Below are 72,089 nucleotides of genomic sequence, written 5' to 3' on the forward strand. Positions count from 1 at the left end.
TGGCGAAGTGGATACTCTGCCGAAGTTTGGATATTTTGGGCGAAGTGCTGTTCCTTTTAATTTGATGGTCATTTATGGTTTAGGTCGGAATCGGATGTTAGTTTTATAATGATCAATAATCACCGTAATACCAATAGCTTGACTGATGTGACCTGCCAGAACTGACTCGACGCTTGATTGCTATTTGAGATCATTCCACCAGCTGGGAACAGTCCAGGAAAAGGTCCATGAGAGTGATGTTGTGCCTCAGCAGTTGTCTTGTAGGCAAACATCAGTGCCTTGCATCAAATTCAAGGCACTGATGTTTGCCTACAAGACAACTGCACTAATATACCTAAACTCGCTAGAAGAAAAAAATAAACCTTGCAATGCGTACTATGCTAGACTAACTAAGACTTGCCACACCACATGTATACTATTTGCCCTCTTGTTGCTCTGATTGCTTCTATTTTTCTCCTCATTTGTACATCGCTTTGGCTAAAAGCGTCTGCTAAATTATTTAATGTAATCTCCTCCCTCCTTCTCACAACTTGCTTTAGGTACATTTTTCCAAGGAGTCACAATATACATAGTTCCAGCTGGTATAGGGAAAGCCAGGTGTGATATATTCCATCGACAGATCGCCCAGAATGGAGGACAGGTAGCGTCCACAGTCTCTCCCAGCTGCACACACGTTGTGGTGGATGATTCAGTCGATTGTAATAGAGCTCTGAGACTTCTGAAAGTGGAAAGACTGCCCTCTGCTGTTCAGCTGGTCAAATGCACTTGGTTGAGTTCCTGCATTAGTGAGAAAAGATTACTAGACCCTGAAGACTACAGCCTCCTTCCTCCTGAGAGGTAGGTCACTGAAGTCTAGACCCAATTGCAGTGGCATTGCCTGTGGTTTTTTATTTAAGAAATGTGTAACCGGATTGATATTTAGCCACTCGTTTGACTTTTGAACTCATGTGTAAATGTTTATTCTGCAGGAAGTTTTGTAGAAATAAATACTTAAAGAACATGTCCTCAGTCCCACAGTTGCCCCTTCTGAGAAGTTAAACGAGACCGCAGTCGGCCCAGTTCCAGAAGTTACAGTAGCACAGGATCCTTTGAAAATCCTTAAAAATCAGGATCCTCAAGAAAATCTCACAGAGACGGTAACAAAGTGAAGGATGGGAGGTTATTGTAAGATCTGTAAGATCCATCTATTTTTTTCCCCTCATGCAGTGCATTTAATATGACTTATTTCACAGGTGCCAGAGATTCATGAGGAAGATGGTGTATCTCAGAATGATCTGGAGGCCTTGATCAGTGGCGTTCACCCATCTGAGAGCAACCAAGAGCAGGGCCAGAGTTTGGCAGAGTATCCAGTTTTGTCTGGGAAGTGGGTCTGTTCCCAACCATCCACGACTAAAGGGGAGAACCATAACAAGCATCTTACTGACAAACTGGAGCCGCTGGCTAAAGCCTATACACACACGGGAGATAAATGGAGAGCTCTGGGCTACTCTAAAGCAATCAATGCCCTCAAAAGCTACCACAAGCCCATCACTTCATATGAGGTCAGTTCGGATACACACGAGTCCTCGGATTTATTTGTGTTAAGAACACGTAGTAGTTTGCATATCAAGACTCGTTTCAAGCATGCAACAGTGATTAATTTAGTATTAAAATCTATTTTTTTAACGTTTTCAACTTTCTTTAATGTGTAACGCAGTTTGAGCATGAAAAAGGTCTGCAAAGTTTCAAAGCACAAAGTCCACTCCAAAGGGCGTCTATATCAGTAAGCCCTGTTTCTGAACTCCTTCAAACTCAGTCTTTTTTTGGGAAAGTACACAATTCGACTCTTTATTCCTCATTTAAATAATTCCTGCACAAGGCATACACAAAAAAGAGGAAATGCCTGGTTAAGTTACATTAGTAGTGCATTGAAACTTATAGGTTATAGTAAGGGCCATGACATTTCCCAAACAACCTTGAAGTGGTTGACCAATTACAACACACTGGTCCAGCCGACTAATCAGAGAACATTAGAGCACATTCTTTCAGAAGGAGGGACTTCATAGAGACCGGAACTAAACAGAGCGTTACAGACAGACTGGGAAGTGAGGTGCTGCAGCAATGTAAAAAACTATGTGTTTTTGAACATTCAAGAATGAAAACCTATTTTAGTAGATCCCAAAAACATAATCAAGACTTTGTAAAAGGGCATAATGTGACGACTTGAATAATTATTACCAGTTTTTATACATTTAAAAAAAATACAGTAAAAATGAATGCACATAAACATGTTTTTTTTACCTCTTCTATTTGTAGGAAGCATGTAAAATTCCAGGTATTGGTAAACGCATGGCAGACAAGATCATGGAAATCATGGAAAGCGGACATTTGCGTAAACTGGATCACATTGGTGAGGAAGTACCTGTTCTTGAAATGTTCACTAACATCTGGGGTGCTGGGGCCAAGACTGCACAGATGTGGTATCAACAGGTAAGACTGTTATACAAGGAAACTGTAGTTCAATGTTTGATATTAAACGTATGCAAATTTGTATGTAATTAGGGCTGCATGATTAATCGTAAACGAACCGTAATCGCGATATGGCTTATGTGCGATTTATGAAAGCGTAATGGCTGCGATTCTAATTCAATAAATATATGCCCAATGTGTTAGTGGAGAGCGTCTCTGTGATCAGGAGTAAACGCTGCTCCATCTGAAAGCTTTTTAATAATAAAAATGTTATTGTAATTGTAATATTTCTTATTTTGTTAAATATTTTTTATTTTATTTAGCAATAATAATAATCATAATCATTATTATTTGTCACATTAATATATAAACACAATGTTATGTGTACACTCTAAAAAAAAAAAAAAAGGTTCTATATGGCACTAAAATTGGTTCTTGGCTCGTAATCATAGGGGAACCTTTTTAAGTGCGATATAGCACCAATTTTGGTTCTTCAGCGGTTCTTTTGCTAAGGTGCTATATAGCACCACTGACTAAGGTGCTATATAGCACCGCTACCATATACAGAACATGTTAAGATATGGTGCTATATAGCACCAAAAGTGGTTCCTCTATGATTACGACGAAGAACCACTTTTAGTGCCATATAGAACCTTTTTTTTTTTTTTTTTTTTAGAGTGTACACACTTTTCATTTGTAAAAATAATAAAAATCACAATTTAAGCCAGAATAATCTTAATTAGAAATTTTCCCCAAAACGTGCAGCCCAATATGTAATGTAATTTGCATTTGTATGTGTCAGGTGCCACTGTAACGCAACATTATTATTCAAAATGAAATGGAGCCCCGAACATGATGGCAAGATATTGAATTAAGAATTCATCCCCACAATTGATTAATTTGTTTCCTTGTTTTATTTAAATTGTGGTCATGTTGTAGAAATGTAACTAAAACGAGGAAATTAATTGATGTGGCCATGATTTAACTAAAATGAGGGAACAAATTTGTATAACATGGCCATGATTTAACTAATATAAAAAAATTTGGCCATGAATTAAAAGTTGTGGGAATTTTTTCCTAGTACAGATAATCACTAAATAAGTGTGTTCTGGAGAGGAGAAAAAAAAAAAACAGAAAAGAAACACTTTAACGGATTATGGCAGCCCTAGACTCTGTACATGGCAAAAACGGCTATGACTCTGACCCTGTTAGCTAATCAGGAAAAACATGGACACTTCAACCAACAATGTAAATTTAGAGCCGGATTACCTGATTGTCCAAACAAAGGACATTTTTCACTCTTTCGAGTTCTCAGACATGAAAGTCATCTGTAAACTGTCAGTACATTCCAATCAGAAGTAAGTAGCCTATGCCAGGTTCCCTCCAATGCCTTCACCCTCCTCAGTGACTAGGCTGTTGAAATAAGTCATTCAGAATACACTTTAATGCCATCTTTCCAAGCCAAGATGGGGAATGTTTGATGTTACTAGTAGTGCAGAACATTTACAGCAGCTTTGTACTCTGTGGAACACAGTTTTCAGTAATATTAAGCAACAACCATAGTATTTTACGTTTAAGATTAAATGGATGATTTGATTTCATTTATTATCATAGGGATTTCGCACACTGGAGGATATTCGCACTAAGGCTGTTTTGAATCACACTCTAAGGATCGGACTAAAACACTATGATGATCTCCTTGAGCGGATGCCGAGAAGTGAAGCAAATGCGATCGAAAAAAAGGTTTGTACAGAGCTTATTTTAAATGGCCTGCAGTAAAAGAAAATAGCTATAATCAAGCAGTTAAACAGAGGGACTTCCTTTGTTCTAAATATCCATAACAACATCCGTTTGTGAAGAACAAGAATATAGCTACATGATTTTCAAAGCAGAACATAATCTATCTGAATTTATAAAGCACAAGCAGGCAAAAAAAAAAACTATTTTGCGTTGGCAGCAGCAAGACTGTCAATCTTTCTTTGTTGGCTGATGGACATAACAGAGATTGTTAGTGAGTCTGTCGTCCCATAGGAAGAGTGGGAGTCCTTGAAAGTTGGCGCTTCATAAGTCAGAAGTTACCGAGCTCCCTTACGGAGTCTTTGGCCCAAGCCAGTTGTTTTCTTACTATTACTTGGAACAGCCCCCTGTTTTCCTCTTAACAGATAAAAGGGCAGATGAGTGCAGCATGTGCTGTCCTAGCTTGACAGGATGATATGTAGAGCATGTAAACTTATGTGCTGCGTTTTTAGCTCCAAATTGCCAGAATGCTAAGTACAAACAAGCACATTTTAATCATGTCATTACAACACTGCTTAAAACCTGACAAACTTTAAATGCAAGGGTTTTTTTTCTTTTTCAAATGAAAAGGATGCTATTTTATGCCAGAGAGTTTCTATACAGTCAATTGTACAGAAATGCTAAAAATAAATTACAAAACCAAGTCTGTAAGATTTTTTTTTTTTTTTTTATTCTTGAAAGAAGTCTATGCTCACCAAGGCTGTATTTATTTGATAAAATAATATTAGTGTTTTTGCTATATTTTTGAAGTTATTACAATTTAAAATGACAGATTTCTATTTAAAAATGTTTTTTTTGTTTTTTTATCTGTGACGCAAAGCTGAATTTTCAGCAGCCATTTCTCCAGTCTTTAGTGTCACATGACTCTTCAGAACGCATTCTAATATGATTTGGTGCTCATTTCCTATTATTATCAATGTTGAAAACAGCTGTGCTGCTTAATATTTTTGTGGAAACCGTGACCCCTTTTTTTCTAAATTCTTTGAATAGAAAGTTCAAAAGAACAGCTTTTTTTTGTAACTGTAAATGTATTTTTAAAATGCATTTAAATAAATAAATACTTTTATTGTATATAAATGATCAATTAATAAAAACAGTTGCATATGAACAAAATAAATGATACAACTAAAAAACATAAACATTTTACAGGTGAAGGAGGCAGCTCATAGTGTGGACACACAGCTGGTGGTTATGGCATGTGGCTCATACCGCAGGGGCAAGACCACATGTGGAGATGTGGACGTTCTCATCACTCACCCTGATGGAGAATCGCACAAGGGTGTTTTCAGCAAAGTATTGCACTTCCTCCATCAGAGTGGTATGCTGTAATATTTACAGAGAAATGCAGAATAATTCATATCTATTCAATAAACCCACAATTAATATAATTTTTTTTTTATTTTACCTTCCAGGGTTCCTGACAGACGACCTTGTTAGCCATGAGGAGAACGGTGAGCAGAAGAAGTACATGGGCATCTGCCGGCTTCCTGGCCCTTCTCAGCGCCACAGACGCCTAGACATCATTGTAGTGCCCTATGCTGAATTTGCATGTTCTCTTCTGTACTTCACTGGCTCCGCCCACTTTAACCGATCAATGAGGGCATTGGCTAAGACCAAACACATGAGCCTATCAGAGCACTCGCTAAACTGTTCTGTAGTGCGGCAGCATGGTGTGAAATTGGTGGCGGGAACTCCTCTACACACACTGACGGAGAGCGATGTCTTCAAACAGCTGGGCATACCTTACAGAGAACCACGTGAGCGAGACTGGTGACAAGGCTAAAATCATATCATTTGTATGTGACTGCAAGTTTTACATGGGAACTCCTTATGATTTTATGGAATAATGCTGCTGTAATCACATTTTTAATGTGGGAGTGCATAAAGGCTAATAGTGATGAATTTGAATCAAATGGCTTCAAAGATCTTAAACTTTTTATTGGTGTATTTTTAATGAGAGAATTATTATCTCTTGATTTATACTACTTAAAATATGTAAATTATTAAAACACCTCAAAAAGTATGAACTTGTCTTTTGTGAATAAATTGTATTAATGAAAGGTTGAAACGTATCGTTCATTTGACTGATGTGTTGATGACTTAGCAGTCCAGTAGTTGAAATGGAGGACAAAATAGAATTACTTTGTTGTCATTTGTGGGGAAAACGCACTCTTTATATACACTTAGTTGGTTCTGTTGACACATTTGTTCACTGAAAAAAGAGTGTTGGATTTACATGATTTAATCTTGTACATCGGTCCCACATGAATCAATTAAGTTAAACCTAAATTGTTCATGTAACTTATGCTGCCTTCACGTGCTCTCGGAATTATCATAAATTTCATAAATAGGTAAAAATTGCACATGAATGCCCTCACATTTTGAAACTGGAATGCAAATGAGCTCGTAATCACGACTTCAGAAGTCGGACTTATCAAATTTCTGATAGCACGTGAAGGCAGCATATATATAAATTAATTCATCCCATTCAATTTCATATATTTAAATGTCACACAACTGAATTATAATGCTGTGCTAGATAGTTTACAAACTTTTAGCTAGTATTAGCACAAATTAGTATCTTAAATGCCAAGCGTTAAAAGCTCCTTCAGCAAAGCAGTTATGATGTATCAGTCCACAGCCTCAGCAAATGCTCCACTCTTCTCCACAATGGTAACCCACTGTAATTTAAATTGATCTATAAATTCCAACGTGATTAATCATTAAAGAGTTCAAAATTCAAAATAAATTAGTTACTTACCCGTAAGACCTTTATTCATCTTCGGAACACAAATTAAGATATTTTTGTTGAAATCCGATGGCTCAGAAAGGCTTTCATTGGCAGCAATGTAATTTGCACTCACAAGACCCATAAAAGGTACTAAAGACGTCGTTACAAAGTCCATCTCATTATAGTGGTTCTACAATAACTTTATGAAGCGACAAGAATAGTTTTTGTGCGAAAAAAAAATCTAAATAACGACTTTATTCAACAAGTTATTTTCTTCTGCTTAGACCTTTGACGTGAATTTACGAAGCACCACGACGCATGCGAGAATATGATGTAGAGCCGGCGTTCTGACCTGACACATGACCCGGAAGTGAGGAGTTTTGTTTACAAGCAGAGGAAGACGCGCCGTCTCTAAGCTGTTGAATTCTACATTGATCGTGCTTTTGGTCTTGGCGTAGTGGTCAAAATAGGGCTAAAGTGTGCATTTCCTGAATGCCTGAACCGTGAGAAACGAACAAGTGCACGTAAAAGTGCCTTATTAAAGCCGCGAAATGAAAGTCATATTCTCGCGCATGCGTCGTGGTGCTTCGTGAGTTCACGTCAAAGGCCCAGGAAGAAGAAAATAACTTGTTGAATAAAGTTATTTAGATTTTTTTTTTTTACGCTCAAAAACTATTCTCGTCGCTTCATAAAATAATTGTAGAACCACTGTAGTGAGATGGACATTTTAACGACGTCTTTAGTACCTTTTATGGGTCTTGTGAGTGCTAATTACATTGCTGTCAATGGAGGCCTTTCTGAGCCATCGGATTTCAACTTACAAGGTCTTACGGGTGTCGAACGACATTAGGGTAAGTAATTAATGACAGAATTTTTATTTTTGGGTGAACTGACCCTTTAAACACTATAATTATACACTATCAAGTCTCCCCTTTTCTTATCTTATCTTGTTTCAGTTGCACCCAGTTTCAGTTAATGCAACTCAAATCATTAATGTAATCTCAACACAGATTAAGTTCACTTCAATTTGACATATATTTAAGTGGATTGAACATTATCAAATTAAGTTAGGATAAAATGTGTTGCAATTGTGTTGCTTTAGCTCATTTTAACTAAGAAATTTCAACAAGCAGCAAAAATATTTTTTTTCAGTGTTGACTTAGACATCATGAATGACCGTTTTTATAAATCAGTTGAATTGATAAATGACTCACGCATAATACAAAGACACTCATATTTTTGTTCTTACACTGAACATTTTGGGCTTTAAATTTCATGTCCATGATTTTCAAGCATAATTTCAATAATTCTCCGACCTTCTAGGCTACACCCAAGCAGTTTGTCTTGATGCATAAAATACAATCAGACATTAGAAATGAAACACAGAAAAAGGACAACTTGAATAAAATTAGATTTGTATTATTTTTTCACCAACAACATACGGAAACAGCACACTGGCAACCTACAATAACGTATAGTTTTGAGCTAGTTTAGTGTTTTATAGTTTTAGCTTTTCAGTACATTTTGTTTTTATTTTAGTTTTAGTAAGGCTTTGTGTATGTTTGTGATTTAAACAAAATCTTGATTATTTGTGATGAAATATTTAAATCGACTGACAGCTCTAGTCTTTTATTTTTAACATGCATCAAGCTTATATTTCATGCTCAAATAAGTCATTAAGAATCATGGGCAGAATCAAGGCATCTCACTATGGGTGACCAGTAGTTGTGAAGTATCAGTGGCGTAACTCGCAGGATCACTGATGCACACAAGCTCTCACAACACAACAGCTGCAAGCCATGTGAGGGACCCTAACCTAACTGTTTAAAGGCAACTGCATATCAACCAACCTCAACATCCTAACAATAACATAGCAATGCATCCGCACAGCAACACGGGAACAATCGTTCAGAAAACCTTGGCAAATGCATGTCAAAACCACCCAAAACATACTGACAACCACGTAACAATGCATTAAAACCCCACTTAAAACAACCGAGGACTTCACAATCTCACAGCAGTGTGCTAACAACCTACTCTACAAAAACTAAAGCTTACTCTACAAAAAACAAAAACTTACTCTATAACTATAAACTTATAAACTACTCTGTAACATGCAATATTTACATACGGAGACCCCACTGTGTGATACTCCAGCCTCCATGTGACACTGTGATGGCTCAGTGTGCTTCTGCCTTCAGATCAATCGCATGTTTATATTAATTTAATCACGTACATATACTGGGAGAATACAAAACCATAATGATGAGTACAAAAGCACAACATTTTATTATTGTGAATGTGCACAAATAAAAGTAGGCCCTTTATGAATGATGATGTCTTGCTCTTATCTGTATGACCAAAAATGACAGAGTATTCTTAGTTCTTTCCAGTGTTATCAGGAATAATGCAAGGGATATCTGCATGAACACTTGGATATGCTGTTGCGGAGCCCTGGAGGGCAAAACAGCCATAGAACTGCAGCACAAAAAATATGTGAACAAGATGCAAGTTTTGGGCACTTGTGATCCATACACAGCACCTGCTTAAGTATTTCAATCACTAAAAACTGCGGGACATTTTTAAAACGCTTAACGTGAAGAACACTTATAGGGTGAGTTGCACCAATAAGGATTAAATTAAGCAAAGATTAACGCTAATCAAGGATTTGTTGATCTGGGTTTTATTTTAAAGGAACACTCCACTATTTTTGAAAATAGGCTCTTTTTCCAACTCCCCTAGAGTTAAGTAGTTGAGTTTTACCGTTTTCAAATCCATTCAGCCGATCTCTGGGTCTGGCGGTAGCATTTTAGCATAGCTTAGCATAGATAATTGAATCTGATTAGACCGTTAGCATCTCGCTCAAAAATGACCAAATATTTCGTTATTTTTCCTATTTAAAACTTGACTCTTCTTGTAGTTACATTGTGTATTAAGACCGACGGAATGAAAAGTTTCGATTTTCTAGGCTGATATGGCTAGGAACTATACTCTCATTCCTGCGTAATAATCAAAGAATGTTCCTGCCTTACCATGGGTGCAGTAGGCACAATGATATTACGCAGCGCCTGAAAATAGTCCCCAGCTAGGTAACTTCCAACGTGACCGGCACTAAGTTTGAGTAGTTGCAGGTATTCCGGTTCAAATATACGGTTCAGGATCTGCACCAAAGTAAATATCTTCTGATATCGTCTCTCACAAATGTCTCCATGGTTACAAGGCACGCTCCTTGTGCAAGCAGGTTGTCACGTTGGTTATGTTGACAGAAGTTTCCCTATTTTCAGGTCCTGCGTAATATTAGTGCGCCTGCTGCACCTATGGTACGGCAGCAAAGTTCCTTGATTATTACGCTGGAATGAGAGTATAGTTCCTAGTAATATCGGCCTAGAAAATCACAACTTTTCATTTTCCGTCGGTCTTAGTGCACGATCTAACTACAGAAGAGTCAAGTTTTAAATAGGAAAAATATCGAAACTCTTAATTTTTGAGCGAGATGCTAACGGTCTAATCAGATTCAATGATCTATGCCAGGGTTTTTAAACTTTATGATGCCAAGGACCCCCAAATATGATGAACCTTTTATGAGGGACCCCTTTCCTAAAATCCATCTATATATTTTTATGTATATATAAAAAAAAAAAAAAAAAAAAAAAAAAAAAAAACATTTAAACCGTAAATAGTAAGTGTGACATTATAAATACAACATATGTTTCCAAACTTAATTTGGTTATACTTAATGTTGGCTGTATAAACCCAAATAAAATTTTCAATTAAAAATGATTTGTATAAGCAACTTTCACAATAATGTATGTAAGCATCTTACGTACTGCGTTAAGAATAATGCCTTACATTCCCAGTGAGCGAGATAAAGGGGACTCCATCCATCCATCCATCCATCCATCTTCTTCCGCTTATCCGGGGCCGGGTCGCGGGGGCAGCAGTCTAAGCCGAGATGCCCAGACTTCCCTCTCCCTAGACACTTCCTCTAGCTCTTCCGGGGGGACACCGAGGCGTTCCAAGGCCAGCCGGGAGACATAGTCCCTCCAGCGTGTCCTCGGTCTTCCCCGGGGCCTCCTCCCGGTTGGACATGCCCGAAACACCTTCCCGGGAAGGCGTTCAGGAGGCATCCGGAACAGATGCCCGAGCCACCTCAGCTGTCCCCTCTCGATGTGGAGGAGCAGCGGCTCTACTCCGAGTTCCTCCCGAGTGACTGAGCTCCTCACCCTATCTCTAAGGGAGCGCCCAGCCACCCTGCGGAGAAAGCTCATTTTGGCCGCCTGTATCCGGGATCTTGTCCTTTCGGTCATGACCCAAAGCTCATGACCATAGGTGAGAGTAGGAACGTAGATTGACCGGTAAATCGAGAGCTTCGCCTTACGGCTTAGCTCTTTCTTCACCACGACAGACCGGTACATCGACCGCATTACTGCAGAAGCTGCACCGATCCGTCTGTCAATCTCCCGTTCCATCCTCCCCTCACTCGTGAACAAGACCCCTAGATACTTAAACTCCTCCACTTGGGGCAGGAACTCTCCACCAACCTGGAGTGGGCAAGCCACCCTTTTCCGACTGAGGACCATGGCCTCGGATTTGGAGGTGCTGATCCCCATCCCAGCCGCTTCACACTCGGCTGCAAACCGTCCCAATGCATGCTGAAGGTCCTGGTTAGAAGGGGCCAACACGACAACGTCATCCGCAAAGAGCAGAGACGAAACCGTGTGGTCCCCAAACCTGACACCCTCCGGCCCTTGGCTGCGCCTAGAAATTCTGTCCATAAAAATTATGAACAGAACCGGCGACAAAGGGCAGCCCTGCCGGAGTCCAACATGCACCGGGAACAAGTCTGACTTACTGCCGGCAATGCGGACCAAACTCCTGCTTCGGTCATACAGGGACCGGACAGCCCTCAGCAAAGGACCCCGGACCCCATATTCCCCCAGCACCCTCCACAGGATGCCGCGAGGGACACAGTCGAATGCCTTCTCCAAATCCACAAAACAAATGTGGACTGGTTGGGCAAACTCCCATGAACCCTCCAGCACCCTGTAGAGGGTATAGAGCTGGTCCAGTGTTCCGCGACCAGGACGAAAACCACACTGTTCCTCCTGAATCCGAGGTTCCACTATCGGCCGGATTCTCCTCTCCAGTACCCTGGCATAGACTTTCCCGGGGAGGCTGAGAAGTGTGATCCCCCTATAGTTGGAACACACCCTCCGGTCCCCCTTCTTAAAAAGAGGGACCACCACCCCGGTCTGCCATCCCAGAGGCACTGTCCCCGACCGCCACGCGATGCTGCAGAGGCGTGTCAGCCAAGACAGCCCCACAACATCCAGAGACTTGAGGTACTCAGGGCGGATCTCATCCACCCCCGGTGCCTTGCCACCGAGGAGTTTCTTGACCACCTCGGTGACTTCAGCCCGGGTGATGGACGAGTCCTCCTCTGAGCCCCCAGCCTCTGCTTCCTCAATGGAAGACGTGACGGCGGGATTGTGGAGATCCTCGAAGTATTCCTTCCACCGTCCGACAACATCCCCAGTCGAGGTCAACAGCCGCCCATCGCCACTGTAAACAGCGTTGGTAGGGCACTGCTTCCCAGGGCCGGCCCTGACCAATTTGGTGCCCTAGGCAAGATTTTACTTGGTGCCCCTTGTGTCAAGGTTTAGCACTACACGTTATCAGTCTTTGGAAACACTCGTACTGTTTTATTTTTGTAATGCATTGATGTTTTATTTTTATTTTTGTTGTTTTATATGATGTCCAGTCCATTCTACCCCGTCATTATTTTCATGATATTATTATTATTATTTTTTATTTTTTAAAGGCTGATGATAGTCAAACTATACAAAAATTGCACCTATGCCACATTACAGCCTAAACACAAAGAGCAAGAGTGCATCTAGCATTCATGCACAAACTATTCATTGAGAACTAGCAAAAGTGTTTGTTTTCCAGTAGATGGCAGCAATATTCCACTAAACTATGAGCATTCATGTTTTCACCAGGAATTAAACAGAAATTTAGATATTTAATGTGAATTTTACATAAAATGTTGCTATTTTAAATAAACCTATATATAAATATCATTACTAATTTGGGCAAATACATTTTAAAATTGATATACACCCCCTTAAAACTCCCTTAAAACTGCACAAATGCAGAGTTAAAACATTAGGCTATTAAAAAAGTGATATTACATGCGTTTAATATTTTTATATTATTTATTTTTTACAAAATCACACTGGCTGTGGCCTCTGGAGAACCCAGAACAGCTGCTTGCATAAAGTTTAAGGTAAAAATAACTGGAATTAATTAGCAAACATTAGCATTTTACTACTATGCAATCAAATAAACTGTTCATTAATTTGCCTACATCACTTTACTTCTGTCTTTACACTGCAAAAAAATGCTCTTCTTATTTAAACAAGAATCTTTTTCTTGTTTCCAGTCCAAATATCTAAAAATTCTTAAATCAAGGTGCATTTACTAGATAAGTAAAATGACATAAGCCATTTTTCTTGTTTACTTGAAAATAAAATCAAAATGAAGTGAGTTTTTGCTTAAGACAAGCAAAATTATCTGCCAATGGGGTGAGAAAAATAATCTTATTTCTGTTTGGGACAGAAACAAGATTTCAATCAGGAACAAGATTATTTTTCTCACTCCATTGGCAGATAATTTTGCTTGTTTTAAGCAAAAACTCACTTCATTTTGATTTTATTTTCAAGTAGCCTAAACAAGAAAAATATCTTCTGTCATTTTACTTATCTAGTAAATGCACCTTGATTTAAGAATTTTTAGATAAACAAAACACAAATACTAAGTAAGAAGAGCAGTGTATCCCTTATCTTCCCTGCTTCGGAGGGCTTCTGTCTTTTTTGACACTACAATTCGGCCATCCGTCATAAATAATCAGGCAACTTACACCGTGTCAACACCTGGAGCGAGCGGCCAAGCACCCTAAAAAATGAAAGCAATCCTGTCTGCGCTGGATGCGGCGAGAGGCGACGCAACACAACAAATACTGATCGCGCGTTGGATTTCTGACGCACTTCAAGATCGGCGGGGGGAGATTGATGAGGCGGACCGGGAAGATGCGGGGGACTTAGTTAAGTTTTTTGCGCTTTATTTGGTAATATTTCAAATTAATATTAATAAAATAGTATCAGTAGCCTAATACATTTTTGGCGCCCCTATGGATGAGTGGCGCCCCTAGCATTTGCCTATTCCGCCTATGCCACGGGCCGGCACTGCTGCTTCCCCCTCCTGAGGCGCCGGACGGTTTGCCAGAATCTCTTCGAGGCCAGTCTTTTTCCATGGCCTCACCGAACTCCTCCCAGGCCCGAGTTTTTGCCTCCACGACCACCCGGGCTGCAGTCCGTTTAGCCTGTCGGTACCTGTCAGCTGCCTCAGGAGTCCCACAAGCCAGCCAGGCCCGATAGGACTCCTTCTTCAGCTTGACGGCATCCCTTACTTCCGGTGTCCACCACCGGGTTCGGGGATTGCCGCCTCGACAGGCACCGGAGACCTTGCGTCCACAGCTCCGAGCAGCCGCTTTGACAATGGAGGTGGAGAACATGGTCCACTCGGACTCAATATCTCCAGCCTCCCTCGGGATCCGGTCGAAGCTCTGCCGGAGGCAGGAGTTGAAGATCTCTCTGACAGGAGACTCGGCCAAACGTTCCCAGCAGACCCTCACAGTACGTTTGGGTCTACCGAGTCTATCCAGCTTCCTCCCCCGCCATCGGATCCAACTCACCACCAGGTGGTGATCAGTTGACAGCTCCGCCCCTCTCTTCACCCGAGTGTCCAAGACATACGGCCGCAGATCAGATGAAACGACCACAAAGTCGATCATTGACCTACGACCTAGGGTGTCCTGGTGCCATGTGCACTGATGGACACCCTTATGCTTGAACATGGTGTTCGTTATGGACAAACTGTAACTAGCACAGAAGTCCAATAACTGAACACCACTCGGGTTCAGATCAGGGGGGCCGTTCCTCCCAATCACGCCCCTCCAGGTTTCACTGTCATTGCCCACGTGGGCGTTCTCACCATGGGCAACTCCAGAGTGGTAAAGAGTCCATCCCCTCTCGAGGAGTGTGGTTCCAGAGCCCAAGCCATGCGTGGAGGTGATTCCGACTATCTCTAGTCGGAACCTCTCAACCTCACGCACAAGCTCAGGCTCTTTCCCCGCCAGCGAGGTGACATTCCATGTCCCAAGAGCCAGTTTCCGTGTCCAGGGATCGGGTCGTCTAGGCCCCCGCCCTCGACTGCTGCCCGATTCGCTTTGCACCGGCCCCTTACGGTCCCTCCCGTGAGTGGTGGGCCCACGGGAAGGTGTCCCCACGTCGCTCCTTCGGGCTGAGCCCGGCCGGACCCCGTGGGGGAAGGCCCGGCCACCAGGCGCTCGCATACGAGCCCCAACCCCAGGCCTGGCTCCAGGGTGGGGCCCCGGCTGCGCCATACCGGGCGACGTCACTGTCCTCCTTCTTTTTGTCATCATAAGGGGTTTGTGACTAAAGGGGACTAAGTGAGAAAAACGTACTAGATCGATACAAAGCAAACATGTACAATTCTGGAAAGTATGTATATGGAAAGAAAGGAGAGAAACATTTAGAAATGAAACAGTTAGAATGTTCGGTATACTTTAACTATTTTTGCTTTGTCTTTTTATTCTCTGAAAATTTCTGGGGGCCCCTTGAAAACACCTGATCTATGCTAAGCTATCAGCTGTATGGATTCGAAAACGGTAAAACTCAACTATTTAACTCTAGGGGAGTTGGAAAATGAGCCTATTTTCAAAAAAAGTGGAGTGTTACTTTAAATTATTTTTCGACCAATAGATACCAATGCTACAGCCGCTCTAGCGCTCTCCTGAGATTGCCTGCCACAATGGTGGAGTTTAGGCTTCGTGACGTCAACCTCCGGAGCTCTATACCTTCAAATAGGGCATTATTTGAGGGGACAGCCATTTGTAGTGGTGTCCGAAATCATAGTGGACGTTATTGAGTGCACTCATTCAATCCCACATAATAACGAGTGTTAGTGTTGTCAGAATTCACTCACTCGTTTTCATTCATTCCTTCAAGTGAACTATATTATAACGTAGGGAATAGTGAATGAGGGTTTAGGGGGCGATTTCGGATTCAGCCTCTGTTTCTGCTCGTAACGGAGAGGAAAAAAAGGCAACCAGTATTTACATGTTCAAACAGCCATTCAGATTTTGTATTCGCTTTAGTGTTTATCAAATAACTCCAAATATTTAAATAGCCTACTTTAATACTTTTCAAACATGTGTTTTTACACTTATAAAGTTCTTTGCATTTTAATCTTGACTAAAACAGAACAGTATTTTTCTATTAGGCCTATTATAATTATTATTAAAATACTATTCTCAATTGTAATTTCAATAACCCATTGGCAGGTGTTTTTGCTTCATGTAAGCATTAATTCATGTTGATATATTTATCTAAAAGCAATCGTTAAAATCTTATTTTTTTTTCTTATTTTAAGTTTACAAGATCTTCATATATCTTGAAAGATAAATATATTAATTAAGATAATTGGTCAAACTTTACAATAAGGTGTCAGTGTAGGATGTGTACGTTGGAATGGGTTGGGGGTGGTTAGGGGAAACTGTAGTGGGGCCCCTTTTGGAAATCTGCTTAGGGACCCCAAAATGCTAGGGCCAGCACTGCCTGAGGGATTGACATACATCTCTTTATATCTTTCCAAGAAATTTCAGTGGACAAAAAACTTAAGACAAGAGCTGTGGAAAACTATGATCTTTCTACAGCGGATACCATTGAAAACACGGCAAGATCCCTCACAGCCATACCTGTCATGCTGCTCTGAATAAGGTCTCTTGCATACCCCCTGCTCGCGTGTCGCTACCTATTATTGGCGTTTCTTTCGCTTTAATCAGGGGACAATAAGCGACTCCAGTCACTGAGAAGAATCAAATCCCCAGCAACCTACTACACTTATATCCCTCGGTGGGCGGAGCGAAGCACAATTTGTCCCATCATCACGTTGCGCACATGGCGTACTAGGACATGGCAATCGCCAGTTCGCCACACCCAACTGTGCCTGAACAGTTCGCAGGGACTCGCTTGTATAATAGTTGGGGGCAACCAGTGGCACGGAGCTCACGCTGCTGCTCCACTGATGTGCCTCCCCTCATGTTCCAACAGCAGAAGGAGGCGGTGCATAGCGAGAGCCTTTTACTGTTTCGATACGATTAACGAACAATAAGTTGGTGTATATTTGCAACTCTTGCGCTGACCAAAGTAGACACTGAAACATTGTAATGTTCTATCAGCCTGTATAAAATGGGCTTGTTTTTATACATCGCTGGATCTGCGAACCCTACCGAGGCCAGTGTCTATGAGGTGAGAAAAACATCTTAAATGTTTTGTTCGGTTATTTATACAGTTGTGCTTTAAATGACGCTGCAGGCTCTGCCACTTGTTGACTCGCCGGTTGAACATTATGCATATTTTATCCTCACTTTGTTGTGCATGTTAATAAGTGTGTGTCCTTAACAGCGTTCAACCGTCGCTGTATTTCTTTTGCAATCTGATACATCTGTTTATTACAAGTCTCGCGTGTTAACCAATGTTCTTGCGTCAAGTCACGGAAGTGTAGAAATGTGTCTCAAATCCTAGTTGGCTGTTTACTTGACACCATTTTGGACATAGCAGCATGATGGCCAAAATGCTGTCTAGGTAGACACCTCCCTATGTTCTGGAGACACGGCCTAAACCTGGGCCAAGTTCAGTTAACAAAGTCTACAGTGTTGGCAGCAGCTAAAGCAACTGTCACATATTTGAGACTTTTATAATGGCTATAAGAATAATACATGAGCTGATATGACACTATTTGTCAGTTATCAGTTGTGTTGAGAAGGTGAATAAGTATGAGCATATGCAGGTACAATGTAATTTTGATTCTTACAATTAAGTTGAAGAAGTCATTAATCTATGTCAATTTGTCTAGCTAGCACACGTATCGTATCATGTTTTTCTCCTTTACAACGGCCTATGGATTTTGTTATCACTGTTGAAGATAGTGCTGATCTCCTTGTCTGTTAGTTCAAAGCAGTAAATTCATCACTAAAATGTGCTGAGTAAAATGTTCTGGATGTTTTTTTTTTTATCTGTTTGACCTTTGAGGGATCTCTCTGTAACGTTACACTTTTTTTGATCAGAGGGCAACTTGGTACAATGTAGGTTATTTTTTGTTTCTGTGACAGCAAACTGTTTGCTTCATACTCAAAGAAGTGCTGCAAGGTGCAACACATGCCCTACAGCACGTCATATTCAAAGTTGTGGACTGTAAACAGTTATCTATATATACATAAAAATATCTGACAATTAGGCTAGTGTAAAGCTTCCACAAATGGCTTCAGTGTTGTTGTTCTAAAAAAAATGAAGCTAAAAATACATATTTTGTTGTCCGGTCACTAAGAGTCTGTGTCTGACCTGTAGCCTAACATAACTTGCAAATGTGCTAAAAATCCACAATATAGTAGAATATGTTTGTTTGTACTTATACACATCAAACTACATTGGACTTTTTTTATTTTTTATTTATTGTTTAAATAATTTTCTCCACGTTGGGATGTGTTTTACATTTTATATAGCAAGGCATGGCAAGTTTATTTAAATTTATACACAATGGTAATTCAAAGTGCTTTACATAGAACATGTATTAACATATTGATAGAATAATCACAACATTTGCATAAGAAATAAAAATGCCATGTATAAGAAATAAAAATAACAATCATATTTAACTAAAGGCTAAACTACTATTCTAAAATACCTGACTAAATTTGGGGCTCTCCTGTCTGAACAGAACAGTCAAGAGATTTTCGAGACACACTAGTAGCAGCCCGGCTAGTGACTAGTAGCAGCCCGGCTAGTGACCTCCTGCCCTTCAGTAAGGAGGAGTGTTTTGTTTTTTTTTGTTTTTTTTTCCAACACCTTCTGCCTCTAGCAGGCTAAACAGAATATTAATACAGTTTAACTTGCATTTATACTTTAAAAATAGGTTGCAAATACTAGTGGTATTCTTGTCATCTGGTCCTGAGGTCCAAAGTGCATTTTTTGTGTGTGTGCGCGTTTTTAATTGGATGTAATTGAGTTATCAAAGTTAAAAAAGAAACAATACAATGCCAGGGTGGTTTGGTTCTGAATGTTTTGCTCAATGTTGGGTGAGAGAGGAACTTGCATGGGGCTAAAAGCCAGGATAGGCCTATATAGTAACTTGCACATGCATTTTAGCCGATGACGATGTCATTAGTTCAACAAAGCATGTAAGGGATGACAGTGGTGGTGATTTACCTTGGAAACGAGTGAGAGTGCAGTGTAATCGCGCATAGTGAGTGCAACCAGAACTGCAAATGTATGGCATAAGTTGAACCCAAATGCACCAGGGTTCGATAGACTGCTTCCTGCAGTACTACAAACACCCCTTACCTCAAGTTACGTCCCCTACAATGGAAGTTGCTGTCTCATTTCGAAGGCTGTGTCCTCCAGAGGTCACATTTGTTGGCTGTATACATAATTGAGGATGCCTTATTTCAGTAAAGTAACCATTACATTCTAGTCATTTGAAACATGTCTCCTTGAACTCTGTAATGCTAGCGTGTATGAACATTTAATAAAAAATTTTTATATTCAATTAAAAAGGAATTTATACCTATACGATTTTACACTTGTCCCACATTGAACCAGTGGTTTTGATAATGGATAGATGGATGATTCAGCTACAGGCACCATCTTCTGGGTGTAGGGGGTGATTTCGGACATAGCCATGGTTTTTCTCATCATAGGAGCTATGTTGCCCGGTACAATTCAGAACAGCCGTGGAAATGCCAGCTCCTTGCAGCAGATCTTCATTTGTGTGCTCAACCAAGGAATGCACTGTTTTGACACTTTTACACATTGCTCTTCATGAGTTCTCAGCCTAATATCACCATATTATGCACGTACAACGAGCGCGTTTAGCACAGTATACAGCATTGTTTTGTTGTTTGCAGCAAAATGTCATACAAGGCGTTAAAAAAAAAAAAAATCTTTAGGATTGGTCTTTTTGGAAACTTTCCAGGATTTTTTGGAAATTGTTGGAAACCTTTGGAAGTTTACTGAAATTTTTCAGCCCCTTTGCAACCCTAGTGTGTAGGGCTGCACTGTAAAAAATTTATAATCTTCCCAACTCAAAATCTTCTAGTGACTGGTCACATCTAAAATTTTCAATTGGCCAAATTGAATTTCTGTGAATTGAATTTTATCCATTTTGGCAACAGTCTGTTAACATGGGCTCAATTAGAAATAATATGTAGGCCAATGGAAAAATGTAATTTACCAACACTGTAAAAAATGTCAGGCCTCTCCAATTTAAAATTTTCTAGTGACCGATCACATCGAAATTTTTCAATTTGGCCAACTAAAAAATTTAGATGTGATCAGTCACTATAAAATTTTGAATTGGAGAAATGTTTTAGGCCTACAGTGAAACTGTGTGGTTGGTCCAATTAAATATTTTAAATTGTAGTAACAATTGTTTATTTCTCACTGTCCCAAAAGACAAAAATGACTAAAAACATAAATATATTAAGCAAAATACAGAAACAGACAACAGGGTTGACATTTTATCACATTACTTTATTAACAAGTAAATTCCAACACAGGATATTTGGGTGAAAATACCTTATTTTCAATATGGAAAAACTCTGAATACATTCAAGAAGTCTTCTGCATAACAGGATGTAGGGCTGTACGATTCATCGAAAAATAACCGAAACCGACATTCAGAACCTCTAACCGACGTATTTTTCCCATGTCGGTTATTTCGGTTTTCACGTGACTCCGCCCCGTCAGTCACATCAAGTGCAGTTTGCAGGCACACAGAGATGCAGGAGCGGTTATCTGTGTTTTTAGATGCCCAGAAAAACTATAGTAACTGCATGTTTTACACAGTTTATACAGGTCAGTTAATTGCCGTTCTTCATATAGCCTACTACCGCTGACGCGCGCACACACACACACACACACACACACAGACAGACGGCGCGCGCAAGCCCTGAAGCCAGATCGCTTTCACTTTCGTGCTCATAAAGTTTGTCAAGTACATGCGTTTAAAGGCTTGCCAGTTTCAACATTTATAGCGATTGTGCACTATTCAAAAACAACAATACGGAAAACGTATCCGTTCAGTGCTTTTTTCTGTGACACAGAGAGCTGAGCTGTGTCACGTCTCTGACAACACGCGCGCCCTGAAGGCAGATCTTTCACCGGTCCTCACAAAGCTTTCATTTGTATGTGGTTTAAACTAGGGGTGTAACGATTCGTTTTAACAACGATTCGATTCGTATCACGATTTGAGGTTGTCGATACGATTCAAGGACGATATTGGTTCATTTAGAACGATACGATCCGAAACGATTCAGTGACTTGAAATCGATTCAGTAACTTTTCAGCCAAAAATTGTGTGACTGAAATAAATATCTGGATACTGGTCAGTGCAGGTGAAGTTTCCTAGATTCCTGTTGTTTCTTGTAAGGGAATCCGGTATATCAATTAATTATGGATATAAACAAACAAGTAAACAACAATTAATGGCAAATGCATTCAAATTTTATTTGAATAAAGTGCAACCAACAGTTTAGGTTGAATTAACAGGAAGTTAACCTTTTCTGCTCTCAATTTAAATATTCAATACATTTTCAATAAAAGCACAGTAAGTGCAGCCAACATTTCAACAGTAGGTTAACCTGCTACTTCTGCTTTTGTTTTCCAACATAATAATATTACAATATTAATATCAAAAATAAAGTGCAACTAACTTCTCTTCAGGTTTAATTAATAGTAGGTTTACCTGCTACTTTTACTGTTGTTTTTCAACATTAAAATAATACAAATACAATATTAATATCAAAAATAAAGTGCAACCAACATTTCTTCAGGTTGAATAAACTGGCTGAACCTGCTACTACTCTCAGTTTAATAAACAAACAATATTTAACAAAAGATAAAATGTACCAACTACTCTTCAATGACTCTACAGATTTCTTTTTCAACAATATCAACATGATCTGCAGAACACTTCTCTGTGCGTTCACTATGTCGCCAGCAGTACTAAAAACTCGCTCTGCTGGCACACTGGTGTCAGGAATGCACAGGTAACATTAGCAAGGGTTGAAAGTACAGGTAACTGTAGCTCTTTCTCCTGGTGGCCTGATAATTTCTCGCTCGTTGGCTTCTCCTCTGCCGTGCGCCATGCTATGTTTTGTTTTCTCAAGCCCCGTTCACACCGCCAGCGACACGCAGCGACAAAGCGACACAATCCCATTCATTTCAATGAGCGCTGCTGCTGGTGCGTTGCGATGATGTCACAGATAGGCAGACTGAATCGAGTAACGTTTAACGCCTTTATCATTAAAAGTGCTAAGAAAAAAACATCCATATAAAGTCTGACGTGCTTAAATCCAATGCGTTATTTTCTATGATCGATACAATCGATTGATTACCTTTTAAAACGATGTTAGATCGATTTATGTCGTCCGGAAGGCCAACTTGCCGAGCACAGATCGATGTAGTTAGATCATAAGAAAATAAATCGATACATCGATGTAGTAGATGAATCGTTACACCCCTAGTTTAAACCCTGCCAGTTTGAACATTAAAGCGAGTTTCGGCCATCAGATGTGTATTATGTTGAACTAATGCCTGATATATTGTGACAAACGAACACTCGGACAGAAGCTCGCATATCACGCGAAGAATGCGCGCAGAAACGCAGTCTCAACGCTGTCCTGTGACTAAAGTAAGTCACTAAAGTAGCTTAGAAACTCAACCGTTATAGGCATACATTTTTATACCTTTGAAGTACAAACCACAGCTTCATAATGAATAGAGACAGTAAGAGTAATTCACACACACAATCACTCTCTCATTAATGCATTCAAATAAATGTAATGTAGGCCTACTGTGCTAATGTATCTGTATCTGATGTACAACAAGCAGAAATCTGCTCCCTAGACAATAACTGCTGAAAGAGAACCGTTTCCTTCAAGTATTTTAAAATCACAAAGAAATGCACCTTTTCTTTAAAAAAAAAATCCACCTGTTCTATATATAAATATGTAGAACATATTTACAATACAAACCTTATCAGTGAACTTACTCAAAAACCTTGTGAGGGCAAAAAAAAAAAAAAAAAAAAAAAAAAGCAAAATAATCGTTCATTAATCGTAATCGAGCTAAAATGTTCAATTATTCGAGGTTTTTATTTTTGGGCAAATCGTTACAGCCCTAACAGGATGTCTTAATGTGGTGAAGAAAACATGGCACTGCATGCTAAAAACCTGAAAATAAAAATACAAACTAACATTAATGACAAAGCTCCCCTGCATCACATCTGGCAAGAGACAGAACAGAAGTTTCTTCATTATATAATGAGGATGAGACGGATGAATGGACATAAGAAAATCACGAGCTTGACGTGTTTGATATTAAAAGGCAACAACTTAAAGGGTTAGTTCACCCAAAAATGAAAATTCTGTCATTAATTACTTACCCTCATGTCGTTCGACACCCGTAAGACCTCCGTTCATCTTCGGAGCACAAATGAAGATATTTTAGTTGAAATCTGATGGCTCTGAAAGGTCTCCATTGGCCCAATGCACGGTACACTCTCAAGACCCTTAAAAGGTACTAAAGACGTCGTTACAAAGTCCATCTCACTACAGTGGTTCTACAATAACTTTATGAAGCAGCGAGAATAGTTTTTGTGCGCAAAAAAACCCTAAATAACGACTTATATAGTGATGACGATTTCAAAACACGGCCTCATGAAGCTTCGAAGCAAAGTCGAATCAGTAGTTTGGATCGCCAAATTTCAGCAGTTTGGCGGTTTGACACGCGATCCGAATCATGATTCGACTCACTGATTCATAACGTTTCGAAGCTTCATGATGCCGTGTTTTGAAATCGCCATCACTATATAAGTCGTTATTTAGGGTTTTAGGCTATGATTAGTAGTATAATTAGCATCTTTTTGCATGGCGATAATTATTTGGAAGTCATTTATTGGGCCAATATGTAATGATCAATTTGCACAATTTTTCCCCCCAATTTTTTTTTACAGTGTGGGTATTGACACAAATTTCATGATTCGATTAGATTTTTTTTTTTTATTCACAAGCTTTCGATTCAATTTGATTCGATATCAGATCCAATACATGACAAAAAATCTCTCAACTAATGCTGTAAACTTAGCTATACATGGGTGTCAGTTGGTACTGCATTACTGTAATATTGAAGGGTAACATTACATTATACACTTAAATTACACTCAAGGATGTTTTTTCTAGTTCACTAATGAGTTTATGGTCACTGGATATGTTTTTTCTGAGGTAAATGTGACGCTACATGACATTGGTTTACAAAATGTTTTACTGACGTCTTTCCGTGGTTGAAAACTGATTGAGCGATTACATGTGATGTGATATGGATTTCGGTAAGTTGTACTCTGGTATTAAAACACACAAAATCATTGAAATTATTACAGAAATAGTAAAAATGCACGTATTATAATTATTATTATTATTCATTTAATTAAATAATACATTTTTCATTTGATTACATTTTAAACTAAATTGTTAGCTTTAGGAAGGAACTGATTTGAATAATAAAAAAATGTTTATTTGTCCTTACAATGTTTACTCCTGACAGTAAATTAAGTCATAATAAAAAAACGTGATCTACAGTGAAACCACCAGAGTCGTAAAAAAAAACATGATTCAGATTTTTGGTCGAACCGCCCAGCACTACCTTAATATAACACGTAATATAACATCACAAAGTTGCATCTGTATCTCAGCAGTAGGGGAATATTTGGTTGCGTTTTGTGATTTCACTGGAATTGATTGCAAGTCAGGAAAAAGTGATTGGCAAATGGGTCTGTCTCTGTGGTGTGCGGGAGAGGAAAAAAAACTCTTTCTCTATTATTGAAGATGCCTCCTCTGTATTGCACACATTCCTGAGACAAGCTATTTTGAGTGGTAGAACAAAACTGACCTTTCCAAGAAGTGCTGAGGACATACACTATGCTGCCTATGCTGTATAGGACTTGTCAGCATATGGAATTACTTGGCTGTGACATTTGACATTTAATCATTTTGGTGCCATTTAAAAAGTGGCTCAAAAACAGGTAAATCACTCTCAAAGTACTGAAGTAACTACAGGCTGTCTGTAATTCCATTTCAAAGATTGACAATCATGTATCTGCAGCTGCAGTAATTGGCCACCAACAGTATGGCAAAAAGTTTTTTTTTTTTTTTTTTTTTCAGCAGATGCTCGTGCTCGATTACTTGCCTTGGAAAATATTGAAAATGAAAGAACGGAATTTCATGTTTTGCTGTTTTCTGATTCAAAATCCTGTTAACAAGCTCTTGAGTCTTTGAAGACAAACCATCCATTAATCATTGATATATTAATCAAAGCAAATCAGTTATTGAGACTCAGGTACAACATTGTATTCCAGAAAGTAAGGTTAACTTACCGTCACACATATACCTTGAACTCCCGGTTGATTAACCCAAACCTTGCTTGCTCTAGGTATGCTGGTTCCAAAAACGATGTTCCCGGTTAACACACAAGACATTCTCAACAGAGCAACAAATCGATGGTTCACCATGGAAACAGACGTTAAGAAAAAGCGCACCATTCTACTTCCTTCTTTTGTTTAATGGTGATTTACATAATCTACTTAAAGGATTAATAGTTCACCCCAAAATGAAAATGTTCTGATAGTTTACTCACCCCCATCTCATCCAAGATGTTCATGTCTTTCTTTCTTCAGTCGAAAATAATTTACGTTTTTTAATAGGGTCTTATCTAGCGAAACGATCGGTCATAAAAAAAGAAAAAAAGAATATACTTTTTAACCTAAATTGTTCATCTTTAACTGGAGGTAAATGGCTCCAGCTAGCCTACTGCTCAATAAGTGACAAAATAATGCCAACATTTTCCTATTCACATGTTGTGATGTGTTTAGTTACATCGTCTACTAAGAACGACGGAAAATGAAAAGTTGCGATTTTCTAGACTGATATGTCTAGGAACTATACTCTCATTCCTGTGTAATGATCAAGGAACTTTGAGCCGTACCATGAGTGCAGCGGCGCAATGATATTATGCAGCACCTGATAATAGTCCCCAGCACTCTCTGTGCAAGCAGATTGTCACGTTGTGTAGCGGACCCTGTCCGAATGATGGCCAGACTTTACTGATGTTTCATGGAGTTCATTGAAACCGTTTGATCTCCAAAAAAATCACTGTAAGAGCTGAACAAATGAAGCAAAGAAGTGCGCATTAACACCTCGTACACAAACTCTCTCTCTTCATTGCATTATCATTAACATACATCGAAATACACAAAAATGCTAATTACAGATGACTGTAAACAAGAACATACACACCTTATGCCTTGTCGGGGGGTGCTTAACAAACTGCAAACTTTAAATCTGCCTAACCACTCCGATGAACCGTGAGCTCTCACTATCTTTCTGTAGACTACAACATCCGTCAAAATAAAAGTCCCTACTTATTAAGACAGATAATGCAGAACTTAAACCTATTTAAATGATCAGAAATGTCAAAAATGTACACAAAAAAACAATTATAAGATAAATCACAATGAAGTCTGTTACATGTTGGTTATGTTGATGGAAATTAGCCTATTTTCAGGTGCTGCATAATATCATTGCGCCGCTGCACTCATGGTACGGCAGTAAAATTCCTTGATCATTACGCAGGAATTATAGTATAGTTCCTAGTCATATCAGTCTAGAAAATCACAACTTTTAATTTTCCGTCAGTCTTAGTACACAATGTTACTATACACATCACAACATGTAAATGGGAAAATGTTGGCATTATTTTGTCAATTATTGAGCAGTAGGCTAGCTGGAGCCATTTACCTCCAGGCTAGTGGTGGGTGCGTCAGACAGAGTTATGGCACGCACGGAGATGAGAAGGGTATGTATGGACTTATCTAACTCTGGGGGATATGGGGAATAAGATAAAGTCCCAAAAAGTCAGCGTGTTCCTTTAAATACTACTACTACTTCTGTCGTAGTTCCATCAGATGACCACATAACCTGAAGATAAACCACACTCACCAGTTACAAGTTAAATTCTGCTTATATTGTGTATATTGTGTAATACAGAGTGCGTTTGTGGAAAGTTCCTCCCTCCATATAAGAATTAAAACCTCATGTTTTCCCAAAAGCCTCTTGAGTTTTATTTGACTCCGTATTAGTATCATATGCTGTCGCTGATCCTCCACTTCTCGCTAAGACTGTGGAAAACAATGTTAGCTTGTCAAGTATCCTTATTAGACTGGCCAACATTATCTCCTGCTTTCAGCAACGTCTCATTATGACCTATTAAACTTAATTAGTTTTCAAATATAACGCTTTCTGGAACTGAAACCGGATATGGACCGTCTCCGTAGCTGCGAAAAATTAGTTCAATTCTTTATACATCTTTCAGATCTTACACACATTCTTTTGGACACGTTTAGAACATTTAAAAATAGTACACAAAAACATTTATTTGAAAGAAGGCACATTTTAAGTGATACAATGAAGAAGAAAAAAACTTTCTGGTTGTCAAACTTGGTGTTCATATAGTTAATGTGATGAGCAACACTCTGCTAGGACACTTGAGGAAAATCATACCTTGTCTTAACATGACCTTGACACCATTTGGTTGAAAGTAAATCCAAAAATGGGTCAGAAAAGCAGAATTAGTTCTGAGAAAAGGTCTTGCGTCATTTGTTTGCAGATTCCACATGGCTTGATATTTTGTATTCAGTCACAGTGTAATGTGATTCATACATTTTGTGTGGCTTACGAGTCCAAATACTTTTTTTTTGGGTTACTGTGTGTTTAATAAAATCCAGAAACCGTATGTTTTTTCAGTCTCATGTTGCAGAGTCGTCATTAATTGCTGATATTTGTTGTTGGTGATAAATGATGTACTCAAAGTGCTGTGACAGTCCTTGAAAAGAATGTTCTCAAGAGAAGGGCTCATGGTCATGGGGCTACACTTAGCTCAGCTAAAAGGGGGCATTTCTGGAATTTTATGTCTACTTTGGTCTTGAATCTGGTCTTGCTTTTATGGTGGGCCATCATTATGCTTGATAATGGGTGTGTGTGTTGTGTAAACGGTGTGGTAAAACTGGCAGCTGTGGTTGAAAACTATTTCTGACAATAATGGAATGACATTTTGTACAGCTTACATGGACATGCACTACTTAAATCTACTAATGTACTGATTGTACCGATACACCATACAAGATGTAAAAATAGAAGGTCACATGCACATGCTGAAAGCTTATCAAAATTGTGAATTCTATAAACAATCAACTATGTTACCCACACTTTACTTTAACTATAAATACTTTTATAGATTATAATTAAATGATTTTAATGTAAAACCATAAATTCTATCTACAAAAATAATAATAATAATAAAAAAATAAAAAAAATCTAATAGAATTTTTAACTATATGGTAAATGTAATTCACGATACTAATGTTTTTACAACAGCAGGCTCAACAGCAAAAAGCTTTTTGGTTACTTTCTTAATTTTATTTTGTACTGTCTACTCCCATAATATTGAGAGAGCATCTCGTTATAATGCAGACCTCCTTACACTCCTCTGCTGCTTGGAATTTTCCGTAGACCAATCGCTGTCCCCTGTTTGAGTGAGGTGTGTGTGTGATCCCCTGTTTTTCTCCTGTGTATCACAACTTTTGTGCTGAAAGGACTTTCACAAGGCTCAAGGGCTCTGGAGTAGCATGTCTGCACTGCACAAGGAGACAAGAATGGTAGAGAACCTGATCACTTAACTATCTTCTTTTATCATTAACTGATTCATGAAATGGAACAAACATGCCTATTATGCATACCTTTTAAAGGTTTCTGTTTATTTTGTTCTGATTTACCTGGGGTCTTTGTTTTCTGGAGGGTAACAAGGTGTCTGTTTACTGAAAGAGAAAGAAAGTGAATTGATTCTGTAATGTTAGATTTCACTGTACACAACATTGGCGGTTCGATGTTATTAAATATTCTAAGTATCCAGGCAGCTTTTTGTTCTTTTATGCCTAGTAGTCGACTTTTGTTAGATTTGGGGGTAAAAAAAAGTGTCATATCACTGAACAAAGTTGTTTCAGGTTGTAAATTGTCATGTGGTTTGGCCCCGAAAAAAGTAATGATATTTACAAATAGATTCTACATGTATCTTGAAAAATATATTTAAACCTTTTTGTAAAGCATGATTAAGATGTTTCCATTTAAAATGTGTTGTTACTGTTTAAATTGTTACTCCACATGATATTTTTCAAAGATCGTATAAAGCTTTTCTATTTTCAATGTTTTGTTGTTGTTTTGTTTTTAATGGGTATTGTTATTTGACATTGACCCACTTTTCTGGTAAAATGTTTGTTTGATTTGGGGTTTTACTTGACAAACCATAATTATGGTTTTATTTTACACAGATGACTAACCTATTTACTGTAAAACACATATTGCACTGTGTTTTAGAGTAAATAGTTTACATACTGGATTATACTGCTTAAACTGAGCTAAACATATTCTTTATTTTATTTTCAAATAGTTTCAAGTACTTTGGGGGTAAAATAGTACAGTAAATATATAAGATGGGAATATAATCGTACTGAATAATTATGGTACATGGTATAATTCTATACCACGGTACGTATAGACATGGTGCTTAATGATAACCATATTCATATTGGATATATATATACACATTATACATACTGTACTGTGGTACAATAGGTATAAGATCAATATAGGTGATTTTTGAAGTTTCTCAGAGAATTCTCCTGAATCAGGTTTTTTTTGTGGTCAAGATTTGATGTTTTAGAGAGAAATGCAAAATTCAAAAGTCATTTATCTTATATCATCTTTTTTTCCTAGCAGGTACTTCACTGTGAGGGTGTGAATAATAAAAGCTACGTGTGTGAGATGGGACACTGTTGTGGAGAGTCCCAGTGCTGTAGCTACTACTATGAACTCTGGTGTAAGTACATCTTCATGTTTAATATCAGGGTCACAATGTTTCATAGAAATTCATAAAGGCTTGATCACATTTACCCTTGAATGGTGATGGAGGAGGGGGGCCAAACTTCAACCCTATGTAAAATTCACAGATATTTCTCCACCATTAGGTGAAGTTCCTGATTGTGCCGATTCCCATTGAGATGAATGTATTTCACTGAAATTTTGCTGTCTAAGACTAAATGTGACCGAGCCTTAAGAGGTTTAGATGAACTAAACAAGTATGCTGAAATATGAGAGAAGGCTGTTTTACAGGAAGTGAGTTCAGCTTAAGATGCTTGACCTTCTGCAAACTGTTGAGTAAGAATGACATGAGTCTCACAAATCCTTATGTGTGACTATTTATGCGTGAGCTGTGGTTTTGGTCTGAGAGGAATTAGTCAGGTTTTAAGTAGCAGTATAGAGTACAAAGGCATGCTTTAAAGGTGCTGTATGTACGTTTTTTGACTAAAATATAAAAACATCATAATATGTTAGCCTGTTTCCTAAATATTTGCAGAGTTCACATACTCGTTTCTCCGACAAACAATGTCTCAGCCAGTTATTTTACTTTGAAATGTGCATTCCGTGTCGGAATCTGTTTTTGTTTTGGTCTGTGCGATAATACACGTTGCCAATTTACCCAATGCTATTTCGACACCACAGGTTGCCAGTTGGCAGAAAATAACAACTTGTCAGAGATTCTACCCGACCTAAAAAGCCTTGGCATCCATCTAAAAATCTCTATGAACGGAAGCCCTTTAAAACGTGGAAAAATCAACTCATTAATTTACAGTGTTTTAAGTCTCCTCGCCTTCAATTGTCAATTGCGCTCGTTCCTGTTGCGTGTCCCTCAAACTGGCAACCCGCGTGAGCGTTGAGTCTGAGGAGGAGGCGGGGCAAACAATATTTTTGAATTTGGACTGCAGTACCCACTTCAACCACTAGCTGTCATTCTTACATACTTTAAAGGTTTTATTTCGTTTCCTTGTGGAATTATTCCATGTGTTTTTTTTTGTTCAGGGTTCTGGCTGGTGTGGGCCATCATCTTCATCCTGAGCTGCTGCTGCGTGTGTCATCACCGTCGCACCAAACACAGACTGCAACAGCAACAACGACAGCACGAGATCAACCTCATTGCCTACAGAGAGGTTCACAACAACACCTCCGTCCCCTTCTACTTCAGTAATATCATCTCTCTTATTTACACATTCTCTTTTATTTGCTACTTTGATTCATTTATCAGAAAACCTAGAAAAATAAGGGAATTAAAAAATTAAAGTAATAAAGCTTAAACATTACTTTAAAGCTTAAACATTAAATGTTAAATAATAAACTTAAAGGCTTAGTTCACCCAAAAATGACAATTCTTTCATAATTTACTCATCCTCATGTCGTTCCAAACTTCTGTAAGACTTGAGTCCAGCACGTTTGTTCTTGTGCGTCATTCAAGTTTGGCTGAGCTTCGTTTGTGTTTTCTGATCAATGTTTATATGCGAGTAAATGCCTAAACTAAATCTGTTCATCATAAAAAGTGATCAAGTCTCTATTCTGAAATTTGGACTAAACCACTCAATTAATTTGGATTAGTTTTCCGATCTCTTTATGAACTTTTTGAAGCATCAAATTTGCAGTGGCGTAGGCTGTCTATGGAGGGGTCAGAGAGCTCTCAGATTTCATCAAAAAGATCATTTTCATTTGTTCCGAAGATGAACGAAAGTCTTACGGGTTTGGAACGACATGAGGGTGAGTAATTATTGACAGAAATTTCATTTTTCTTTGGTTCAACTAACCCTTTAACATATAGGACTGCAAAAGTGTCTGCATTTTCTTATATTAATACTATTATATTAGTACAACAAAATATTTAATTGCCTAGATTTTTTTGTGAGTGCTTGTGTAGATTAGCATTTGTTGGCTATCAAATGATTTGTTAAAAAAATCTGGGGCATCAATCAAATATTTGAATCAAAGTAATTACATATGATTTAATTGAATTAATCACTTATCAACTTTGTTATTTAAAAAAAAAGATACCACATCAAGGGCTGGCATCCTATTTGTCATTAAGTGCCATTTTTAAGGTTTCTTGTTCATCGCTGTGCCATGCCCCCGTCCCCTTAAATATATAGATTTATATGTATATAAAGACAATATTTTGTGTTCATGACTATGTTTTAAAAGGTCCTGTAAAGATATAAGCGGATTGTGTTTGGATTGAATGGAACAGATTTTCTCAGAAAGATTTCTTTGACGGTCTTGACCTGGTTTTGCTGAAAGATGAGAAGATTCGCATACACCTACAATCACCTACTCAGCACCTGCTGCCTTTTTTTTGTTTCCCCTCAGTAAGAGCACATGTGAAAGACAGTGTTATCAAACATTTAGCTTGAGTATTTTTTCACACAATGGCATGCAAGGTTTGATTAAAGTCACTTTTTGAGTCATGTTGGTTCACGTGTCGGGTATCCTCAGAGCAAATACTTTCTATGTAGGCAATAGGCATGCAAATACAGGTGCTCTTTTCTTCATCTCCAAATCTCCAAAACTTGTTTAAGATTCCATTCCAATAATGTCAAACAATCAACAAAATATTACTTTTCTTGGCTCAAACTTATTTCTCTTGCCCATCAGATCCGCTAGTAGAGTAGCCTGAATTATTTTCTCTTTCTTAAAGTTTTTATCCAGACATTAAATGACTTGAGACTCGACTCTGACTCATGAAAAAAGACTTCAGACTTGACTCAACTCCAAAATCTCGGGCTACTTCATTTCCGGCTATACATATTTCAAGTTATTTAATTGGTGAGGCAATGCCCATTTTTACGAGTTGACCTACAGCTGGTGAATGCAATGTCTAAGCTTAATGAAACTTGACACAAAGACCACAGGACATTCTGAGGATGCACACTAAGTTTTGTACAATTCTGCCAATAGGTGGTGCTGCAAAATTACTTAATTACTTTGTCACTTATAATAACTCCGTAACCGTATGATTCATGATGTTGAAAATTGGTATGCTTCGTCTTTGGACGTCCTAACATATGCTCTAATATGACTCAGATACATAAAAAAACATGGCTGTCAGCAGCTAATCAAATTGCAGTGGCTAATAACAGCAAATCTACCATTACAAAAATTGATCTGTGAAATGCTTATAGAATATTAAATGTTTTTTTAACTTTTATTCATTATAGATAGTTAACTTGTATAATAGTTTGTAATTCTGACAATTCTAAATCGAAGAGGTATAGAGCTTAATTTGGTTTGATTTAGGGCTGGACCAGAATATTCGAATATTCGTTCGATGGGTTGGTATTCGATTTTCAAATTTGTGATTCGAATATTAGTTGTTGTTGTTGTTTTTTTCCGCTAACACCTGGCATCCCGCTCGAAACGGCTCTCATTCGCGCTTGCATATGTTTACACTATAAAATCACTATAAAATACAAAACTTTTTTTCAAGTATATCATAGCCAAGCCATTTTTAATAGCCTCGTTATACTTAATAAATATATTTTCTTCTTCTTAGTGTTCCCTGCAGCAGAGCGCACAACTGCACGGCTTATATGGCAGAAGCCATGTCTGAGCTTGCATTTTGGGTTAAACTGCGTTCGTTTGACATTGTGGAAAATAGAATAATAGAATTAAAATGTATTATCCTTTTTACACGTTAGGGATGTGACGGTGAACATTTTTTCCCCTCACCGTGTCCCTCATTCCTGTGCTTGTGCACTGAGTGGCTGAACGCATGCAGCCGTGCACCGTTTACTTTCGGTTTGCCAATTCAGAGGGGGGTTGCTTGAATTGTGGGTTCATTAGCTATTATTCTTAATGAAAAACATAGCAACAAAACAGTACAATCACAAACTCCCTTAAATAGGCGCTTTTAGATCGCTTTGAAACCAAATATTCCACGATCATCTTGTAATTTAGCTCCTCGCTCTCGTGAAGAATATGATCTGACTGCTGCTGCTGATGTGCTGAGACGCCCGTTAGTTTGGCTCAAGTGGCACGTTCAGTTTTTTAATTGTAGTTACTCAAATCTAGGCCCTAGCCCGGCCTTGTCCGACAGTTTACCAAAACTATCGGCCCGAGTCCCGTGATTTTTTTTATTTGATTTTTGTATCCTCCCTATTAGGCCTACACATCGTTGCAGCCATTAAAATAGTTCAGTTTTGTTTTTAATCTCAAAGTAGTTATATTTTGTTTCGTTTCTTTATTAAGTTAATTTAGAAACATGTTTAAAGTATTTTTTTGTTTGTTAAATTAAAGTTTTTGTTTTTTAAATTAACGACCAAGCGGCCAGCGGCCGACAGGGAGTTAACCGCATGTTTGATCAATTCAGCCTCTCAAATCAACACTGGACTTGTCTTACTTATAATAAAATCCATAGATATAAAACACTTCAAGCATCACAATTTTAGTTTAAACATTTAGCCTACTATCCCTTTTTTGAACCACTTTTAGTGCCATATAGAACCTTTTTTTTTTTTTTTTTTTTGAGTGTTCAAAAATAAATAAATAAAAAACAGGCAGGTTGTCTTAATTTACACCTCTCTGCAAAATTAATATAAATCCGATCTTCAATTCTTGCGCTACCCAATGCACATTTAACGGAGTTCATGTAAACGAAAGCAACAGATATGAGCTGCATTATATTCATCAGCTCATTTCATGATCAAAGACCGCAATATCAGAACAAGGGACTTAAAGCACTGTAAGAGCATTTAGTCTCATTCGTTTTAATGAAGATGATTGTGTTTTTGAGCATCTAAGACGTTCGGCAGTTTGCGTGTTGGCTTGCTTTACTCATTTGCGGCGATACTCTAAACACTGTGCGAGCCGTCTTGACAGTCGTGGTGTCATGGTCTCATGTTGTTTACACCAGCAGCACACCTCATTGTTTCTTTTAATTAATGAATGTCTAAAATATAAAATGATGGAAAAAACCCGCGTTTGAGGTATGACGTGAAAATTGGCCAGAAGCCCGGCCCCAGGGGCAGAAAGGCAGGGCTCTAGTTAGTCTGTTCTATAACTGAACATAATTATTTTTACTAGCTACTATAATATATCAAAACTGGGACGTAACAGACCTGTGTGTTTTGTATCACTAATTCATTGCCCGTTCGCGGAGCATAAAAGCCCTGCCCGTGTGAGGCGCGCCGCTTCTCCAGATTCCAGCCTTTATTAGAGAGAAGGATATGTTCAGCTCCTTCCCTCCGAAGCTTCGAATATTCGATGTCGATTACTACCAAAGCTTCGAAGCTCAAAAAATGGTATTCGGACTAGAGGTCTTCACGGGTCCAAAAATTCATACCCGAACCCGAAGAGACCCGTAATGTGCTTAACGGAACCGACCCGGACCCGTCTATTATTTCAAAAGCTGGACCCGGACCCGTGAAGATCCGAGAAATGCCAAAAACGTAGTACCCGGAACCGACCTGGACCCGTCTATTATTTAAAAGCTGGAACCGAACCCGGCGTGAAGACACAGACCCGACTGGACCCGTTTGTCACATATTCCACAATAACTGATATTAACAAGTCAATAAACAAGTTATGAAAAATATAACTTTTTGTCTTACCTAGCCGTCGTCTCCCTTCCTTGTAACGTTACTTGTGATGCATTACATCCTTGCCAAAAAGTTAAATCCATGTTATTCCTCTCTTGTTATTCCAAGCATGCTTAATTCACTCATCATTTCAGCTTTAAAAGTCCACTTTATGTCACGGTGACGGATGACAAATGCGTCTTTGCAGATTTGCATTTCGACTCGAGTTAACTCGCATAATAACTTTGACTGTTTGCCTTTTTGAACTATAATAGCGATTGCTCGTTCGGTGGCCGCTGACGTCCGCATTATTTATTTGCTATAATCTCTGTGAGCGAGCCTGACCACCAAAACTTTAAGAAATAAGACGGTTCATTCATATTATTATTAAAGTCAATCACAGCGGAAGCTCGGGTTGCCATAGAAATGACACGCGCTTGATACTGCGCACATGCGCGGTGGCTGGAGCAACCTGAAATATGAGCTTTTTTACGCAATTTGAGCATCATAGAAAACATTTGTGACAGTTCAACTGAGATTTTGTTGCTGATTTTAAATATATTATTTAAATATAATTTCAAATCAAACTTCAACAGTACGTCACACGTAGACAGCACTTACGTTTTTCTCATGTTTGTCCACAATATGCATGAAGGATGCCCGGACAGAAGAGGTGCCGTGGGTTTAACTTCTTTATATTCGTTGTTTTTTAGCTTTTTTCACACATCACTCATGAAGGTAACCATTATTATTACCGTGCGCTTGCAGAGAGAGCGAGCGAGCGAGAGAGAGAGAGAGAGCGAGCGCGTGAGGCGAGCGAGCAAGAGAGAGAGAGATCGCTCGTGTTTTTCTTCTTTCTTTTTTTTAAACCATTATTTCCCGGCTCACACTTTTCTTATCCTAATTTTACAGTTGCAAGTTACAAAAAACACACAAGCAGTGCTGACTGACTCTGATCACGGGCAGGTGTTCTCCGAGTCCGGATCGACTCGGGTATTGCACACAATGTTAAACAGACCCGGGACCCGTAGTAATAGATTGGGACCCGACCCGGACCCGGCTAATCATTTAAAATATAGACCCGAACCCGTACGGGTCCCGGGTCGGGTCCCGGGTCCACGGGTCTCGGGGGCTCCGTGAAGACCTCTAATTCGGACCAGCCCTAGTTTGATTACAGCGGCTGTCTTGGTTAAATGGCAACACTGAAGTGTCACAGCTCCTGGGTTTTTATTTTGAGTGGGTCTGAGAATGGTTCCCCCTCCTGATCAGAGACCATTGTAAATTTTTACTGTACTGTACTGATCTGTGATCAGTTGACCACAGGGAGTGAATCTCAGTGAGACCATAAGCCATGTGATGACGTAAAAGTGGAATTTGGTCTGGTGGTTTGCACTGTGCAATACTCCATAGCCCTGTAACTAGATGGGTTTTAAAATGTTATAATAAATAGTATTTATTCTGAATGAAACAAACTGCAGTGACCCAGGTATTCAAATCCAGTGATTTCAAGTATTTTAAATATCATTTTTTAATTAAATGATATTGATTTGTCTTTGGCGAGATACTTTGATCAAATTATGTTAACTGCATATTTTAAAGATACAAGAGCTAGACAGTTTGTATTTAATAATTATTAGTACAGCCATCCAACTTCACAGTCATGATGAAATCTTCAGTCAGCCTTTTATGTTAACCTTTAACCAACTTGATTTCAAGTTATAAGTAAAAAAATATATATTCTGTGATAAGGTGCAGTCTGTTTTCATTGATCATGGATCAAGGACAGCTTGCAAAATCTGAAAAATCATGCTGATTGTTGATGCAATGTGCAGGTAGACTTGCTATTTTGTGCATGATCATTATATGGATTAACACAGCCTGCTAAAAATAGTCCATGGTACATAAGTGGAAGCCCATTTCCGCTACATAAGAAAAAAATCTCTAAAAAAATAAGAATCAGATCATATTATACAAAGTCGAAATTGTGACAAATGACAACTGTCATACTGTGTCATTATCAGGGTTTCTACACAGTTTGGAAAAGTACGGGATTTGATTTGCGTAATTTCCAATTCTAGAAAAATATGGAAAAATATTTTTTTCCGGACTATTTCCCCTATTCATTTGACTTAAATATAAAATAAAAAAATTCTAAAAACTTAACTTATCGTACAAACAGAATAGCAAAAGTTTAGTGATCATTTAGTGATTGTTGAACACAACAGAATTAATTTAAGTCATGCATTTTCATTATGCAAATCTGTTTGTCTTTACCATAAGCGAGTCTCTTTTGAACTTCAATAAAGGGATGTGGGTGTGCCACTCAAACCAGCAACAGATAAAGGATCAACAAACAAACATCTTAATCAGACTGCAATTTACTGTTTGGTTGTCGTGCCAAATCAAACCACATTTACAGTATCAAACTGATGTGTATGAAGGTTATAAAGCATTTTAGGTTTCTTCTCATCATGCAAGCGCATGTTATCACTGAGAAAACAAAAACAAAAAAACAGAGGACAAAGAAATTACAGATGACTGTACTGTACACCAAATGTAATGCTGAAAATAGTGTGGTATGAATGAACAATTTATGTCAAGGTAATTTTTTTATTTATATAGCATCTTAAAACTAACTTGGGTGGGTTAAATGCAGAGGACAAATTCCGAGTATGGGTTAAAATACTTGGCCTTCGCAAATTCCCATAAAGGTGCCAATGGGAGTGGAAAATTCTGTGCGTGAACTACGGACAACGTGCAAATTAAACAACACCAACGCAGCCTGATCATTTCCATAATGACCAACACAATCTACCAAGAGCAGCGCAAATTAGCATCTGGTTTAAGATTTTTTTTGGGAGGTAAATAATGGCGCAAATACAGTAAATTGACGAGCGCAAACTTTGGTAAATCACCTTGCATGATTCAGTTAAATACTCTCCTCCCATACATTTTGTGACTGAAAGGGAAACCCCTATAAATGCATATGCATTTATAAGGTCAACCGCAAAAATAACCGTCTACGCCAGAAATAGCCTTTATCATATAGGTCATACAAAGTTATACAGGTTTGGAAAAACATGAGGATGAGAGAATGATGACGGTATCCTGGTTGCCATTACAGATTTGTTAAACTTTTGTGATATGACGCCGTTTCCATTAACCGATGTTATGAAATATTTTATAACATTATTTCAAATGTTCTAAATCATCACATTGACAGACTCATTTTTTAAAACACAGCACTATAATACTCTTATCTGCTAGTGGCATGAATTTCTACATGGACTTAATATCACTCATCTTGGCCTCTGAGACGATACTCTGTTTGGGGAGTACCCTTGGTATGGGTAAGATGGATGTAGGTGCCAGGCTTCTCGTGTGTTTGCTTGGCCCACTTACTTCTTGGTCTTACTTTAACTTTTGGCTGTGCATGTGATTTTGTGTAATGAAAAGTATATGGACACTGATCAAACACAAGCTGAGACACTTCAGTCAATGGAACCTGTTTGTACTGAAAGTCAAGAGAAAGTCAGAGAAATCTGTACTCTTCATCTGTATGATTTCATATGGGTTGTTCCTGTTCACCTTCAGTAAAACACACAAGAAAGACAGCGGTGAATAGAATTCACACACTGGCTGTGCATGTTGTTGTACTGCGGAGTGGCCTGGAGTAGAATACTTCATTGTAATCTTTTTTTATTTGAGGAAGCCTTGTCTGCCATAGCAAAAGATATTATAGAGTTTCTGTTCTGACGCACACAACTGACACGCCATGTTACTATCTCAGTGGCATCTGAAAGATCATGCACAACGCGTTCTGGTATTTTCATCAGTGCACTTGCTTAATTTGCTCCCCTACCTGAACCTGGCATTGCCTCTGTCCACAAAGCACAATAGCCTTTCTTAGTTTGTGAACTGTGAGCAGTGAGATTATACAAGTTAAGTTTTCGCTTGTAGAAAAAAGAGCTAATTTCATGAAATGACATTCCGTAGTTCAAAACAGACTGTTAAAGTGTCTTTTTGGTGATCTTGACACATTGCTGTCTTGTCAGGCATGTGTGTTTTTTGATTGTCTTCATCACTTTGGACTTCCATGATTTCATGCTTCACACTGATTTTTTTTTTTACGGGTATGAAAGCTTAGGTTGAAGTCTGGGTTAAATATGAATCGATAATAAGATTCTTTCACAGGTGCATTTCCATTCTCGCTGCATTTAAGTTTGTAGAGCTCATACATTCTTGAAACATTGAGTGCTGGCTCAAGGTACTGCCTTTCTGTGCTGGCATGACAGTATGGGACTCAACAACATGAAATGAACTGATGTGTGCCTTTACCTGTTCTTTCTGATTTACATCTATGCATTTGTTGTTGTTGTTGTTGTTGTTGTTTTTGCACACTTTCCCCTTGCATCTAGTTTTTGGCATGTAATACACTGGTTTCTGGCTGATGGCAAGTGTGCCCAGATAAAACTGCCTACAGACTCTCACTTTTTCACACTCTGTTTAGATGGTACTTTAATGACTTGTGATTCATCACAGGTTTGTCTTTCTTTTTCTTTGCAGTCAGTAGTCTTGGCTATAAAGTAATATTTCCTGTTTTAATTCAACTGGTAGAACTGTGTAAAACATTTCTCCCTTTCAGCTGGGGTTACATTCTTTGCACATTACATAGTACAGTTCTTCAAATTTCTCACTTATTTGGCTGCAGCCTTTTTATTTGCAGAGTTGATATGTTCCTTGACCTCCTGATAATGTTTCTTGCTGGTTCATGCTTTCCATGGTGAAAGATTTGAAACCCGTCTCCTGTTTCTTCTCAAACTCCTCAATTTGTAAACTGGCAGGTGTGGTCTCTGGTTTGTCTGGTAATACGCATAGCCTTACTGCCATCCTTCAGTTGCCTCTACCTTGTCATCTGCCTGGAGAAAAATACATTTAAAAATGCATATTTACATATATTTAAATACACATGATGTATTTAAATAGGCATTCAGTAAATTCAGAAAGGCTTCTTATGATTTCTTAAAGGACTTCTTAAAGCTCACTACCTCTGTAGCCTAAAACTGACTAATTCGTACCTTTCCTCCTTCTGTTGGTCTCTGTCTCGCTATTACCCCACTGCTTGTTTCTCCCTCTGCTAGTGTTTAAATTTTTGGGTGAACTTTCCCTTTAAAATGGTTAAAATGTGGTTCTTCAACCAAAACAAAGTCTGCATTTTGAATGTTTTAATTCTCACAGTTCTCAGACATTTTCTTGGCATTCTTTCTCTTTCAGGATTGATACCCAACTATCTCCTTCCAGAATATGAAGAGGCAGTGCATCGGCCTGCTACGCCCCCTCCCCCATATAGTGCCTTAAACACCGGACCTCCAGTCTACACCAGTCCCTTGACCACTGACCAGCAGGATGCACACTGCCCACCCAGACAGATCACTCCAGTGCCCCCTGTGTCTGACACGCTCTGTTCCAGACCCAGCCTCGAAGAGATCAATACCTCTAATGGGTACCATCAGAAAGACGACAGCAAGAGCGAGATGCAGTTAGAGCGAAGCAGCTCCACACAGAGTGCTCTGCCCCTAGAGCAGTCTCCCAGCGTGGACAAACAGAACGAGAGCAGGAAGGAGATGCTCAGGAATGTGGTGATGCCTGATGAGAGAGAGAAGATTCTGGGAAGGCACCGCAGATTTACGGGCGACTCTGGAATTGAGGTGTGCGTTTGTGGGCGAGGCTTGAAAAGCCATGAACCCAAAGAATTCGAGAAGCTTTTGAGTGAGGAGGACCAAGAGGACTTGGAGGATTTTTGTGAGGAATGTGGCCTCCATTCCTTCGTGGAGGAAAATCAGGGACTTCAATCCCCAGAAAACAGAGTGGAGTGTGGAGCATCGCCACTGGCCCAATCTCTACCTCATCCTGTTTGCCTCTTCTTGCATACTATTAATGAACAAGAGGGTCCACACCATAGCAACACAGAATCTTAAAGCTGAAGACATGACTAGTAAAAGAGCGAGTTGGTGAAAGCGGAGGACTGAGATATAGGGAAGCTGCAGTATGCAGTGGAGGAGCATACTGATGGAAACAATTAGATGTTCTCCGCATCTTTGTTTTATGTGCAGAGCATCTATTTATGCAGTTAAAAGCCCAAAAGTGCACAAGGATGGGCTCTACTTGCTCCACGAGACGATGCACCACGTGTGCTGCTGTAATGGCGCGTTCAATTGAGGTTCGTATTCATGAGTTGAGAAGTCGTAATTACAACGTCAGATGCGCTCAAATTGCTTTGGTCAGAGCCAGATGCCATTGTGCCTTTTTCTACAAAAAAATACATCAAAATTATGACTAAAGAATGCGCACAAGGTGTGTTTTCATTCAAATAATGGAGGTGCTGTAAACTCAATCATGATTGTACAATACTTTAGTACATGCAACATGGCTAGCTTTATTGTAAATAAAAACAATAAACATTAATTTCAACCAATTTACTGTCAAAAGATGCTACATGCATTGTATCCGCCATGTTTTCTCACTGACGCCGCCAACTCAACTCTTGGCTCAAAGAAAATCCTCAGTTTCCCACTTTGTAATTACGACTTTGTTGTGCCGTTCATGTGCATTCAGCTCGTAAATGTGATCTTTTAGACATAACTTGTAGGCACCACAAGACACTTCCACCGATGGAAGATGCAGTTACAGTTACTCTGTGAATTTTATTTGAATAGCAATCTGTATGATCAGGTGTTTTGCGTAAGGGCGAAAAAGTTCCCCACACAGATTGTGCTTGATTTTAAAGTTACTTCTGTGTTCGCTGTGCTTCATACATGGCTATTGACAATTTGCCCATGAAATCTTTGACATTTTGCTAATGTGACCGTACCTTAACTGTGCAGTCTTATGATTGACATGGTAAATATGTAAACACTGGTGTGCTGAACTATCAGTGTTTCAGGACAGCCAGAGAGAAATGTACAAACTGAGTGAACACCAAAAAAGAAAAAAAAAGACGTATGCTTTTAATCCCTATCGACTTTCCCTAATCTAATGGGACAAATCTTAATGGTGTTTATCAAGTTTTTATTTTGCACAATCACATTCTTCTGAATGAATCATATTCATGATAATTAATTTTAAATACAAAGTATTTACATACCTACAGTCTTAATTCATATATTGTCTGTTTATATGTTTTTGCTGCTGTAAGCTCTGATGAATGTGTATTTAGAACTAGTTTGATTTGTATATCTAAGTTTTCATAGCCAAGTAGGCTATACATATGACGTGGGATACATGTTAGCATTAACTTGGAGCTTGAAAGTGCTGCATTATTATTAACCATCATATTCTGATTGTATACAAACACTACATGATGTATGTTCCTTTGAACCTGTAGGGATAAAAGCCTTGCCAAAGGGAGTTGTCTTTTAAATACACAAGCTTTCAACTGCTGGAAGTCAGTTCTTATAGGTGCTTATCCATTGATGTAAGCAAAAAAGTCAAATAAACCATTTTCTCACTGAAACCTATTTTAAGTGAACTCCAAAGACAGAAACATTTTGATATTTTAAAAATGATATAGATAATTCTATTTATAAAACGTGTTGCTTGACGCTATAGCTGACACACATGGGTACATATTTGATAAGGCTGTATGGTGTAACATGAATTGCCTCTTTATACTTATTTGCACTCTGTTACAACCACTCTTAAATGCAATTCACGTGCCAGTTGTCCAGGATCATCTTGGACATTAGCCTAATAGAATCTATATTTTTATGTAAATAAATACTTTTCTTCATGGAAGCTCAAAATATGTGCCTTTAATTTTCACATCATGTTCTTTGGTAACATTTCAAAGTGCCTTGATTTTCTGTTCATATGCAAACTAATGAGCCATACATATGTGATTATAAAATGATTTATTTTTGTATTTCTCCACCAAAGTAGCTTCAGTTTTAAGTTCCTCCATGACCACTCTTTTAAAACTCTCTATGGTAACAATTAATTTATTTCACTGCCCTAATGAATGTTATAAGTACAGAGATGTGCTGCTCGTACTGGTGTCTCTGTGATGACAATCTAGAGCTATGCTTGGAGACAAATACATATGAATCACTCTTTCTGATGTATTAATAAGCTGCAGATTTTCAGAAAGTTACTCTGAAGCATCGCGCCCATAAGATATGAATATGATGTCATGTTGTACAGCCTACAGTTCTTTTGTCTAACATTGCAATCGTCTAATGATATGAGTTCTGTCGCAGTTCATTTTGTATCTGTTTATCTTTTGTTATGGAAAAAACCTAATCATGACACTGTCCATTAAACACAAATCAACACAACACGTGTCAGCTTTTTCCATTGTTTCCTGTTGATATTGTAGGAATTTTTCTAACGAGAATCTTGAGTATTTATAATAAGCGGTTTCTTATTGTTTTACAGTAGCAGGGTAACATGGGATGACCTCCCTACAGACCTTGATTTTTTTTTTTCCTGACCATAAATGAGAATCTCATCTCTGTAGTTTTGATAAATGGCTACGCTATTTTTAATTTGGTAATTTTAACTGAATATCAACATTTGTGAGATTTAGTCAGCCAAAACATTTTTGAGTTTAATTTATCTAATTTAGCGTCTCTGGAAAATAGGGATCTATGACATTGTTGAATATCAATGTTTTTTGTCTATTGTTAATGAGGAATTTGTGGACACAATGGATTTGTGAGTAAAAGTTATAATTTTTTATTTTAATTAATGGAGGTATTTTTATGAATTATATGTACATTTCAGACATTGTTGCTTTAATTACAACATATAAGTTAATTGAGTGATATTCAATTTGATTTCACTGTTTCTATTATGACATATTTTCAATTAAAATATGGGCAATTAAATATGTAAATATTCATATGCCTGTAAATAATTTTACCTTTCAGATAAATCTCTTTTACTGGCTATGTGCTTTGTCTGTCATAGGTTATTCAATTAAATTGTCCAAATAACATTTTAAATTTAGTATTTCACATTAATGACACTTTAAAAATATTAAAAATAATTATCAAAAGTAACTTATACATTCTGAAAGTTTATCCAGGGGGGCTTCTTAGCTTAGGCAGGGGACCAACTTACCCCTCTTTTAATATCTTCTATTTTGTGCTATAACAGCTAAATTAGCAAATGTTTGAATTTATTTTCTATAATAACACATTGGTTGACGCACCATCATCCTTCACATGCAAAACGTATATCTAAATATGTTACTGTTTAAAAGTAAATCCACATTGTTCCACAAGGGTTGTTTTAAGGCAAACATAAATATCAGCTGTTTGACCCTAAATGCTTCCTCTCCCTGAAAAATAAGTATATTTTTGTCTTTGTAAATTATATAGATGTACTATCACATTTTATTACATTCATTTCTGAAGGCCCCATGTTCGTGATGGTGTTTAAAAATGCCACGATTGCGCTCCCTACAGGTCATACATAGTATTTATTCATGATAGGACAACAATGCAAACTTTTGATGAAAGAGCTATTCTTCTTATTATTTCGAGTTTTATCATTTTATTTTAAACAATATGATATAATTAGAATAAATACATTAACATTAATTTTCAATTTAACATTCAATTTAACCCTCTATGGGACTTATAATGAAATCACAGCTAGACAAAATGGCTTTATTTACATATATTTAATATATCACTTTCCAAAATTATTTTTCTACATCTGACCCTTAACCTTTTTTTTTTAGGGTGCCGTCATTTATAACTGACTTTGTCGTATTAGTTTAAATTATTTTTCGCAAATTGTCTAAAACTTCACACATTCAAATGCATTTTCACATCTGAAAATCTTTTAGTGTTTCAAAAACATTAAAATGCTTTATTAACATTCCAACTTGTGCTACTATATTCCATTTGGAACCCACAATGTGAAAATGCCAAAAACTTAAATTTAGATGCAACTTCACTGCCTGGCAAGTGGTGACATTGTGTCTTATTGTCAAAAAAAAGTTTATTTCTTGGCATTCCAGATGAATGATTGTAGCACAAGTGAAGTCAACAAGACTCTTCTTTTTCAGTGTAGCTCACACTTTCCACACGTAACTCGGTTTTGACCTGTTTAAGTCTTTATTTTTGGAGCATCCCTGCTTGTCAGTGAAGTGAGGCCAATAGGCAGTGGTATCTTTACTGCGTATGGATCACATCTAACAAACTGGTATAGGATAATGTACCCAAAATGCCTGATTCCACAACAATGTATGACTTATTCATCATCTCTGCCATCACTCTCACTGCTTATCCTCCTCAATCCTCAACTTCTTATATTCTTACTATGACCAGACCTCATTTTCTGATGCACTGCTGTCACTATCATCAATACTTTGTTGGAAAGGTACAGCTTTTCCTCTCTGTCTTCTATAAACTTACTGACATCAACCTCAAACACAGGCAAAAATACAACCCCAAATCAGAAAAAGTTGGGACAGTATGGGAACCGCAAAAAAAAAGAAAAATTTACTTTGACTTGTATTTCATTGCAGACAATATGAACACAAAATATTTCATGTTTTGTCTGGTCAACTTCATGTCATTTGTAAATATGCATCCTTTCCTGTCATTCAGACCGGCAACACATTTCAAAAAAAGTTGGGACAGTAAAGCATTTACCACTTTGTAATGTTGCCATTCCTTTTCACAACACTTAAAAGACGTTTAGGGACTGAAGACACCAAGTGATGAAATGTTTCAGGTGTAATTTTGTCCCATTCTTCCTGCAAACAAGTCTTAAGGTGGGCACAGTACGGGGTCTTCGTTGTCGCATTTTGCGCTTCAAAATGCGCCACACATTCTCTATTGGAGACAGGTCGGGACTGCAGACAGGCCAGTCAAGTACCCGTACCCTCTTCCTCCGCAGCCAGGACTTTGTAATGTGTGCAGAATGTGGTTTTGCATTGTCTTGTTGAAATATGCATGGACGTCCCTGGAAAAGATGTCTTCTTGAAGGCAGCATATTATGCTCCAAAATCTCTATGTACTTTTCAGCATTAATGGTGCCTTCACAGAAGTGCAAGTTACCTTTGCCAAGGGCACTGACACAACCCTATACCATGACAGACCCTGGCTTTTGGACTTGTTGCTGGTAACAGTCTGGATGATCCTTTTCTTCTTTGGTCCGGAGCACACCGCGTCCATTCCTCCCAAAAAATACCTGAAATACTGATTCATCTGACCACAGTACACGTTTCCACTGTGTGATGGTCCATCCCAGATGCCTCCGAGCCCAGAGAAGTCGACGGCGCTTCTGGACACTGTTAACATAGGGCTTCCTTTTGGCACAGTACAGTTTTAACTGGCACAAAGGTTTGCCAAAGTAGTCCTGAGCCCATGTGGTGATATCGTTTATAGATGAATGACGATTCTTGATGCAGTGCCGCCCTGAGGGATCGGAGATCACGGTTGTTCAGCTTAGGCTTGCGCCCTTGGCCTTTACGCACTGAAATTCCTCCAGATTCCTTGAATCTTTTAATTATGTTATGCACTGTTGAATGTGAAATATCCAAATCTCTTCCTATCTTTCTTTGAGGAACATTGTTTTTAAACATTTCAATAATTTTCTCACGTATTTGTTGGCAAACTGGTGATCCTCGGCCCATCTTTGCTCCTAAAGGATTAGACCTTTCTTGGATGCTGCTTTTGTACCAAATCATAATTACAATCACCAGTTGACATCACCTGTTTCAAATCACATCATTATTTAACCATTTTACCTCATTACTAGCCCTAAATTGCTCCTGTCCCAACTTTTTTTTTTAAATGTGTTGCAGGTCTGAATGACAGGAAAGGATGCATATTTACAAATGACATGAAGTTGACCAGACAAAACATGAAATATTTTGTGTTCATATTGTCTGCCAGAGCCGGCCCAGCCACTAAGCGAACCTTGCAATTGCAAAGGGCCCCGTGGCCAGCAGAGGGCCCCCTAGAGTCATTGCTGAAAAACATAATGTCAGACTGTCAGTCAGTGACTCCGACGTCGACGATGTCTGACAACAAGAAACGTAAATATCTTTCTGGCCATGAAAAACGACAAAAGAAGAGGCTGGAAGAAGAAAAGAAGCAAGAAGATAAAGGTACGTAAACCTGTAGGCTTAATTTTCCGATACCTATGTATGTATGGATAATCTGCAGTCTAAATATAAGTTAGGCTAGTCTCTCTCGCTCGCAGTATAGCGAGGCGGTTGTTATAGCGAATAAAAACCACCTCGCAGCTCGCTATAGATTATCCCTCTTATTACATGGATACATACCAAATCAATAAATAATTTGACACAAAATATTGATTTAAAAAGGAGCTTATTGATTTAAAAACGATTGTATTGCTTCCGCTAAAGAAAATAGTCCGTTCCGCGTCCATAGCAACGCTCTGCTCAACGGTGTGTTATAGCTACTTCACAGCGGGCTGTTATCAAGACGTAACAGACCCGCATTCTACATTGTAATTCAACCAAGCCATGTAATAAATGCTAATAACATGCTGCATAAAATTGGTTCAGCAAGTTCATCAGTGTGTTCATTGCACTGCACTGCCATTCAGCTCAGTGGTATCATAATTTTGCTGTTAGACATCAAACATGGAACTCAACTCAAGAACTCAAGGTCTTTTATTGTCATTCTGTACATGTTGCCACATAAGAACGAAATACGTACTCAGGACCAGCAGCGTAAAAAAGAAAATTAACATACAGTAAACATAGAATAATTAAAACATAATTTAATAGACTAAAAAATAAAATAAAAACATAGTAGATATAATATGTACAGTATAGTTATAAGGTAGTCATTGCTTTTTTTAGGCCTTACTTAAAACGGTCAAAGGGGCCTCCAACCAAATTTTGCTTAGGGCCCCCAAAGGTCTAGGGCCGGCTCTGTTGTCTGCAATGAAATACAAATCAAAGTAAATTTAGAAATCACTTCTTTTTTTTTTAATTTGCGTTTTCCATACTGGCCCAACTTTTTCTGATTTGGGGTTGTACTATTAAGTGCCTGCCAGAACGGAACAATAGTGCCAACTACACAGAAAATATGATAACACTTTACAATAAGATTCACATTAGTTAACTACAATAGTTAACATGAACTAATAAAGATCTGCACTTATAAAAGCATTTCATTATCTTTGTTAATGTTAATTTCAACATTTACTAATGCATTATTAAAAGCTTGTTAAAGGGGTGGTAAAACACATTCTTTTGAAGGCTTGACTGTGTTTGTGGGGTGCACTGTAACATGTGTTCATGCTTTGCTTTTATAAAAAATTGCCTTATTTTTCATATATTTGACCTTTATTCTACACTGCTCTGTCCCTCCTTGTAAAACGGTCTGATGCTTTCCGGGTTGTATGAAGCCAGTCCCTCAAAAATACGCAATGGGCTCAGATTGGTTAGCTGGCCCAGTTTGTTGTGATTCGCTAACCGCCTAGTGCACGTTTGTCGGAAACATCACGCCCCTTACTTTTACCGGAGGCTGTGCTTTGGTCAGTATTAGAAACAACGGCGTCAATAAAACCATATGAGCCCGAATCAGACCCAGAACATTTTAGTGAAGATGATCGAGCAGAACCTGTTCAGTCCTCAAGAGTAAAGACTGCGGATCTATAATCGCTACTGAATGGCACTTTAACTTTTGTATTTTTAGAACGATTATAGCCAAATATCTGTCGCAAGAACTAACCCAAAGCGAACACTAAACACTGGCTTTACTAGTAAGTTAGCCAAATCACACACAGAACCATGTTTAGCATGCCTGTAGATAAACAATACATAAAAACTCTAATCAAAGAATCGTTTACACTAATGCCAGGTTCGCTGTTGAGATTTTAACGTTAGTGTTTGTAACGTTAGGTGTTCGTCGGATAACGTTAAGTATGAATGAGCATTTAACAGACTGGTTTGCAGAACAGCGTTGTCATCTGTTTACTTCTTTGCTACAACCTATAGGGCTCGGGCGCTGCGTTGCATTCTGGGACGTGGCGGCCATGTTGATGGCCTCGCGAATGTAAACATACAGCAAATTGAACGAGGAGAAGCAGAGTTGGGAGAAAGAAAAACTATGTTAAAATCCCGAAAAGGATGTGGAATTTACCGGGATACGTTAAATAGGGAAGCCAGGGACCGGTATATGGACAAAATTAGAACTATTAACGGTTTGGATTCATATGAAATTTGCAGTTCACAAATGGATGGGTTCAGGAGCTGCAGATCATGAAGCCTATGTAACGTTAACCTTTTACCTTGAAGCATTCTGCACCGTTCTGTGTTCTCAGGTTGCACTACTTGCAAATAAACACTGAAAAATATCTGATTGTGTGACACTTCTTGCTTTTGCACATTATACTGATTTAAGTATATTTATTGTGAAGATTGTGGGTATGGATGCAACAGACGCTTATGGCTGTATTTAATGCACATTTATTTCAGCACAACGCTAGGGCTCATGTTTGTCAGAGTAAGTTACAACATACAGACACAATCTTATAGAGGAATGTCATGTCTTCATCCTTGCTTGGCAACACCATGTGAATCGTTACTTTATCTGACAAAATAGTGTACTTGTTGCGGACGGTTCCAATCACCCTTTACACGTGAATTCGTCTCCGTGGTTGCGCCTCCAAGCAGGAAAGCGGTGGAAAGTTAATCCATTTTCGACGCCAAATTAATCAAATTAAGACACACGACTGAGAGGGAGTACGTCTATAAACAGTGCGTAGTAGTCAGAGTAGAAGTAAAGGAGGCCATCAACATGGCCGCCACGCCAAGTAATGACGTCAGACGCCCGAGCCCTATTACAGGAAAACACATAGATGAAAAATAAATCAGACTTACAGGTTGTGGCCTGTTAACAGCTTCTGTTTGTAAATCCAGCTTTCAGGACAAGCCGTTGTGCATATCCTGTATTGAACTCGCGAAGATTGTGGAAGTTGTCCTCCGTGAAATGTGCAGCGCGCGCGTCGTGCATCCACGCACTGGCAGTGTTTTTTTCACGCAGCTGACGTTGTGCAAATCCGGCATTGAAATCGCGAAGATGGTGGAAGTTTTCCTCCGTGAGATGTGCTGCAGGGAGCCCCGCGCGCGCCTGTTCCCCGCTGTCTCATACACACGTGCATATAACATGTTGTATGTTAAACGCTCTGCAACGCACCCCCGTCCCAAGGAAGGCTGAACAGAGCAAGTACCCCAGACCTGCAATCCGGATGAAAATAACAGTGTTTCCTCGGCATCTCGGCAACAACACTCCAGCCTAACTATACCACAACAGCGCCGCGATACAAAATGGCGCCCCCGACCCCCCTATTTAAATTTCTCGGAGGAGGGGTTTATGTAAATATTGAGCCTGGTGATGTCACCAACCCTGGAGGAATGTCTGTAGTCGCCTGCTGGCTGTTTGCTGTAGTTCTTAGAAACTGATTTCTTTAAAAGCAAATATCTCCCTTTGCTTTAAACTTTGAACCTTGTAACTTGCAGATGTTGTTTATGCTCAAGCAGCAACATTACACGCTAGCTAAAGTTAGAATAGTGAAATCGTGGTTTACCACCCCTTTAACATTAGTTAATGCACTGTGAACTAACATGAACAAACCATGAACAGCTGTATTTTTATGAACTAACGTTAACAAAGATTAACTGAACAGAGGTGTTGTTCATGGTTAGTTCATGTTAACTAATGCATTAACTAATGTTAACTAATACAAGCTTATTGTAAAGTGTTACCGAAAATATGTATCCCCTTAAATGACTGTCATTTATACTTGATGCACAGCTGTTTTTTGTCAAGTAGCCTAGTTAACATAAGTATTTAAAGTTTGAAACACATGTCTAGACCAATTTTTTTGCGATGCCTTCACCCTGCCTTTGAAGTTATGAAGCAAACTGAAGTATTAGTTTACTAGTTCAAGCGCAGTCTTAAACTCTGATCTAATAAACCCACTGCAATCTTCTTAATCATTTACCCTGCAATGCATGCATCATCGTGTAAAGGTGGGTGGGCTACAGCTGTACGCTCACTGATTGGCTGAAGCTGTCAAACTACCGAAACCCAGAACGGACATAACGCATTTTTCGCGTATTATCATGGCAGACGCACCTACAGCAGCCAGGTAAGACTTTGTATGTATCTTTTAATTAATAGTCTCGAATATTTTACATGTGATTTGCAGTATCATTCAACCTGCCAAAGTATGAGCTTTCATTTCGTAATAACACAACATATATCACATTTCGACATAAAGTCTTTGCGAGTCGTCTAGTTTTGCTGTAGCAAAAGCACCTTCTGTAACAGTTAACGTTAACTAGTTTCAGTACTGTTTCCTTTTATTGTTCACAGTAACAAGGCGATTACAAGTGTCTACAATGACGTGAAGGTATGTATTTTTCCAAACATTAAAAACGAAACTCTGTTGTTGACATTTAAGGGCCGTTAAACTAAACTAAATACAACACTAAGCTGTTATAGTTTACATCTCACATCGCAGCGCACACTCACCATAATAACATTTTAATTTGATGATTTTTATGATCATTATGAATTTTATTCTGCATTAATACAGGAGTACTATGGAAAGACCCTGAAGAAGACATCTGACCTGAAAAGCAATGCCTGTGTGCCGTCTGCCAAGCCTGTCCCTGCATACGTGAGAAAAGTGATCGCTGAGATCCATCCGGATGTCATTGCAAAGTGAGTTTTACATGATTCATGTTGTGTTGATGCATCACGGACATATAAAAATGTCTTCAAGTAAAACATGGCAACAATGATATGGAATGGAAGTGAACTCAAAAAGCTTGAAAACCACATAAGCCCACTTTTAGCTCAATTTGAACTTCTAAATAGAAAATAATCAAATGCTGTATTGTGTGATTATAATATTTCATTGGTATATATATATATATATATATATATATATATATATATATATATATATATATATGTATATATATATATATATATATGTTTTTTTTACTGTTACCTAGGCTGGATTTATGTTAAAATCAGTAATATTATGAACTATTATTCCAATTTAAAAATAACTATTTTCTATTTTAATATACTTAAATGCAATTTATTATTTTGATGGCAAAGCAGAATTTTCTGCATCATTACTCCAGTCTTCAGTGCTGATTTGATGTTCAAGTTACATTTCTTCTTCTTATTATTATTATTATCATCAGCGTTTAAATGGTTTGTGCAAACCATGATACCTTTCTTTCAGGATTTTTTGATGAATAGAAAGTTCAAAAGAACCGCATTTATTTGAAATATTGTCATTTTTAATTTAATTGGATGCATTCTTAATATAAGTAGTCATTTCTGAAAAAAATAACAAACAGAACTTTTAAATCTTAGTATGTATGAAGACTTCAGATGCAAAAGCCTCTAAGTCCGTCTGACGTTTTTCTTTAAAATAAGCATTTTTGTCAGGCTTTATGTATAGGTTTCTACCTACTGGTACTTCTGAATGGGCTGAGGCTGGGATTTAGTGGGTTTGAAGTGAAAGTATTTTATGAACATAACATATACTATGTGCGGAGAGCATTCACTCTCCGCACGTGTGTATATATATATATATATATATATATATATATATATATATATATATATATATATATATATATATATATATACACTCACACACACACACATAAACACACATATATATATATATATATATATATATATATATATATATATATATATATATATATATATATATATATATATATATATATATATATATACATATACATATACATATACATATACATTGCCGTTCAAAGGTTTTTAATCGGTAACATTTTTTATGTTTTTAGAAGAAGTCTCTTATGCTTACCAAAGCTGCATTTATTTGATAAAAAAAAACTAATATTGTGAAATATTATGAAAATGTAAAATAGCTTTTCTATTTGAATATATTTTAAAATGTAATTTATTTCTGTGATGCAAAGCTGAATTTTCAGCATCACTACTACAGTCTTCTGTCACATGATCCTTCAGAAATCATTCTAATATGATGATTTGCTGCTCAAGCAACATTTATGATTATTATCAATATTGAAAACAGTTGTGTAAAACATCTTTTTAGGATTCTTTGATGAATAGAACTCTCAAAAGAACAGTATTTATCTGAAATAGAAAGCTTTTGCAACATTGTACTACCGTTCAAAAGTTTTGGGTCAGTAAGATTTTTTTTTGTTTTGGGAAAGAACTTGAACTAGAAATGAATATATTTATTCCTCAAGGATGCATTTAAATTGATAAAAAGTGACAGTAAAGACATTTACAAAAATATTATATTTAAAATAAATGCTGTTCTTTTGAACTTTCTATTCATCAAATAATCCTGAAAAAAAATGTTTTGCACAACTGTTTTCAACATGTTTCTAAAAATGTTTCTATTTTTGATAAAATAAATACAGCCTTTGTGAGCATAAGAGACTTCTTCTAAACACATACATCTTACAGATCAAAAACCTTTGAACGGCAGTGTGTGTATTAAATAAAGCATTTAATAATTTTTTTTATTAATACATACTTTATTGGAAGGTTGTTCTCATATTAATACAAAAAAATGAATCTTTTGATCAATTTGAGTGCTTAGACCTTGTCTTATAACAGTTATGATACTTCTGACATTTTATTTTAGCATTCTTTGTATTTTTACATCTAGCCTTTCGCCTTGTTTCAATGCTGAACCCTTGGTGGCATTATAACTAGTTTCCATCCTCTCAGGTACTATGGCTGTGGTCTGGTGGTCCCTGAGTGTCTGGAGGGCTGCAGGGTGCTTGATCTTGGCTGTGGGAGTGGACGGGATTGCTACATGCTCAGCCAGCTTGTAGGAGAGAAGGGACACGTCACAGGCATTGACATGACCGAAGATCAGGTAAATCGCTTTCAACTACAAATTAGGGTTACAGGTTTTTGAATAATAATATACACAGTGAATTAGCAATTTTTTTGTGCTTTTCATATTTCAGTCCTTTCAATTCAAAAGACAAAACCTGTTTAGTTTTCTCCAAACAAATGATGAGATTAAAGGCCCGTTCAAGAATGACTATAACAGTAAAGATATTGTTTTACAAATCTTTCTAAATGTAAAAGCTTTGCAGAGTCCACACCACAACTACAATGATAATATATATCACAGAGGAATGGTATAGTTACTTTTGCAATTATTATTATTTTTTCAGCTGATGAATGATAAAAAACATTGACAGCAATTTGAATCCATTTAAGTGTTCGCACATTTAAAGTGGCAGATGACAAAACTGTAGTGGGTGCTTATAATAAACAGAGTGATATTGTGTGTTGTTGTGGACACTAATATAGTTATCGTCATATTTATTAACTTATATAGTTATCGTTCTTTGTGTGAATGGGCCTTAATAGTGATTAAGTGTTTTAATAGATTGAAAATCTTAATTAATGTTTTATTTATTTAACACATCCTAAATGTAATGTCAAAAACATATATGTGGCAACAAAGTATATGTGAACTACACAAATGTTTTTTTTTTTTTTTTTTTTGCAGCTTGAGGTGGCCCAAAAGTACATTGACTACCACATGCAAAAATTTGGTTACAAAAAGCCAAATGTGAATTTTGTTCATGGTTACATTGAGGCCTTGGCCGAAGCAGGTCTGGAGGAGAAAGCATATGATATCATCATGTAAGCTTTCAGCGTTTCAAAATAGTAGCCTTAAAGTCACCATGAAATGGAAGTTGCGATTGTATTTTTATCTAGCCTGGATGCCAGCCGAACTTAGCTCCGCCCACAACATTTGAGGTTGGGATGTTCGGTTTGGACTTGATCCGTTGTGGAGCAATTATGCTCGAACCAAAGCTGTTCGGACCAATCATATTGTCAGGGCGGGCTTTATACGATGATGGACAGTAACGTAACCATCCACGTCATGAGCGCTTGGGTTGAATTCGTTTGAATCTGAGTATGACGACGTCAGGCTAAAGTAGGGTACTCCGTGTATACTTAAATAATTTTTACAACACCGGCAAAGATCGTTTACAATCATCTTCTACTTCTATTTCTTCCAGTGTGTGTGCTGTTGACAACTATGCGTTTACATTTTTTTAAAATTAAACAATACAAAACATCACAGTATTAAAGCAGTACAGATAGACATGTAAACAACAACTATGTTAGTGATGTGTCGTTCATGAATGATTAATTATTTTTGACCTAATGTTTAATGTGCCAACAAGTTGTTTCAGAGAGCGATTAGTTCATTTTTTGTTGACCGTACATGCACTATGCCATCGGTTCTGTTCAGGATCTTATGCATTCAGCCTATGGGGCTGTGAGTTGGTGAACGAATGACTCGAACCTGAAGACTCGAGAGGCAAACTAATCTTTCCAGGGAACAGACATGATTTAAATGTGAAATGACAAAAAGAAAGAACGACTCGGATTCGGAGCCGAGGTGAACTAACAGACTGCATAGCCTGAATACCATGCTGAATACCCAGCTAAGCAATTAATTAATAATTTCTTTCTTAAAGTCTAGCCTTGGCTGCATTAGCTTATAATTTATTATTTATTCTAAATGTGATCAACGTTTGCATAAATACTAGATGTGTTGGGGAATTTTGGGGGAATTTAACATGGGACATTTTAATTATATTCTGCTGAAATGAACGAAATGACTTGAAAAAAGAGTTGTTCATTTTGCTGAACGAGTTTCAAAGATCTGAGTCCGTAAAATGATCCTAACTTCCCAATACTACTATGCGTCGCTCAACATACGTCACTTACTCCGTTGCTCTGATTGGTTGTAGGTCTATCCAATTGAGTGCAGAGGCATTTCGGTTGAGACGCACCCCATAATCGCAGCCCAATGGAGCAGTATCAGACTCATATTCTGACTAGAGTTGAGTAAGACAATGTCAGGCAAATTTTTATCCCTATTGTTGTGAACGCCCAAATGGAACATATGCCGCATTAATACAAAATAAATAAAAATAAAAGATTCATAATAAATACTGCAATATTCCATAAAAACAAGATTAGTCCATTTTGATTTCATGGTGACTTTAGTCTTAGTAAAACATTACTATTCTCATAAGACTGGTGTCAACGTGTTAGTTACAGTCTGTTCAGTTTCCTTTTTTCTTGCATAAACAGCCAATTAATTGGTGGATTTGGTTCTTTTATTTCTCTAGATCAAACTGTGTGGTGAACCTGTCACCAGATAAAACCAGTGTCCTGAGGGAGGCTTACCGTGTACTAAAGGTAATTCTATTTCATACTCACACCTGTGTATTCTGGAATTCAGAATTAAATTATTTAATTTTCCAGTTATATTTTCCCCCATCTCTGACACTTGGAAGCTATACTAATTATAACATTATATGTGTACCTTGAATATTTGAAATGAAGCTGGGCATTTTTGTACATTTAGCTCATTAACAAACAAAAAGGATTTTGATTTTCTTTGTTTAGGATGGAGGGGAATTGTACTTTAGTGATGTTTATAGTAATGCTAGAATCCCAGAAGACCTCAAGGCCAACAAAGTGTTATGGGGTAAGAAAATATCCTAAATTTGATCCTAATTAGCCTATCTTTCTAAATGTTACAAGGTATAGTTTAACTTTAGTTGTGCCACTGTGCCACTAAACATCACAAATAAAAACTCACACTGAATTTGAATATTTTGATCAGGTGAGTGCATCAGTGGAGCATTGTGGTGGGAAGACCTGATACGACTGGCCGAAGAAGTTGGGTTTAGCAAACCCAGACTGGTTACTGCTAGCATCATCACTGTAGGCAACAAGGAACTAGAGAAACTTCTTGGTGAGACATTAAAACGGTGAAATGTGCCACATTTTGAATGGTAATTCCTTTAAGGCTCAATCACAGCCATGCTGATCTTCAGGTCCAACAACACTCTTGCTCTTGTGAAATTGGTTAAAGGGATAGTTCACCCAAAAATGAAAATTAGCCCATGATTTACTCACCCTCAAGTCATCCGAGGTGTATATGACATTCTTCTTTTTGAAGTCCATAAAAAATTCATCTGTCCGTCAAATAACGTGCTCCACGCGGCTCCGGGGTGTTAATAAAGGGCTTCTGAAGCGAATCAATGCGTTTGTGTAAGAAAAATATCCATATTTAAAAATGTATTTCATTTTTTTCTATGGCTCTGCATCAGCCATCCCGCACCATTTGAGGTCGGGATGTTCGGTCTGGACTTGATCCGTTGTGGAGCACTTATGCTCGAACCAAAGCTGTTCGGACCAATCAAATTGTCAGGGCGGGCTTTATACGATGATGGACAGTAACGTAACCATCCACGTCATGAGCGCTTGGGTTGAATTTGTTTGAATCTGAGTGTGACGACGTCAGGCTAAAGTAGGGTACTCCGTGTATACTAAATATATATATATATATATATATATATATATATATATATATATATATATATATATATATATATATATATATATATATATATATATATATATATATATATATATATATATATATATATATATATATATATATACATACATATATACATATACATACATAGAATCCTCATTAGTGCCTGCGCGGATCGGTCGAATGAGGCATCTACGTATATATACAGTGAGGAAAATAAGTATTTGAACACCCTGCTATTTTGCAAGTTCTCCCACTTAGAAATCATGGAGGGGTCTGAAATTGTCATCGTAGGTGCATGTCCACTGTGAGAGACATAATCTAAGAAGATAAGAAATCACAATGTATGATTTTTTAACTATTTCTTTGTGTGATACAGCTGCAAATAAGTTTTTGAACACCTGTCTATCGGCTAGAATTCTGACCCTCAAAGACCTGTTAGTCTGCCTTTAAAATGTCCACCTCCACTCCATTTATTATCCTAAATTAGATGCACCTGTTTGAGGTCGTAAGCTGCATAAAGACACCTGTCCACCCCATACAATCAGTAAGAATCCAACTACTAACATGGCCAAGACCAAAGAGCTGTCCAAAGACACTAGAGACAAAATTGTACACCTCCACAAGGCTGGAAAAGGCTATGGGGAAATTGCCAAGCTGCTTGGTGAAAAAAGGTTCACTGTTGGAGCAATCATTAGAAAATGGAAGAAGCTAAACATGACTGTCAATCTCCCTCGGACTGGGGCTCCATGCAAGATCTCACCTCGTGGGGTCTCAATGATCCTAAGAAAGGTGAGAAATCAGCCCAGAACTACACGGGAGGAGCTGGTCAATGACCTGAAAAGAGCTGGGCCCACCGTTTCCAAGGTTACTGTTGGTAATACACTAAGACGTCATGGTTTGAAATCATGCATGGCACGGAAGGTTCCCCTGCTTAAACCAGCACATGTCCAGGCCCGTCTTAAGTTTGCCAATGACCATTTGGATGATCCAGAGGAGTCATGGGAGAAAGTCATGTGGTCAGATGAGACCAAAATATAACTTTTTGGTCATAATTCCACTAAACGTGTTTGGAGGAAGAAGAATGATGAGTACCATCCCAAGAACACCATCCCTACTGTGAAGCATGGGGGTGGTAGCATCATGCTTTGGGGGTGTTTTTCTGCACATGGGACAGGGCGACTGCACTGTATTAAGGAGAGGATGACCGGGGCCATGTATTGCGAGATTTTGGGGAACAACCTCCTTCCCTCAGTTAGAGCATTGAAGATTGGTCGAGGCTGGGTCTTCCAACATGACAATGACCCGAAGCACACAGCCAGGATAACCAAGGAGTGGCTCTGTAAGAAGCATATCAAGGTTCTGGCGTGGCCTAGCCAGTCTCCAGACCTAAACCCAATAGAGAATTTTTGGAGGGAGCTCAAACTCCGTGTTTCTCAGCGACAGGCCAGAAACCTGTCTGATCTAGAGAAGATCTGTGTGGAGGAGTGGGCCAAAATCCCTCCTGCAGTGTGTGCAAACCTGGTGAAAAACTACAGGAAACGTTTGACCTCTGTAATTGCAAACAAAGGCTACTGTACCAAATATTAACATTGATTTTCTCAGGTGTTCAAATACTTATTTGCTGCTGTATCATACAAATAAATAGTTAAAAAATCATACATTGTGATTTCTGATCTTCTTAGATTATGTCTCTCACAGTGGACATGCACCTACGATGACAATTTCAGACCCCTCCATGATTTCTAAGTGGGAGAACTTGCAAAATAGCAGGGTGTTCAAGGGACTTGAGGACTTATTTTCCTCACTGTATATCTTTGATCGCGCCAGTATTTTGACCTTATTCACCGGAAGTTATGGCGCTGGGAATACTAGATGACATTCGTCTGATAAGAGGTAAAAAAATAACATAAATGCTGTTCGGTTTCTCTCAGAAACCGATCGTTTTGTGTCTTAAGACATCAATGTGTCGCCACGAGCCACATGGTTTAATAAGGATTCGTGTGTCTATGTGTTTTTACTCTCATTGCTCTCATACTCCAACATGACATCATGACTTTGCGTAAACATACACGCCACTTTCTAAAGCCAAATGGCGTGTTATCTGTACGCATTTTGAGCTATCCGCGTGTATGTCTACGCCGTGTGATTCCGCGTGTATGTGTACGCCCCGAAACGAACCATCATCTCCGCGTGTATGTCTACGCCGTGTGATTCCGCGTGAATATAAATGTATTTATAAACATACTAAATTATGTTTTTTTGAAAATCTAAAAATGCAGAATGTTTCTTGTGATGGGTAGGTGCAGGGGCTGTGTGTGTGTGTGGGTGTGGGTGATGGGTGTAGGGGGATAGAATGAAACGGCATTGATAAACACGCTAAAAAGCGATTATGCGTCTTGATAGCACGCCAAAAGGGCATAGCGAATTGGCGTGTCATACATTCGCCATTTCATGAGATCAGTCTGCATACTCTAAAATATCCCCATTGACATGCATTATACGACTATGACACTGCAACGGTTGGAGTTCAAGAAATCTTCATTTATGTTCTATTGAAGAAAAAACGACACCTATATCTTGGATGCCCTGGGGGTAAGCAGATAAACATACAAATTTTGTTTTTGGGTGAACTATCCCTTTAAGGCAGTGGTCTAGAGGAAATTATTGCTCTTATACCACAGTGACCACATATGTACTGCATGTGTAAATATCAAAACATTTTTATTAGGTTTTTGTGCCACAAACTTTTGTGTAGAACTATTAAATTTCCGCAACCAGCGGAAAAACATTGAGAAGTGATGACTGCAGTACATTTCTTTACCAAACTCCATATATATATATATATATATAAGGCAAAGGCAGCTGTGGAAATAAATCTGCATTGTTTATCCTTTTGATCTTTCATAAAAAAAAATCACAAAATTCTAACCTATCATTAAAGAAAAACAATTGAAAGTGGGGGGAAACTCACATTATGAAATAAATGTTTTTCTCTTATACACAATTATTGGCACCGCTAGAAATTCTTATGAGTAAAATATCTCTGAAGTATATTCCCATTCATATTTAAATTGTTGTTTTAGCACACCAGGGTGACTAGGAGCATAAAATTGTCCTGCCATGACTTCCTGTTCCACAGGAGTATAAGTATGAGGAAACACAAAGGCCAATTTTCCTTAAATCATTCAACACAATGAGTATAGTATAGTATAGTTCTGATATGCAGCAAAATATTGTTGAGCTTCACAAAATAGAAAGTGGCTGTAAGAAAATAGCTAAAGCATTGAAAATTTAAATTTTCACCATCAGGGCAATAATTAAGAAGTTCCAATCAACTGTTACGAATCTGCCTGGAAGAGGACGTGTGTCTGTATCATCCTAATGCACGGTGGGGAGGAGAGTTGAGTGGCCAAAGACTCTCCATAGATCTCAGATGGAGAATTGCAGAGATTAGTTGAGATTTGGCATCAGAAAGCCTAAAAAAAACAACAGCTCCTACATCACCACAAGTTATTTGGGAGGGTTTCAAGAAAAATCCTCCTCGCTCATCCAAAAACACACCACTGGAAATTCAAAAGGGACCAGATGAAATCAGATGATGTGGTCAGATGAAACTTTAAAAATAGCTTTTTGGCAGCAAACCCACCAGATGGGTTTGGTGCAAACAGGGATGAAAAGTACCCCATGCCCACAGTTAAGAATACAGCTGGATCTTTAATATGTGGGCCTATTTTTTTGCTGGAGGTCCTGGACATCTTGTTCGGATACATGGTATCATGCATTCTAGCAAATACCAACAGATGAAAAATCAAAACCTGACTGCTTCTGCTAGAAATCTTATAATGGGCCGTGGTTAGATCTTCCATCAGGACAACGATCCAAAACAAAATCAACACAAAAATGTGTCCCTGAGCACGAAATGGAGCTTCTGCCATGACTGTCCCAGTTCCCTGATCTGAACCCTATAGAAAATGAGTGGGGTGAACTGAAGAGAAGAAGCACCAACATGGAGATGGGAATCTGAAGGATCTGGAGAGATTCTGTATGAAGGAATACTTTCTGATCTCTTGTCAGGTGTTCTCAGGCATTTTAGAAGAAGTCTCAGAACTGTTATCTTGAGAAAAACATTTATTTCTTATTGAGGTTTTGCCCCCACTTTCAATTGTTTTACTTCAATGAAAGGTTAGAATTGTGTGAATTTTTTTGAATGAAAGATCAAAAGTACAAACAATGCAGATTTATTTTCTTAGCCGATGCATTGAACATTTTGGACGGTTTGCATTAATGCTGAACATTCTGGAGGAAAAAAGTTGCGGCAGTGCACACACACACTGCAAACCGTGGACACGCGCACCAGGAGCAGTGGGCAGCCATTACATTAAGTCATCTGCATTTCCATGAAGTTAAACCTTTGTCATCTTTGTCACATTGATTAAATGTAAAGATATTTATAGTTTAATTTTGAATTGTAAAATTTGTTTAGGTGACTACAAATTTGTGTCTGCCACGTACCGGCTCTTCAAGTTACCAAAAGGTTCAGAGAAGAGGTCCTGTCTGGTCATGTACAATGGAGAGATTATAGGTGCGGAGGAAAGCTTTGAGTTTGATGCCCAGTTTAACTTTAAGGTATGTAGTTACATCCAGTATATCAGAACTGAACTACTTATTTACCAGAGCTCACAAAGCATATCAGATCCTGCACATTGTTTCTATTCTTTGTCCCATTAGTAATGATTGTTTGTTAAATAAATTAACAGTAATGTTATAATAACATCCATGGCTCAGCTGTATTTGAATCTTGAAAATATGTCACTATCATGTTGTTTGGATAATAAGTGTCATGTAAGTATGAACTTAAATATTTCTTAAAGGTATAGTTCACTCAAAAATGAAAATTCTGTCATCATTTACTCACCCTCAAGTTGTTCCATATCTATTCTTGGGTGGATAAATGGTGACAATTTTTATTTTGGGGTGAACTATCCCTTTAATAACTATTTCTTATATTCCTAGATTTTACTTTGTTTGTCATATGGTGATTAGTATATGACAATTATATGCATATGCAATAAATGCTACATTTAAATACATAGTTAAATATGTTCCATAAAAACCTTGACATATATTTGTTCAAAAGTTTTGGTTCAGTAGATTATTATTATTTTTGTCAAATAAAAGATTACTTATTCAGCAAAGACAAATTGTTCAAAAGTGGCAGTAAAGACATTTATAATATTGCAAAAGATTTCTATTTCAAATAAACACTGTTATCCTTTGAACTTTCTCTTCTTCAAAGAATTCTGAACAAAAAAAAAAATTAAGGAGCATTGTTTCAGTGTTAATAAGAAGAAATGTTTCCTGAGCACCAAATCATCATATAATAATTTCTGAAGGATCTTGTGAAACTGAAGACTGAAGTAATGATGCTGAAAATTCAGCTTTGCGAACACAGGAATAAGTTAATAATATTTTACTTCTGTATTTTGTTCATAAGCAGCTTCTTTAAAAAAAAAAAAAAACATCCTAATCTCAAACTTTTGAAAGACTTGTACTTTGTGAACAAGCATAATCAAGACAATTGTGTGTGTCTTTATCTAGGTTGATAAAGTGATGGAGGTGGATGGTAATGTGGGCAGCATCTTGAGTAACTCCAGATTTGCTGAAGAATTCACATTTCAGCCTCAGGGGGTGAACAACTCCGCCTCTGGAGGATGCTGGGCCAAACCCAAGGTAAGTGACTCATTTCCTACCATGCCTCAATTTCTTAGCTTCTCTCTATCGGTAATGCACTTATAGTATATCACACCTGTGCATTACACAGTATTATAACGTTTCAGTTGTAAAATCGTCCCGGTCGTGGAACACTGGACCAGCTCTATACCCTTTCCAGGGGGCTGGAGGGTTCATGGGAGTTTGCCCAACCAATCCACATGTGTTTTGTGGATTTGGAGAAGGCATTCGACTGTGTTCCTTGTGGCATCCTGTGAAGGGTGCTCTGGGAGTATGGGGTCCGGGACCCCCTGCTTAGGGCTGTTCGGTCCCTGTACGACCGGAGCAGGAGCTTGGTCCGCATTGCCGGCAGTAAGTCAGACTTGTTCCCGGTGCATGTTGGACTCCGGCAGGGCTGCCCTTTGTCACCGGTTCTGTTCATAATTTGTATGGACTGAATTTCTAAGGAATTTTTGAAAGGGCCGGAGAGTGTCCGGTTTGGGGACCACGCGATTTCGTCGCTGCTTTTTGCAGATGATGTTGTCGTGTTGGCCTGGACCTTCAGCGTGCACTGGGACGGTTTGCGGCTGGGATGAGAATCAGCACCTCCAAGTCCGAGGCCATGGTTCTCAGTTGGAAAAGGGTGGCTTGCCCACTTCAGGGTGGTGGAGAGTTCCTGCCTCAAGTGGAGGAGTTCAAGTATCTAGGGGTCTTGTTCACTAGTGAGGGAAGGATGGAATGGGAGATCAACAGACAGATCGGTGCAGCTTCTGCAGTAATGCGGTCGATGTACCGGTCTGTTGTGGTGAAGGAGCTGAGCTGTGAGGCGAAGCTCTCGATTTACCGGTCGATCTACGTTCCTTATCTCACCTATGGTCATGAGCTGTGGGTCATGACCGACAGGACAAGATCCCCTATACAAGCGGCCGAAATGAGCTTTCTCCGCAGGGTGGCTGGGCGCTCCCTTAGAGATAGGGTGAGAAGCTCGGTCACTCGGGAGGAGCTCCGAGTAGAGCCGTTGCTCCTCCACATCGAGAGGAGCCAGCTGAGGTGGCTCGGGCATCTATTTCGGATGCCTCCTGGACGCCTTCCCAGGGAGGTGTTCCAGGCACGTCCCACCGGGAGGAGACCCCGGGGAAGACCTAGGACATGCTGGAGGGATTATGTCTCCCGGCTGGCCTGAGAACGCCTCGGTGTCCCCCCGGAAGAGCTGGAGGAAGTGGCTAGGGAGAGGGAAGTCTGGGCGTCTCTGCTTAGACTGTTGCCCCCGCGACCCGGCCCCGGATAAGCGGGAGATGATGGATGGATGGAGTTACATTTTTGTTGCAATTTTAGACTCATGATCTTTCAAAATAACAACTGTGTTTATCATCAAACTGTCATTTAGCATAAAAAAAATTCTTACTAGCCACTAAAGTCGATATACTTCAAGTGAATGAAATCGACGAACAAACTGTTGTGATGCCATTTTGAACAAAATCAGGCTAAGACAAAATCAGGCTTTTCTGGGAGTTCACTACAGCTTGCCAAAGCAAACTTTCCAGAAAAGTTTGCTCCGGCTGGTAAACTCTTTCAAACTACCATTGGTCCGTGGTGATTACATAATAGGTTGGTGTGCTCTGGAACTTTGCCTTCTTTGACATGAAAATCTGCTCCGGTTCATTTCTTCTGTTCAGTCCAAAAGCGAAAGTGACACTGACAATGAAAGAATTGCACCGCTGGGGCAAACATTTCCACTTCGCTATGATCAGATGCTTTCGTAACTACTATTATTTTTGCTGCATGTTTTTGCTATTGAGAGGAAAGTGAGCAGCACATACAGTATAACCATATTCATCTAAATGGTGAAAATTATTTGAACTTGTTTTTACCCTTAAGCGAAGAAAGAGCTTTGCCGTGAGTATATCTGGTTTGCTCTACACAGACACACAAGGTCACCCAGCTGTACCAAAAAGCCTTGACCACAAAGGAATGTCTTCCAAGCAAAGAATGCCATCTTATCAGTGCTGGTGGTGATTAAGTCTCTGCAAACACAAAAAAGGACTATTTAGAATTGACTTACAACACTCAAGTGGTCAGCCTCCAGGCAGTGTAATGATCTCTGTTGGTGGCTAGATCAGATTTATTATATTTTTTTAGAAATCCTGATCTAAAAATGTATCTAAATGTACTTTTGACTTGTTTTGGCTTCATTCTTAATGGTATAGTTCACCCAAAAATGAAAATTCTGTCATTATTTACTCATCCTCATGTCATTCCAAACCCGTAAGACTTTTGTTCATCTTCAAAACACAAAGGAAGATATTTTTGATGAAATCTGAGAGATTTTCTACTGAAACTGACGCTTCAAAAAGTTCATAAAGAGATCGTAAAACTAATCCATACGAATTGAGTGGTTTAGTCCAAAGTTTTCACGATAACATTATATGATGGACAGATTGAATTAAGGCTTTTATTCACATAAACATTTAAACGTTTTTATTCAGAAGCGTGGTTACATATTTCACAATGTATCACCTGAATGTATTTTAGATTTTCTAGTTTTGTAGAGTAATTTAAATATTATGGATTGTGATATTGACCTTGTTTGCCATTTAAATAGCCTCAATGCTAACATGGGGTAAAAAGTTTAATAAACACATAAACATTCATCAACTCACACATCAGGGTCCTGTACCCTGATGGTATTTTAACAAACTCAGGGTTACAGGATTAGTTGACAAAACCAAACCAATCTATTCAGGCTTTGTTGGTCCCATGATGCTGATCATCAGCTTTCTCTGTCAACTCAGGCTTTGATCCTATGTTTAGGAGTTTAGCTGTGACATCAGTAGTGAACAGCCAATGACATGCTGTGGATCAGTGAAACTGAGAATTACTTCTCGCGAGAGAAGAAGCAGCTAAATTTATTTCTCTCTTCTGCAGAATATTACATGATTGAAAAATATTAAGAATTTAAACAAATTTACACAGCAAGAACAAAAGAGCTGTCTATAAAAGAGGACAACTTAAAGAAAATATTCACTACGTCAATGCAAATAAAAGTTATGAAGTTAGTTTAGTTGATATATAGAGAATTGAACATTTAAGCTCACATGTAGTAATTTTTATAGCTTTATTTATTGATTTTAAAGCTCATTTGTATGAACTTTTATATAGGCTATTTATATTAATTTCAACTAAGTGCCTATTAATGATTGATTAACTAAAATTATGCATGTGTAATTGATTAAGGGTATAATAATGACATAAATTATATCTAAATCATTCAAAATTATTATTATAAAAAGCCAGACGCTTTAGTCTTTAATAGCCATTTGCTATGTAGTGACCTTTTAATTTGGAGTAGAAACCGGGGGAGTGACTTTATTGCATCAGAGGTGTGTCACTTTGCTCACAGCCGATTGGTCCAATTTCACTTTGATCTCTTATCCAGAACATAACCTGCCCTGGAGCAGGTTAGCCGTGGAGCGTAAGTTACTATGGAGTTGAACACTTCTAAAAGCCAAATAATTTTAATGGTACCTAAAACCAAGGATTAGCACAAACTAAGCTTACAAATTGAAAAGGCAAAGAAGTGCAGGGTGCTCAGGGAGTTCAATAAGACGTTTGAATGTGCTCTTTGGGGTCGGGAATTCAAACGAATGTGGAAAAATGCAAATCCAAGGCACTCTGCTTGAAATTATTAAAAAGCCTTTATTTTACTGGCCATTTCATTATAGAAAATTTTAAAAGACATGGGGAAAAAGCAACCCGAAAGCTTAAATATATCTGGCTAGCCAGCTTAACCGGCTTCATGGTATAGGCCCCAGTTTTGGTAAACCAACGGAAGCTCAAGCATGTTCGCTTGACGTGCAAGAACCAATGAAGTTCATTCTCATGTGCAGCACGTTTGAACTTCCTCCAACCAATGAGGTTCATTCTTGTGTTACGCAGCAAGTTTGATCTTCAGTAAGAACCACTGAGGTTGTGTGTTCCGCAGCACGTTTGAACTTCCTCTGACCAATGAGGTTCATTCTTGTGTGTTCCGCAGCACGTTTGAACTTCCTCCAACCAATGAGGTTCATTCTTGTGTGTTCCGCAGCACGTTTGAACTTCCTCTGACCAATGAGGTTCATTCTTGTGTGTTCCGCAGCACGTTTGAACTTCCTCTGACCAATGAGGTTCATTCTTGTGTGTTCCGCAGCACGTTTGAGCTTCAGCAAGAACCGATGAGGTTCATTTTTGTGTTTTACGCAGTATGTTTGAGCTTTAGCAAGAACCAATGAGGTTCATTCTTGTGTGTTCCGCAGCACGTTTGAGCTTCAGCAAGAACCGATGAGGTTCATTTTTGTGTTTTACGCAACACGTTTGAACTTCCTCTAACCAAAGAGGTTTATTCTCGTGTGTTCCGCAGCACGTTTGAGCTTCAGCAAGAACCAATGAGGTTCATTCTTGTGTTACGCAGCACGTTTGAGCGTCAGCAAGAACCAATGAGGTTCATTCTTGTGTGTTCCGCAGCACTTTTGAGCTTTAGCAAGAACCAATGAGGTTCATTCTTGTGTGTTCCGCAGCACGTTTGAGCTTCAGCAAGAACCGATGAGGTTCATTTTTGTGTTTTACGCAGTATGTTTGAACTTCCTCTAACCAACGAGGTTCAGTCTTGTGTGTTCCGCAGCACGTTTGAGCTTTAGCAAGAACCAATGAGGTTCATTCTTGTGTGTTACGCAGAACGTTTGAACTTCCTCTAACCAAAGAGGTTTATTCTCGTGTGTTCCGCAGCACGTTTGAGCTTCAGCAAGAACCAATGAGGTTCATTCTTGTGTTACGCAGCACGTTTGAGCGTCAGCAAGAACCAATGAGGTTCATTCTTGTGTGTTCCGCAGCACTTTTGAGCTTCAGCAAGAACCAATGAGGTTCATTCTTGTGTGTTCTGCAGCACTTTTGAGCTTCAGCAAGAACCAATGAGGTTCATTCTTGTGTTACGCAGCACGTTTGAGCTTCAGCAATAACCAATGAGGTTAATTCTTGTGTGTTCCGCAGCACGTTTGAACTTCCTCTAACCAATGAGGTTCATTCTCATGTGCAGCACGTTTGAACTTCCTCCAACCAATGAGGTTCATTCTTGTGTTACGCAGCACGTTTGAACTTCCTCTAACCAATGAGGTTCATTCTTGTGTGTTCCGCAGCACGTTTGAGCTTCAGCAAGAACCAATGAGGTTCATTCTTGTGTGTTACGCAGCACGTTTGAACTTCCTCTAACCAATGAGGTTCATTCTTGTGTGTTACGCAGCACGTTTGAACTTCCTCTAACCAATGAGGTTCATTCTTGTGTGTTACGCAGCATGTTTGAGCTTCAGCAAGAACCAATGAGGTTCATTCTTGTGTGTTCCGCAGCACTTTTGAGCTTCAGCAAGAACCAATGAGGTTCATTCTTGTGTGTTCTGCAGCACTTTTGAGCTTCAGCAAGAACCAATGAGGTTCATTCTTGTGTTACGCAGCACGTTTGAGCTTCAGCAATAACCAATGAGGTTAATTCTTGTGTGTTCCGCAGCACGTTTGAACTTCCTCTAACCAATGAGGTTCATTCTCATGTGCAGCACGTTTGAACTTCCTCCAACCAATGAGGTTCATTCTTGTGTTACGCAGCACGTTTGAACTTCCTCTAACCAATGAGGTTCATTCTTGTGTGTTCCGCAGCACGTTTGAGCTTCAGCAAGAACCAATGAGGTTCATTCTTGTGTGTTACGCAGCACGTTTGAACTTCCTCTAACCAATGAGGTTCATTCTTGTGTGTTACGCAGCACGTTTGAACTTCCTCTAACCAATGAGGTTCATTCTTGTGTGTTAAGCAGCACGTTTGAGCTTTAGCAAGAACCAATGAGGTTCATTCTTGTGTGTTCCGCAGCACGTTTGAACTTCCTCTAACCAATGAGGTTCATTCTCATGTGCAGCACGTTTGAACTTCCTCCAACCAATGAGGTTCATTCTTGTGTTACGCAGCACGTTTGAGCTTCAGCAAGAACCAATGAGGTTAATTCTTGTGTGTTCTGCAGCACGTTTGAGCTTCAGCAATAACCAATGAGGTTCATTCTTGTGTGTTCTGCAGCACGTTTGAGCTTCAGCAATAACCAATGAGGTTCATTCTTGTGTGTTACGCAGCACGTTTGAGCTTCAGCAATAACCAATGAGGTTAATTCTTGTGTGTTCTGCAGCACGTTTGAGCTTCAGCAATAACCAATGAGGTTCATTCTTGTGTGTTACGCAGCACGTTTGAGCTTCAGCAATAACCAATGAGGTTCATTCTTGTGTGTTACGCAGCACGTTTGAGCTTCAGCAAGAACCAATGAGGTTCATTTTTGTGTTTTACGCTGTATGTTTGAACTTCCTCTAACCAACGAGGTTCATTCTTGTGTGTTCTGCAGCACGTTTGAGCTTCAGCAAGAACCAATAAGGTTCATTCTTGTGTTTTACGCAGCATGTTTGAGCTTCAGCAAGAACCAATGAGGTTCATTCTTGTGTGTTACGCAGCATGTTTGAGCTTTAGCAAGAACCAATGAGGTTCATTCTTGTGTGTTCTGCAGCACGTTTGAGCTTCAGCAAGAACCAATAAGGTTCATTCTTGTGTTTTACGCAGCATGTTTGAGCTTCAGCAAGAACCAATGAGGTTCATTCTTGTGTTACGCAGCACGTTTGAGCTTCAGCAAGAACCAATGAGGTTCATTCTTGTGTTTTACGCAGTATGTTTGAGCTTTAGCAAGAACCAATGAGGTTCATTCTTGTGTGTTCTGCAGCACGTTTGAGCTTCAGCAAGAACCGATGAGGTTCATTTTTGTGTTTTACGCAGTATGTTTGAACTTCCTCTAACCAACGAGGTTCATTCTTGTGTGTTCCGCAGCACGTTTGAGCTTTAGCAATAACCAATGAGGTTCATTTTTGTGTGTTACGCAACACGTTTGAACTTCCTCTAACCAATGAGGTTCATTCTCATGTGCAGCACGTTTGAACTTCCTCCAACCAATGAGGTTCATTCTTGTGTTACGCAGCACGTTTGATCTTCAGCAAGAACCACTGAGGTTCATTCTTGTGTGTTACGCAGCACGTTTGATCTTCAGCAAGAACCACTGAGGTTCATTCTTGTGTGTTAAGCAGCACGTTTGAACTTCCTCTAACCAATGAGGTTCATTCTTGTTTGTTAAGCAACATGTTTGAACTTCCTCTAACCAATGAGGTTCATTCTTGTGTGTTACGCAGCACGTTTGAACTTCCTCTAACCAATGAGGTTCATTCTTGTGTGTTCCGCAGCACGTTTGAGCTTCAGCAAGAACCGATGAGGTTCATTCTTGTGTTACGCAGCACGTTTGAGCTTCAGCAAGAACCAATGAGGTTCATTTTTGTGTTTAACGCAGTATGATTGAACTTCCTCTAACCAACGAGGTTCATTCTTGTGTGTTCCGCAGCACGTTTGAGCTTCAGCAAGAACCAATGGGGTTCATTCTTGTGTGTTACGCAGCATGTGTGAGCTTCAGCTAGAACAAATGAGGTTCATTCTGGTGTGTTCCGCAGCACGTCTGAGCTTCAGCAAGAACCAATGGGGTTCATTCTGGTGTGTTCTGCAGCACGTTTGAACTTCCTCTAACCAATGAGGTTCATTCTCGTGTGTTCCGCAGCACGTTTGAACTTCCTCTAACCAATGAGGTTCATTCTCATGTGCAGCACGTTTGAACTTCCTCCAACCAATGAGGTTCATTCTTGTGTTACGCAGCATGTTTGAGCGTCAGCAAGAACCAATGAGGTTCATTCTTGTGTGTTCCGCAGCACTTTTGAGCTTCAGCAAGAACCAATGAGGTTCATTCTTGTGTGTTCTGCAGCACGTTTGAGCTTCAGCAAGAACCAATGAGGTTCATTCTTGTGTGTTACGCAGCATGTTTGAGCTTTAGCAAGAACCAATGAGGTTCATTCTTGTGTGTTCTGCAGCACGTTTGAGCTTCAGCAAGAACCAATAAGGTTCATTCTTGTGTTTTACGCAGCATGTTTGAGCTTCAGCAAGAACCAATGAGGTTCATTCTTGTGTTACGCAGCACGTTTGAGCTTCAGCAAGAACCAATGAGGTTCATTCTTGTGTTTTACGCAGTATGTTTGAGCTTTAGCAAGAACCAATGAGGTTCATTCTTGTGTGTTCTGCAGCACGTTTGAGCTTCAGCAAGAACCAATGAGGTTCATTTTTGTGTGTTACGCAACACGTTTGAACTTCCTCTAACCAATGAGGTTCATTCTCATG

At 38.6% G+C, this 72,089-nt stretch overlaps 3 protein-coding genes across 4 annotated transcripts in view; all 3 read left to right on the forward strand.

The window, feature by feature from the left end:
- poll (polymerase (DNA directed), lambda) overlaps positions 1-6,310 on the forward strand; it is a 6,872-nt gene extending 562 nt beyond the window's left edge. Inside the window, exons 3-9 of the mRNA XM_079812121.1 lie at positions 540-837; positions 1,010-1,136; positions 1,233-1,541; positions 2,296-2,469; positions 4,063-4,191; positions 5,395-5,563; positions 5,658-6,310. Of these exons, the coding sequence (XP_079668247.1) occupies positions 540-837; positions 1,010-1,136; positions 1,233-1,541; positions 2,296-2,469; positions 4,063-4,191; positions 5,395-5,563; positions 5,658-6,019 (1,568 nt within the window). The 3' untranslated portion in view covers positions 6,020-6,310. The remainder of the gene's footprint in view (positions 1-539; positions 838-1,009; positions 1,137-1,232; positions 1,542-2,295; positions 2,470-4,062; positions 4,192-5,394; positions 5,564-5,657) is intronic.
- Positions 6,311-17,054: 10,744 nt separating this feature from the next.
- wbp1lb (WW domain binding protein 1-like b) lies at positions 17,055-44,000 on the forward strand. 2 transcript variants are annotated; one of them, XM_079812510.1, is made up of 4 exons: positions 17,055-17,370; positions 30,000-30,102; positions 31,143-31,304; positions 40,949-44,000. In XM_079812510.1, the coding sequence occupies exons 1-4, from the start codon at positions 17,311-17,313 to the stop codon at positions 41,650-41,652; spliced, it is 1,029 nt and encodes a 342-aa protein (XP_079668636.1). In that variant the 5' UTR covers positions 17,055-17,310; the 3' UTR covers positions 41,653-44,000. The 2 variants fall into 2 exon arrangements, with proteins under 2 accessions (XP_079668636.1, XP_079668637.1); XM_079812511.1 differs by having other exon boundaries at positions 17,057-17,370; positions 30,003-30,102.
- Positions 44,001-51,773: 7,773 nt separating this feature from the next.
- as3mt (arsenite methyltransferase) overlaps positions 51,774-72,089 on the forward strand; it is a 24,920-nt gene continuing 4,604 nt past the window's right edge. Inside the window, exons 1-10 of the mRNA XM_079811573.1 lie at positions 51,774-51,823; positions 52,051-52,087; positions 52,274-52,401; positions 54,454-54,604; positions 55,253-55,389; positions 56,898-56,967; positions 57,178-57,259; positions 57,398-57,529; positions 62,604-62,746; positions 63,719-63,850. Coding sequence (XP_079667699.1) covers positions 51,798-51,823; positions 52,051-52,087; positions 52,274-52,401; positions 54,454-54,604; positions 55,253-55,389; positions 56,898-56,967; positions 57,178-57,259; positions 57,398-57,529; positions 62,604-62,746; positions 63,719-63,850 — 1,038 coding nt within the window. The 5' untranslated portion in view covers positions 51,774-51,797. The remainder of the gene's footprint in view (positions 51,824-52,050; positions 52,088-52,273; positions 52,402-54,453; positions 54,605-55,252; positions 55,390-56,897; positions 56,968-57,177; positions 57,260-57,397; positions 57,530-62,603; positions 62,747-63,718; positions 63,851-72,089) is intronic.

Source organism: Gobio gobio (assembly GCF_949357685.1).
Source record: "Gobio gobio genome assembly, chromosome: 3".
Taxonomy (NCBI): domain Eukaryota; kingdom Metazoa; phylum Chordata; class Actinopteri; order Cypriniformes; family Gobionidae; genus Gobio; species Gobio gobio.

What these genes read in the sequence shown, in the direction of transcription:
- wbp1lb (XM_079812510.1), top strand. Translation starts at nt 17,311, where the DNA reads ATGGGCTTGTTTTTATACATCGCTGGATCTGCGAACCCTACCGAGGCC. An exon ending in CCGAGGCCAGTGTCTATGAG is followed by an intron (nt 17,371 to 29,999) that starts GTGAGAAAAACA and finishes TTTTTTTCCTAG; the next exon opens with CAGGTACTTCACTGTGAGGG. An exon ending in CTCCGTCCCCTTCTACTTCA is followed by an intron (nt 31,305 to 40,948) that starts GTAATATCATCT and finishes TTTCTCTTTCAG; the next exon opens with GATTGATACCCAACTATCTC.